Below are 72,089 nucleotides of genomic sequence, written 5' to 3'. Positions count from 1 at the left end.
CCCCCTCTATCGGTACGCAGTACCTTGATTGTCTTGTTGAGTTGATTTTGTACTTCGTTTTGATATTCTTTGAATGCTTCAAAAGTTTCATCCTTATGCCTTAACAAGTAGACATATCCGAAACGACTGAAGTCATCAATGAATGTAACAAAGTATCTTTCACCATTCCTAGTCATGGGCTTAAAGGGACCACACACATCCGAATGTATTAATCCTAATAAGTCTTTAGCCCTTTCATAGGTCCCTTTGAAAGGTGCTTTAGTCATTTTGCCTTGTAAACAAGATTCACATACATCAAACGAGTCCATCTCATTTGATTTTAAAAGTCCATTCTTTTGAAGTGTATGCATTCGGTTCTTGTTTATGTGACCAAGGCGACAATGCCATAAGTAGGAATCACTCAAATCCCTTTTGAGTTTCTTGGTGCTTGTATGGTACATTGAGCTACTAGATGATGTGTCATCATGAACCAATTCATAAATTCCATTTGAAGGCGAAGCCTTGAAATAGAATACATTATCTAAACAAACATGGATATCATCATTAATAAAATTAACATTAAAACCATATTGTTTCAAACGGGAAACAGAAATAATGTTTCGACACAAGTCGGGTGCATACAAAACATCATTCAAAATAAGTTCCATGCTACTTGGAAGTTTTAACACAAAGTCTCCTTGAGCTTTCACTTGCACTTTAGCTCCATTCCCCATGAAGAGACTTGATGTTCCCGTTTGCTTGTTACTTCTTTTGAACCCCTGCAAAGAATTGCAAATGTGAGTTCCACATCCAGTGTCTAATACCCATGTATTAGAAGAAGTAATACTAAGCTCTATATATACCATATATATATTACCTGAGGATTGCCCCGCATCCCTCTTTTCCTTCAACTCCTTAAGGTAGACCGGACAGTTTCATTTCCAATGACCCATCTCACCGCAACCGAAGCACGGGTCTTCCTTGGGGTTTGCTTGTCCGGCAACCTTTTGCTTCTTGTTCTTGTTTTTGGTTGGGGTAACCATCCTCCCCTTTCCCTTGCCTTGATGGGCGGGTCCTTTCCTCTTAGTCGCCTTTGGCTTAGAGGTGTTGTTACCTTTGGACCCACCATCATTGATCATTAGCACGGGTGAAGCCCTCTTACCCATGCTAGTTTCCGCCGTCCTTAACATGCCATGAAGTTCACCAATGGTCTTATCCATCCCATTCATATTGTAATTAATTACAAATTGGTCAAACCTTTTTGACAGGGAGTTTAGGATAAGATCAGTGGCTAGCTCATTAGATATGTTGAGATTAAGACGGTTTGCGCGATCAATAAGGCTTTTCATTTTGAGGACATAAGAGGATACGGATTAGGTGTCATCCATACGACATGCATGTAACGCTCGAACCGTTTCGAAGCGTTCGACACGTGCTTGTTGAAGGAACATCTCCTTCAATTGCGTAATCATGTCATATGCACTATGATGTTCGAAATCCTTTTGGAGTTCGGGTATCATAGTCCCAAGCATTAGGCAAGTGACTTGCACCGAATCGGCGCAATACTTATCCCAATAAGCCATGCCTTCCGTATCATCCTCGTCGGGTTGATCGGGAATGGGGTCTTCCAACACATACGCCTTATCCTCAAGTTTGAGGACAATTCTAAGATTACGGAACCAATCCATAAAGTTCGTATGGTTGAGTTTGTCTTTCTCGAGGAGAGACCTTAATGATAGGTTGTTCAAGTTAATAGGTGCATTTTGTATGTTGTTGTTATTGGCGGCCATCTACAAAATTTTAACAAAGTAGTTTAAGTATCAATTTTAATTTAATAATCAATACCCTTTAAATCCAATTGATATTTATTAAATTTTAGAATCCAACGGTGAACTAAATTTCGGTTAGGTGACCTTTATCCCGTCATTTGGTTTAGCTAGGTAGTCATTATATGACAATTGCAATCCTTTTGCAACTTCTATATTATGGGATCATGCAATCCTTTTGCATGGCATATTTATCCCATCAACGCCTATTTGTTCCTCATGCTTCGGTGACCCTAAATTCATGATTCCCAAATCAAGTCGTCCTACTTGTGTAAACATGTAAAATTAACATACAAGTGGTTAGGTGACCTTTATCCCACAAGCATGCGAATTTTACCTTAACCATATTAGTTAGCTCATAACGGTTAGGTGACCTTTATCCCATTATGAATTCCCTACTATGTTTAAGTGTCCCACAAAAGGATGGCGTTAAACTTGTTTACCTTGTCGATTAAGGGATTTTAAGTTTTCGTTAATTCTAGTTTAAGAAAACATTTATGCCATACACCAACATGCATTTAGTGTATGGTTCATTTGAAATCCATTTTCAAGTCTTGTAATTTGCCAATTACTTGATATAAACCATTTTATATATATGTGATCCTTTTCTTGTTCTTAATGACCATTTATTTAGGTCTTTAGTTGCTTTTAATTTAACCAATTAAATTGTCGTCTTGCATGTTATTAATACGTCTAATTTAACCAATTAAATTGTCGTTTTGCTTGTTGTTATCTTGTGATTAATTGTATCAACCAAACATACAATACAATAAACAACAAACAACCACACATGCAAAACAAGTATGTTCACAATCTAGCCATCTTGGTGGACATTTGTTTAGCCGAAAACAAATGTCACCGGGTAAAGGGGTAATAATACAAAGTAGGAGATTTCAAATCTCCCACTTAACCTTGCATCCATATGCTCCTTGTGTTCTTCAAGTCTTCATCATCTTGTATCTTCATTTTACAAAATATGTATCCTAATACATTTTTATCTAGAAAATGAAAATACAACCTATTCTATTTTACATACCAAATATAAAATAAATTACATAACCAAATGAATTATTACATGCCAAATGAATAAATATTATTACAAACCAATTGAATAAATATTAATCAACCATGCATGCAACCAAACACAAGGTCAAGGCATAGATTGTGAACTTACAACATACAACAAAATTGACCAATTTGCAAGTTCCAAACCCACTTTTGGAACCCTTAAAATTCGGCCAAAATCATGAACCCACCCAAACCCGAATATTTTTACATTCTACTTTCATGCATGTACATAGAATGCAAAGTTGGTGGGTTTTAAAGACCATATATTAGAAGCATATTTCATTGACTTCGGCTCTAGATACCATTGATGGAATTCGATATAACAACATGTTCATAATGTTAACATAGTCACAAAACCAATTTTATGAAATTTAAAGTAAGCGGAAGCATGATGATTAAGAAAACAAGTTTATATCTTAAACCATTTTAAGTGAATTCCATGTATGTATCAAGTCATGAAAATAAGCTTACATATAATTAACAAGGAAGTAAGGTTCAATACCTCCTCAAGCTAGTTGAGGGTTGTTTGATACAAGAAGATGATGAACAAATGTGTTGAAACTCCAAGCTTTTGATGCACCAACACCACCCTTGAGCTTAGTTATGTTTTAAACACTTAATCACCTTTAAACCAAGCTTGTAACCCACTTCCTTTGAACCCAAAATTCTGGACAGCAGCTTGTCAAAAGATGATGGTGAATGGAGTCTCAAAACTATGAAACCTCAAGAGATAATACCCCAAACTTTGCACCAACACCCTAGCTATTGGTTAGGATTTATTTACACTTGAAATTAGCTTGCAAAAATCAAATTATGAAGCCTTCTTTGTACCAAAAAGGCCACGGCAGTAGCAGCTGAATGCAGTATTTTTTCAGTTTTTGCAAGCTTAAACTTTGTAGTTATCACTTGAAAGAATCATTCAAACTTTGGTTAAAGTGTAGCACAAGTTCATAAGGAGTTGTGTAGTATAAAAGTTAACAAAACAAGCATGTGTGGTCTTTCTTGGAGACCCAAAAAACTGCCACACATTATCTTTATTAATAATACTTGTAAGTTTATAAAAATTTATAAACTTGTTATAAACTTATGTATTATTTTGTTACCTATACATTTTATAAAACCTTTTATAAAATATAACACAATATAATCATTTAAACCTATAAACAATTATATATAAATTATCCAAATAATTTATCTCAAGTGATAATATTTTAGAAACCCGATTTTCTAAAATTCAAGTGTCGCGTATTTGTTTAATGAACCAATCGTTAAGATCAAATACGTATAAGGTGTTGGTAAGTTTGTTATTGGGTATGACCCGACTTGGATCATAACATGTTAGCCACATTAATTAAATATGTCTCTCGGGCATACGAAAAACTTACAGCTTGTCCTCAAGCAATATAGTCTTGAAATACTAGAATCACTTCTTTATTCTTCACACTTTGTACATCAGTGATTTCTTTACGGTGGTATAAACAATGGCAGTAACGATGTGGTTTACAGTCTCACATGACTATAAAATTTAGATCCTTTAAGGAAATTGGATCTTTATGAAAACATTTGATCTTTTGAAAATTAAATCTAACTTTTACCCTAGATAAGTTTTCCGGAATAACCCTTCACCGGTGTTTGCAAATTCTTTTTGTGGGTTTGGTGGGTTTCAGATTTGAAAATTTTAGCTCAAAACTTACGGTTTTGTGTCACCCACTTGCTAACCTTGTATTAGGAAAGCAACACGTCCAGTATACTTGCTCCGTATATTACCTTTCGGAAAACTACCGTCCGGTTGTAAAGGAAAGCGTTGAATAAGTAACTGTTAAGGCAATGTCTCCTGACATTCTTTTAATTATGGTCTATAACGTGTCGGACGTAATTACTATCCTTTGTAGGAGCAATAGTAAAGCTCACCCTTATAATTTTTCGGTCTGGCACAAGGTCCTGTCTTTGACCATGCTATGCAACCACCGTTCTTACGGTTGACACCCGAATTGGTTCAAGTGACCTAATGAATTCCAGGTGAATTCCTAGGATTTTACGTTCAAAGGTAATGAACGCATTGAAAATGAGTTTTTAGAAAACAAATCGGTTTGTAATTTTTTTTATCAAAATATTTTCTCGTTCAAGCTCGAGTTTAGATATCATTGAATTCTATGAGTTTGTAATTCTCAATCTTTAAGGTCAATCTCTAGGATTGAGTAATATCAGTCTTAAAAGCTGATTTTTGATCTTTTAGGAGATTATCCTTTCTGGGATCTAATTCATTAGTCTTATCCAGCTAATTTGCACGGCGTGCTCCCCATTTTACAAGACAGATCCTCTCATGGTTAGGATAAGTCTGACCACTTGGCGACCCTGTTTAATGCTGAGGTCCGTGGATTTCCTGCTGATTTTAGTGATGACTTTTCTAGATTTTTCGTCAACCTACAGCTGGTCTGGACGACAACTTCATGACCAAAATCAAGAAGCGCGTTTCTTTTTCGGAAGACTTTACTTCCTTTAAATGATGGAATTGATTCATCATGTAGATCCATCTTTCTTTCAAATATATTACAGTAAATCGGGTAAAACTGTTTAGTTTAGTCCAAAACAAAAGTATCTTCAATTATTTGTTACAGAAATATGTGACATATGTTTAAAATTACTTGGTAAATTTTCCCACACTTGGCTTTTATTTTCTTTTCTTTGCCTTTTTATTTTCCTCTATTCCATTCTTAAATGAATTCTAACATTTTGATTTGTTTCTCAATTTATGTCCTTTCCGAGGTAACAATAATTTCGGTGTTAACACCTAGTTTTATCGTTCATAAATATGTATAAATATGATTTTGAGTTCATTTAATTGAAAATTTTGAAAAATTTTACTAGAATTGGGTAGTCCGTATATAAGACTAGGGCTGTTCTTTATTATCAGAGAGCACTAGATTCTAATACAACTACTGCTTTACTAGTTATTTTTAATGGTAACCAAGTGTATAAAGTAAAAATTTTAAAAAACCGAAAGAATTTAACCCCTTCCCACACTTAAGATCTTGCAATGCCCTCATTTGCAAGAAATCAGTAACAATTTAAATTATTGAGGGTGATTAGCGTAAAAAAATGATTAAATTTTACCAAAGTTTCCAAACATATTGTTGTTTGTGTTGAATGATAAATGGTGCACATCATTTGTTCATTCCGTCTTGTTGTTATTTCACATATATTTTGCATCTTGTCGTCAAAATTAGTTGTTTTTGCTGAACTTAATGCCAGTCTTTGAAAATGCGTTGTTTTACCCTGTTGTGTACATAAGATTAACTGCAAACATATATACATATTTTTGAAGTTTGGTATATTACCCCACATTCAAAAATTATTAAAATCTAATAAAAGTTAGAAAATTATAAAAACTATTACAATATCAACATAAGTGTTAAATGTAGTAAAATTACAAAAATAAATAAAACTAAATAAACTAGGGTTGATACTGATACCAGTATGGGTTCCATGCATAACCGTATGTGTTATAAAATGCTTCAGCTGGGTTATAAGTAGGATACGGTGGTTGGATCTCTATAGACCAGGGAGGAAATACGGGCATTGGAGTAGGAATATAGTTTCTACCTATATGTTGGCAATGAGCTATGATTTGGTTTTGATGAACTTGCCAATCTTCAAATGCTCGATGTCTAGCATTTTCATACTCTTGTGAAGCTATAAACCTTTACATTTCTGTCATTTCATTTCCCCCTCCCACATTACCTGGCTATTGATTTCTCTCAACCTGTGGATGTCTTCCATTATATCTTACTGCGGCGTTATTTCGCCTTTTCAAAACCTTAGCACCATGATATACATTTAAACCAATTGTATCTCGGGGTTCTGGTTCTTCGATTAATAATCCCCCCAACTTATATCCACATCGAGATACTCAGCAATTAATGTAATAAATATACCACCTCCTATTATACTGTGCGGTCTCATCCCCCTAACCATAGCTGATAAATAATAACCCACACAATAAGGTATACTTACATCGATTTGTGGGTCTCGAATACACATGTGGTAAAATAAATCTTGCTCATTTACCTTTTCCTTATTGTTACCTCGTTGTGTAATCGAATTGGCTAAAAACCTATGAATTACTCTTAACTCAGCTCTATCTATATCCAAATAAGAGTAATTTCCCCCTTTAAATCGGTGATGGCTAGTCATTTGACTCCATACACCATGCGTATCAAAATTTTCATCAATCTTCCTACCATTTAATATCAACCCTTGACAATCGGCAGATGCTAGCTCCTCAGGCGTATATATACGTAAGGCCTGAGCCATGTCTAGTAGAGACATGTGGCGCATCGAACCTCCTAACAAAAATCTAATAAAAGTTCGATCGGTTAAACTAGTTACCCGATCATTTATTTCTATACTACACAATAATTCTTCACACCATACTTTATATACAGGTCTACGCATGTTGAATAATCGTACCCAATCGTCAAAAGTAGAATTACCATATCTCTGTGTAAGTAATTCTCTAATTGGCTCGGCCAATTCTAGAGCTTCTAACGGTTCCCATTCTATTACCCTAGGTACTTCAACAGCTTTAGAATGAAGAGTATGCAAGCCCCTTTGGTATTTTGGATAATCTATCCAACGTCTGTCTAATCTCAAGTTCGGGTGCAAATTTTCCACGTGCATATCTGAAAATGTCATAACTGGATGAGGTATATCTTGTTTGTAATAGTTATCAACATCCTGTTATTCCGCATTCTCAGGAGGAGCAATGCGAGCTTGGGATGAAGATTCACCCCTTTCAATCTGCAAAACACATCAAACACAATTTTTGTGCATCCAAATATGCATTAGTGTCAGCAAAATCATCAATCAAAATAATTACAATGACATGTTCAATTTATATCAAACTTATGCTCATTTTCATATTTTTATCAAATCTACACTTTTTCAAATAAGCATATACGAAAATGTTCGCTAAGTTCATAAGCATTCAACTCAAATAACATGTCAAAATAATCATTATTAGTAATTAAACAAGTTTCAAATGGCATTATCTCTCAAAAATCAAGTTCATGAATTTTAGACTTGAAAAAGTCCACTTTAATTCTCAAAAATCATGTTTAGGCTCAAAGTTTGGATCATTTAACTACCTAAACATGTTACACTACTTAATTTAGCAATAATTCATGACAAAAATCGGCCATAACCTGTTTATATCAAAAAGCCCCAAATTGCTCAAGAACACAAACCCTAGATTACTCAAAATTTGAAGTTTAAGTCTTCTAATCATGTTAAATAGCATCAATCTAGGTTATACAAGCATAATACATAAACAATTTAAGCATAATTACACTAAAAAGCATCAAAATCGAATTGGGTATAAATTTGCTCAAGAACACTAAATTTTCGGATTAAAGGGTGTTTTGGTGTAGAAATTTACCGTTTTCCTTGAGTAATTCCGTGATAGCATCCTTCTCAACATGATTTTAGTAAAAAATGTGATGATTTTTGGTGAAAAATTTCGATTTTGGGAGTGTTTTTCAGGTTTTTTCGCAGTTTTTGTGGTGTGTTGTGTGTTGACTGATCTGTTCCAGCGTTTTATTTTTTTCGGTATTTTGCAAACTCCGCGAGTCGCGGCATTTACTCCTTACAAACTCCGCGAGTCGCGGTGCTATTTTTTTTTTAATATAAAAACCTTATACTAATTAAAACATAAAATTAATATTTTAAAAATTTTGTTTCTTTTTAGGATGAGGGCGTTTCGGAACGATGTCCTAGTCCGTCCCTCGACAAAATTTTAAAATTTGTCATTTTTAAACGATGTTTTAAAAGCAAAGATTTTTGAGTTTTTTAATGTTTTTGGCATACTTTAATTCAATAAGATTAAAAATAATGATAACTGTACAAACTAGCGTTTATTATCAATTTAATACTTTATAGCGAACAAATTAGCGTTTATTATCAAAAGGTTAAAAATAAAAATAAAAATAAAAACTGTACAAACTTACCTGTGAAATAGATTTCTTAGTGATATGCTCTAGCCCACTCATAGGATAGTCGGACTAATTGATTTTCCATGGCTACATAGGCGTAACCTCGAGCATTTAATGTTTTTTCTTCTAAACATATGAACGGTCCGTCTCTGCATAAAGTAACAAATTCGGTATTTGAATAGGTTTGATTATTTGAACATTTACCTTCGTGTGACCATTTTCCGCATTTGTGACATTTTTTAAGGTGTCGTGCTATTCTTTTCGCTGCGGATTTCGATTTTCCTTTACCAAATTGTAACTTATTATCTTCGCATCTGGATTCTTTTCTTACTCCGTCCAATTTACCTCTGATTAATGATACTATTTCACTCGGAAGTGTGTCATTATTACGTTTAGTGATCAAAGCATGTAGCATTAGACCATGGTTCAGTTCACAGGAAGTCTTCATTTCGTAAAAACCTAAAAAAATAAAAATTCAGAATAGGGGGAGAAGACTAGTTCTTTAGGGTCTGCTAGGGAAAGACCATTCGGGTTCCATTTTCGAGAACTACATGAAAACAGAAAATCTAACTCTAACAGAAATACATAAACCTCCCTACACTTAGTTGAAATTGTGATTAACATTATTTTCAATTGAATCATCAACAACTTGTATATCTTTGACTTTTACTTCAATCCGTTTGTTGATTTCCTCCGTAACTTTCACAAATTCAACTAACATCGCCTTTTCTTTTGGCGATAAATTGGATACTAATCGGTTACATAACTTAAAGTTTCCCTTAATCTTAGCATCGTGAATCCGTTTATAAAGTTTCTTCGTTGAACTGTTAAAAATGGGTTCATCTAATTTCGTATCATCAACGGCATTCTTTGTAATTGGATCATCATTAAGTGTTTCTTCATCTTCCCCACACTTATGCGTTTTTATTGGTCTAACAGTTTTGGTTTGTGGAGATCTAAACTTTCGGTTCACAAAGGTGATCGATGTATCACCATCCCTAAGTGTCATTCTACCTTCTCTTACATCAATGAATGCCTTGGTGGTTGCTAAAAATGGGCGACCTAGAATTAGAGGAATATCAAGGTTTTCCTCCATATTAATCACTATTAAGTTTGCAACAAAGGTCAAACTTCCCACGTTAACAAGTAAATTATTTGCTATTCCAACCGGGTGTTTAATGGTTTGGTCAAATGATTGAACACCTATTTTGGTTGGTTTTAATTTACCCATGCCTAATCTTTTGTATAAGGAAAGAGGCATAATATTTGCACTTGCTCCTAAATCTGCGAGTTCATTATATACAGCACCATCATTAAGCAAGCAAGAAATGATAAATTCACCCGGGTCTCCTGCTTTAATAAGTCGAGTTGGTTTGTAAACCTTTTTTGGGTGTTCTTTTCTTGGTTCTTTCACTTCTATTTGAACTTCTTGTTCACATTTTTCTTCGTTTCTTGGAATGGGAGGTTTGTATAAGAATTCTTCTTCATCACTCAAATTTGACTCCTCCCTATATTCCAATTTTGATTTTTCATCTGTTGTTGATAACATATTTATGTTTTCATTTTGAAGGTTTTCTTGGGTGGTGAAATTATGATTAACTTCATTGTCAACTTCCATCGGACCATGTATGTAATGTTTAACTCTGTGACCATTAACTTTAAATTCAATCCCATTTGAATTTATTAATTCTACTATTCCGTATGGGAAAACTCTTTTGACTATGAATGGTCCAGACCATCTTGATTTCAATTTTCCAGGAAATAGCTTGAAACGTGAATTGAAAAGAAGAACTCTGTCTCCTTCTTTGAATTTTTTTGAACTTCTGATTCTTTTATCATGCCATTTCTTCGTTCTTTCCTTATAGATTAAGGAATTTTCATATGCTTCATGTCTTAATTCTTCTAATTTGTTTAATTGACTCAACCGTAGACGTCCGGCTTCATGTAAATCAAGATTACATGTCTTCAAAGCCCAAAATACTTTGTGTTCAATTTATACTGGAAGATGACATGCTTTTCCGTAAACGAGTTTAAAAGGTGTGGTTCCAATTGGAGTTTTGTAGGCTGTTCTAAACGCCCAGAGTGCATCCTCCAATTTTATGGACCATTCCTTCGGATTTGATCCTACGGTTTTCTCTAGAATACGTTTTAATGCTCAGTTGGTATTTTCAACTTGTCCACTTATTTGTGGATGATATGCGGTGGAGATTTTATGAGTTACTCCATATCTTTTAAGAACTTTCTCAAGTTGATTATTACAAAAATGAGTTCCCCGATCACTTATTAAAGCTTTCGGTGTTCTAAACCTTGCAAAAAGACGTTTTAAAAAGTTGACTACAACTCGTGCATCATTAGTTGGGAGAGCTTGTGCTTTCACCCATTTAGATACATAATCAATGGCTACGAGAATATAGAGATTATTATGAGATTTTGGAAATGGACCCATAAAGTCAATACCCCAAATGTCAAATACTTCACATACTTGAATGACATTTTGTGGCATTTCATCACGTTGACTTATTTTTTCGGCCCTTTGACAAGCATCACAGGATTTGCAAAGAAGGTGTGCGTCTTTGTAAATTGTAGGCCAATAGAATCCAGCATCATAAACTTTTCTTGCTGTGAGTTGAGGCCCATAATGCCCTCCTGTTGGTCCTGTGTGACAATGGTTTAAGATTTGATTGGCTTCATCTCCGAATACACATCGGCGTATTATTCTATCTGGACAACTTTTAAACAGATGTGGATCTTCCCAGAAATAGTGTTTTATATCACTAAAGAATTTCTTTCGTTTTTGGTACGTCAATCCTTTTTCAAGGAATCCACAAACTAACTAGTTTGCATAGTCTGCAAACCATGGAATTTCATTAAAATCTATCTTCAATAGATATTCATCAGGAAAATTGGCTTGTATGGCCTATTCATTTAGAACTTCTAATTCGGGATTTTCAAGACGAGAAAGATGATCAGCGGCGAGATTTTCTGCTCCTCTTTTATCTCGGATTTCAATATCGAACTCTTGTAAGAGTAAGATCCAACGGATTAATCTTGGTTTAGCATCTTGTTTCGAAAATAGGTATCTAAGAGCAGAATGGTCGGTATAGACCACCGTTTTAGCTAGAACGAGATATGATCGAAATTTGTTAAAAGCAAATACAATAGCAAGGAGTTCTTTTTCAGTAGTTGTGTAATTCGTTTGTGCTCCTTGTAACGTCTTACTAGCATAATATATAGGTTGAAATCGTTTTTCAATCCTTTGTCCTAAAACGGCTCCCATTGCAAAATCACTTGCATCGCACATTAGTTCAAACGGTAGATTCCAATTTAGAGTTATCATGATCGGCGCATTAGTGAGTTTCTCTTTAAGAATATTAAAAGATTTGATGCATTCATCTGAAAAGATGAATGGAGCATCTTTTTCTAGGAGTTTATTCATAGGAGTGGCAATTTTAGAAAAATCTTTTATGAAACGTCGGTAAAAACCGGCATGCCCTAGAAAACTCCTAACTCCTCTAACATTGGTGGGATGTGGAAGTTTAGCAATTACATCTACTTTAGCTCTATCCACTTCAATTCCTTCCTTTGAGATTTTATGACCAAGAACGATGCCTTCTTTAACCATGAAATGGCATTTCTCCTAATTAAGTACTAGATTTGATTGTTCGCATCTAATAAGCATTCGTTCAAGATTAACTAGACATGTTTCAAATGTATCACCGAAGACTGAAAAGTCATCCATGAAAACTTCCATGCATTCTTCTATCATGTCGTGAAAAATCGCCATCATGCACTTTTGAAAGGTTGCAGGGGCGTTACAAAGTCCAAATGGCATGCGTTTGTAAGCAAAAGTACCATAAGGGCACGTGAACGTGGTTTTCTCTTGGTCCTCGGGTGCAATTGGAATTTGAAAATATCCGGAAAAACCATCTAGAAAACAATAGTAACTGTTTCCGGCTAATCTTTCCAACATTTGATCAATAAAAGGTAAGGGAAAGTGATCTTTTCTGGTGGCGTCATTTAATTTTATATAATCCATACATACACGCCATCCTGTTACATTCCTAGTAGGAATAAGCTCATTTTTCTCATTTGTAATGACAGTCATGCCACCCTTCTTAGTCACGCATTGAACTGGGCTTACCCATGGACTATCAGAAATTGGATAAATTAAACCTGCATCATGAAATGTCCCGTTCTTATTGATTAAAAACGTTCCATATTAATTGATTTCGTTGCGAGGTTTTGAACTCTATATGAGACGTTTTTCAAAGACTGCATTTATTTTTAAAACAAACCATAACCTTTATTTCATAAATAAAGGTTTAAAAAGCTTTACGTAGATTATCAAATAATGATAATCTAAAATATCCTGTTTACACACGACCATTACATAATGGTTTACATTACAAATATGTTACATCAAAATCAGTTTCTTGAATGCAGTTTTTACACAATATCATACAAACATGGACTCCAAATCTTGTCATTATTTTAGTATGCAACAGCGGAAGCTCTTAGTATTCACCTGAGAATAAACATGCTTTAAACGTCAACAAAAATGTTGGTGAGTTATAGGTTTAACCTATATATATCAAATCGTAACAATAGACCACAAGATTTCATATTTCAATACACATCCCATACATAGAGATAAAAATCATTCATATGGTGAACACCTGGTAACCAACATTAACAAGATGCATATATAAGAATATCCCCATCATTCCGGGACACCCTTCGGATATGATATAAATTTCGAAGTACTAAAGCATCCGGTACTTTGGATGGGGTTTGTTAGGTCCAATAGATCTATCTTTAGGATTCGCGTCAATTAGGGTGTCTGTTCCCTAATTCTTAGATTACCAGACTTAATAAAAAGGGGCATATTCGATTTCGATAATTCAACCATAGAATGTAGTTTCACGTACTTGTGTCTATTTTGTAAATCATTTATAAAACCTGCATGTATTCTCATCCCAAAAATATTAGATTTTAAAAGTGGGACTATAACTCACTTTCACAGATTTTTACTTCGTCGGGAAGTAATACTTGGCCACTGGTTGATTCACGAACCTATAACAATATATACATATATATCAAAGTATGTTCAAAATATATTTACAACACTTTTAATATATTTTGATGTTTTAAGTTTATTAAGTCAGCTGTCCTCGTTAGTAACCTACAACTAGTTGTCCACAGTTAGATGTACAGAAATAAATCGATAAATATTATATTGAATCAATCCACGACCCAGTGTATACGTATCTCAGTATTGATCACAACTCAAACTATATATATTTTGGAATCAACCTCAACCCTGTATAGCTAACTCCAACATTCACATATAGAGTGTCTATGGTTGTTCCAAAATATATATAGATGTGTCGACATGATAGGTCGAAACATTGTATACGTGTCTATGGTATCTCAAGATTACATAATATACAATACAAGTTGATTAAGTTATTGTTGGAATAGATTTGTTACCAATTTTCACGTAGCTAAAATGAGAAAAATTATCCAATCTTGTTTTACCCATAACTTCTTCATTTTAAATCCGTTTTGAGTGAATCAAATTGCTATGGTTTCATATTGAACTCTATTTTATGAATCTAAACAGAAAAAGTATAGGTTTATAGTTGGAAAAATAAGTTACAAGTCGTTTTTGTAAAGGTAGTTATTTCAGTCGAAAGAACGACGTCTAGATGACCATTTTAGAAAACATACTTCCACTTTGAGTTTAACCATAATTTTTGGATATAGTTTCATGTTCATAATAAAAATCATTTTTCCAGAATAACAACTTTTAAATCAAAGTTTATCATAGTTTTTAATTAACTAACCCAAAACAGCCCGCGGTGTTACTACGACGGCGTAAATCCGGTTTTACGGTGTTTTTAGTGTTTTCAGGTTTTAAATCATTAAGTTAGCATATCATATAGATATAGAACATGTGTTTAGTTGATTTTAAAAGTCAAGTTAGAAGGATTAACTTTTATTTGTGAACAAGTTTAGAATTAACTAAACTATGTTCTAGTGATTACAAGTTTAAACCTTCGAATAAAATAGCTTTATATGTATGAATCGAATGATGTTATGAACATCATTACTACCTCAAGTTCCTCGGATAAACCTACTGGATATGAGAAAAATAGATCTAGCTTCAAAGGATCCTTGGATGGCTTGAAAGTTCTTGAAGCAGAATCATGACACGAAAACAATTTCAAGTAAGATTTCCACTCGAAATAAGATTGTTATAGTTATAGAAATTGAATTAAAGTTTGAATATGATTATTACCTTATATTAGAAAGATAACCTACTATAAGTAACAAAGGTTTCTTAATCTTGGATGATTACTTGGAATGGATTTAGAAAACTTGGAAGTAAACTTGCAATCTTGGAAGTATTCTTGATTTTTTGAAACTAGAACTTTTGGAATTTATGAAGAACACTTAGAACTTGAAGATAGAACTTGAGAGAGATCAATTAGATGAAGAAAATTGAAGAATGAAAGTGTTTGTAGGTGTTTTTGGTCGTTGGTGTATGGATTAGATATAAAGGATATGTAATTTTGTTTTCATGTAAATAAGTCATGAATGATTACTCATATTTTTGTAATTTTATGAGATATTTCATGCTAGTTGCCAAATGATGGTTTCCACATGTGTTAGGTGACTCACATAGGCTGCTAAGAGCTGATCATTGGAGTGTATATACCAATAGTACATACATCCAAAAGCTGTGTATTGTACGAGTACGAATATGGGTGCATACGAGTAGAATTGTTGATGAAACTGAACGAGGATGTAATTGTAAGCATTTTTGTTAATTAGAAGTATTTTGATAAGTGTATTGAAGTCTTTCAAAAGTGTATGAATACATATTAAAACACTACATGTATATACATTTTAACTGAGTCGTTAAGTCATCGTTAGTCGTTACATGTAAATGTTGTTATGAAACCTTTAGGTTAACGATCTTGTTGAATGTTGTTAACCCATTGTTTATTATAACAAATGAGATATTAAATTGTTATATTATCATGATATTATGATATATAATATATCTTAGTATGATATATATACAGTTAAATGTCGTTACAACGATAATCGTTACATATATGTCTCGTTTCGAAATCATTAAGTTAGTAGTCTTATTTTTACATATGTATTTCATTGTTAATACACTTAATAATATATTTACTTATGATTTAACATAATTAACCAAGTGTATCAATATCTTAATATGATTCATATGTACCTAGTAAGACGTTGTTATAACGATAATCGTTATATATATCGTTTTCGAGTTTCTTAAATTAATAGTCTCATTTTTATGTATATAACTCATTGTTAAAATACCTAATGAGATACATACTTATAATAAAATCATGTTAACTATATATATAACCATATATATGTCATCGTATAGTTTTTACAAGTTTTAACGTACGTGAATCACCGGTCAACTTGGGTGGTCAATTGTCTATATGAAACCTATTTCAATTAATCAAGTCTTAACAAGTTTGATTGCTTAACATGTTGGAAACACTTAATCATGTAAATAACAATTTCATTTAATATATATATAAACATGGAAAAGTTCGGGTCACTACACATCAAGCAGTTTAATAATTTCTTTCTTAACTACATCTTGCATATTAGGATTTAGTCTTCGTTGGCGTTGCACATACGTTTTATGACCTTCTTCCATAAGGATTTTATGTGTGCAATACGAAGGACTTATTCCTTTAATATCATGAATCTTCCATGCAATGGCTGGTTTATGAGCTTTCAACACAGAAATGAGTTGTGATTTCTCATTTTCAGTAAGAGAAGACGATATTATTACAGGTAATTCAGATTCACCATGTAAATAAGCGTATTCTAAATGGTTTGGAAGTGGCTTTAACTCTAATGTCGGAGGTTCTTCTATCGATGATTTATATTGATACCTGTCTTCTTCTTTTAGCATTTGAATTTCTTCTGTTGTTGGTTTATATCCATTAGCCATTAGTGTAGCTAACATTTCAGCTTCATTAATTGGTTCAGTTCCTTCTCCTAAAGAACATTCTCCTGTTCCTTGTAATTCTAGAAATTCTTCTAACAATTCTGCATGTGAATCTATAGTTTGAATATAATAACATGTATCATCTGCAGATTGCGGTTGTTGCATTGCTCTATCAACTGAAAAGGTAACACTCTCGTCCTCTATACTTAGGGTCAGTTTCTTACCGAACACGTCTATCATTGCTTTAAACGTGTTTAAGAATGGTCTTCCTAATATGAGAGGAACTTGAGAATCTTCTTCCATGTCCAGAACAACAAAATCTACTGGAAATACTAAAGTACCAACTTTAACTAGCATGTTCTCCATTTTCCCTCTAGGATATTTTATTGATCGATCGGATAGTTGTATGCTTATTCTTCTTGGTTTCAATTCTCCAAGGTCTAGTTTAGCGTATAGTGAATACGGCATTAAATTTATACTAGCACCTAAATCTGTCAATGCTTCTATTGAACTAAGACTACCCAAAAAACATGGAATTGTGAAACTTCCTGGATCAGATAGTTTTTCTGGTATCTTATTCAATAGCACTGCTGAACAATTATCATTCATAGTAACGGTCGAGAGTTCTTCCATTTTCTTTCTATTTGAAATTAGATCTTTCAAAAATTTAGCATATCTAGGCATTCCTAAAATTACATCAATGAAAGGAAGATTTACATTTATCTGTTTAAACATATCCAAGAATTTGGATTGCTCGGCTTCAAGTTTCTCTTTCTTCATTTTACTCGAGTAAGGAAGTGGTGGTTGGTATGGTTTAACATAAGGTTTAGCCTTAACTGTGTTATCTTCATTAACCTTTTCAACTACCGGTTCTTTTTCCTTGTCTTGTTCAGGTTGTGGTTCTTGTGGAGTAGGAATAGCTTCATCAGGAATTACAGGTATTTCAGGTGGTTTAAGTGTAATACCACTTCTTGTGGTAATGGCTTTAGCTGTTTCATTCTGGGGGTTAGCATTTGTATCACTAGGTAGACTTTCCGGTTTTCTTTCACCTATTAACCTTGCTAGGTTACTTACTTCTTGTTCCAAATTTTGAATAGAAGCTTGTTGATTTCTAAATGCTTGAGCATTTTGTTCATTGGTTTGTTTCTGAGATGTGAAAAACTGTGTTTGATATTCAACTAGCTTTGTCATCATATCTTCTAAATTCGGCTTTTTATCATCGGTTTGTGGTTTGTTTTGAAAATTAGGTCTTTGCTGGTTGTAAGTATTATTGGATACTTGTTGATTGCTAGGACCTTGTTGGTTATTGTTTGGAACATTTCGATTATAATTCTGGTTTTGATTGTAAATCGGTCTTGGCGGTTGATAATTATTCTGATAATTATTTCCAGGCCTTTGGTTTAGATATGAAACATTATCTCTTTGTTCCATTATTAGTTTAATACTGAGACAATCTTTTGTCAAATGTGGTCCTCCACACTGCTCACAACTAATTCGTATTGAGTGTATATCCTTAGTCATCTTTTCCATTCGTCTCTCGACAGCATCTATCTTTGCGGAAATGGAATCTAAGTCATGGCTAGAATCGGCTCTAGCTGCTTTAGATGATCTAACGATATCTTTTTCTTGGCGCCACTCATGTGAGTGGGAAGCAATGTTATCAATAATTTTGTAAGCATCAGTTTCGGTTTTCTTCATAATAGAACCACCAGCTGCTATATCTATGTCTTTTCTTGTAGTGATGTCGCATCCTTGGTAGAATATTTGTACTATTTGACAAGTGTCTAAACCATGTTGCGGACATCCTCTTAATAACTTTCCAAATCTTGTCCACGCCTCATATAGAGTTTCATTCGGTTTCTGTGTGAACGTAACAATTTCTCCTTGAAGTCTTACGGCTTTAGATGCCGGAAAGAATTGTTTAAGAAATTTTTCAACTAAAACGTCCCATGTATCAATCGCCCCTTCAGGTAACGATTCCAACCAATCTTTGGCTTCTCCCTTTAAAGTCCAGGGAAATAACATGAGATATATCTGTTCATCCTCAACTTCTCGGATTTTAAATAGTGTGCAGATCCTATTAAAGGTACGAAGATGTTCATTTGGATCTTCTTTCGGCGCACCACTAAATTGGCATTGATTAGTCACCATATGTAGAATTTGTCCTTTGATTTCATAATCTGGCGCATTAATGTCAGGATGAGAAATTGTGTGACCTTGGCCAGTGCGTTTAGCTCGCATTCGGTCTTCCATACTTAAAGGTTCCAGATTCTCCAAAATTGAATTTGTTAAATCTGAATCACTAGAGGATTCTGATTTAATGGTTCGTTCCTCAACAATCTCTGTTTGAATGATTGGTGGTTCCAGAGGAAAAATTAATGGTTCAGGATCTATGAATCGTCCCTGAATATTCTCCGGATTCTCAATTGTGAGGTCGGGTTCAAAAAATGGATTATCGGAAATTTGAATTGGAGTACTTGGTCAACTGGATGACGATTCTAAAGTAAAATCAACGGCGATAATATTAGCTAGATGTCTTGATCTGGTTACAGGTGGTGAACGTACAAAAGGTGGTGAACGTCTTGCTCGGTGCATTCACTGAATATCCTATTAGTTTTTAAAAGGAAAGAAAAATTATATAAGTTATCCAATTAATAGACTTTTCTGATTTTGCCCACGTTTCAAATAGCCAAAAGATGCAGCAGAGGGGCAGGATTCATTTGGTCTCAATATAATTGAGTACTGTTTGGCTCCAATAACCCGGTCCAAGTACAAATCCAACTATTACTACGAACCAGAAAATTTTGATGTCTATCAATTTAACCACTTAAAATAAATTTTCGTAATTTTAAGAAATTTAGAGAAGAAATAGAATAAAAATCTATGTCCTAAAAACTAGAATGGCGAGAAATGAGAAAGAAAAAGAGCGCGTCGAAAAAGGTCGAAAAAGAAAAGGTTGAAAAATAAAAGGCGTCGAAAAATAAGAAAGAAAAAGAGAAATGACTTATAGAACTTTAAAATACTCGACTAACCCAACCTTATTATTATCACTAACTTAAAATTAAAATTGCAAATTGAGATTACTAATTGGAGTGATAATTGATACATAGGTAAAAGGCGTCGAAAAATAAAAATAAGAAAGTAGCGCGTCTAAACTTAAAAAGGAACTAAAAACTAAGAATTAAAAGTTGCGTCTACAAATATTAAAGCTTACAAGAAAAACTATATCTCAAATGGCAATAACTTAAAAAGGTACTAAAACTTAAAAAGGCGTCGCAAAATTCTAGAGCACTTAAATCTTAGTCTAAAGAAAAAGCGCTTAACGGATTTTACGGCAAAGCTTAAAAATCTAGAAGTAAAAATAACTATGGCAAAAACTAAATACGAGAGAAAAATACAATAAATTACGCTAAAACAATTAAAAAGGGACAAAATATAAAAATATACTAAAAGTTGTAAAAATTACAATTTTTATAAAAATATTATTTTTATATTATTTATTTAATAAAACTATTAATTTTGTAAATTAATTAAACTAATTAAACTAATTATATAAATTAAATAAATAACTAAACTAAATAATAAATAATTAAAACCTATTTAGGGTTTTAAATTTAATAATAATAATTATTATACGTAATTAATGCACGATTAGGGCTGCTGACACGCGTGTCAGGGTGGCTCCGCGAGTCGCGGTACCACCTACCAGCAAACCCCGCGAGTCGCGGTGGATGAAAATTCAACTCAGGTGTGGGTTTCGTTCGAAAGGTTTCAGTTTTTATTATATATTTTTTTTATTTTTCTGTTTTTTAATTTAATTAAAATATAAATAAAACTTATATTTTAAAAACTAAAATAAAAATAAAGATACTTATAATTTTATAAATAAAAATCTTAAAACCAGATTTATATATATATATATATTTTTTCGTTTGGTTTTTAATTTTTTTTTGTTTTAAATAAAAACAAAATATTTAAATAAAACTTATATTTTTATAAAATAAAAATAAAGAAACTTTATAAAACTTAAATATTTAACAAACTCTTAAAAATATTTATATTTTTGTTTTTCTTTTTATATTTTCGAATATTTCAAATGTATTTTTACAAAAACGTATTTTTATAAAAGTAAACAAAAAATAAAAATCTTTTTTTTATATATATATAGCGTTGCGCTTCCGGCTTTTAAGCTAGATTGGTCCCCGGCAGCGGCGCCAAAAATACTTGATAGTTAAAGCTAAGGGGTATAAAATACTATTAAATTTTACAAGAAAATACTATTAAATACGATACAATTTTACACAAGATATTTATTTATTTAAAGAATGGATATACTTAAACCTTGCTACAAAACTTATAGGCAGTGTACCTAATCGTACAGTAGTGTAGTTTTTAGTAAGTCCGGTTCGTTCCACAAGGAAAAATCTTTAAACAAAGCTTAACGCTATATTAGTTTAATTTATAAAAATACAAATATATATATATATATAAGTAATAATATTATTATAAAGGGGGTTTTTACCGTTTAATGACCGGTTTGTCGATTTTTAAAACTTTAGTCGCAGTTAAAACCTAATGTAAAATATTAAATAAATAAAAGACTTAATTTAAAGCGTAAAGTAAATAACGATAATGAAATTGCAATAAATAAAAGTGCGATAAAATAAAATTGCGATAATTAAAAAGTACGATAATTAAAAGTGCAATTAAATATAAAATAAAGGAAATTAAATATGAAATAAAAGAATTATGCTTATTTAAACATCCGTAATCATGATGTTTGACGTGTTGATTTTAGTTTATTCCCATGGGTTAATTGTTCTTTGTCCTGGATTATTTAATATGTCCATACGGATTTGTCCATAATAGTCCATCAGTCATAAATATAAAGAGCGAAAGCCTTCGTCAAATTATTCTTATTCCCGAAGTCAAATATTTCAACTAATTGGGGATTCGAATTGTAACAAGGTTTTAATACTTTGTTTAATGAATACACCAGGTTATCGACTGCGTGTAAACCAAGGTTTTACTACTTTGTTAACAATTACACTAATTACCCTTGAATGTAATTCACCTCTGTTTCAACAAGTCTATTAACTATTAATCCAGTTCCGTGTCCGGTAAAATGAATAATTATTGGTATTTATAGATATCCCGCCCACCGTACCCAGTCAAGCGTATGTGGTTATATATAAATACGTCAAATTATAAGTTTGTATATTAAATTAACAAGGTATTGTTTAGTTAATATAAAACCCATTAATAGCCCATAGTCTAATTTCCACAAGTGTCGTTCTTTTATCCAAACCCCAATTATGGTACAAAGCCCAATTACCCAATTTTAATATTTTTAGCCCAACATCATGATTACTTCGGTATTAAATAAGCATAATAATAATTTAGCTACGAGACATTAATGTAAAAAGGTTGAACATAACTTACAATGATTAAAAATAGCGTAGCGTTACACGGACAGAATTTTGACTTACACCCTTACAATATTTGCTAACATACCCTTATTATTAGGATTTAAAATTAAAATTAAAATTAAAATATAAATATTTACGTATACATATATAGAGAGAGATTGATTTTATGGATATTTTTTACGATCAGAATGCGCGAGCTTTTATAGGCAATTTCATAATTGGGGGCTCCGCGAGTCGCGGCACTTCTCTTCTTCAAACTCCGTAACTTGCGGAGTTCGTAACGCAGTAGTTGTATTAGAATCTAGTGCTCTCTGATAATAAAGAACAGCCCTAGTCTTATATATTGACTACCCAATTCAAGTAAAAAATTTCAAAATTTTCAACTAAATGAACTCAAAATCATGTTTATACATATTTATGAACGATAAAACTACGTGTTTACACCGAAATTATTGTTACCTCGGAAAGGACATAAATTGAGAAATAACCCAAAATGTTAGAATTCAATTAAAATGGAATAGAGGAAAATAAAAAGGCAAAGAAAGGAAAATAAAAGCCAAGTGTGGAAAAAATTTACCAAGTTATTTAAAACATATATTACATATTTTTGTACAAATAATTGAAGATACTTTTGTTTTGGACGATATTAATCAGTTTTACCCAGTTTATTGTAATATAAATGAAATGTAATATAAATCAGTTTTACCCAGTTTTCTGAAAACCCATTTTCAATGCGTTCATTACCATTGAACGTAAAATCCTAGGAATTCACCTGGAATTCATTAGGTCACCTGAACCAAATCGGGTGTCAACCGTAAGAACGGTGGTTGCATAGCATGGTCGAAGACAGGACCTTATGCCAGACCTAAAAACTATAGGGTGATCTTTACTATTGCTCCTACAAAGGATAGTAATTGCATCCGACATGATATAGACCATAATCAAAAGCATGTCACGGGACATTGCCTTAACAGTTGCTTGTTCAACACTTTCCTTTACAACCGGACGGTAGTTTACCAAAAGGTAATATACGGAGCAAGTAAACTGGATGTGTTGCTTTTCCAATACAAGGTTAGCAAGTGGGTGACACAAAACCGCAAGTTTTGAGCTAAAATTTTCAAATCTGAAACCCACAAAACCAACAAAAACAATTTCGCAAACACCGGTGAAGGGTTATTCCGGAAAACTTATCTAGGGTAAAAGCTAGATTGAATTTTCAAAAAGATCAAATGTTTTCATAAAGATCCAATTTCCTTAAAGGATCTAAATTTTCATAGTCATGTGGGACTGTAAACCACAACGTTACTATCATTGTTCATACCGCCAAATCGAAATCACTGATGTACAAAGTGTGAAGAATAAAGAAGTGATTCTAGTATTTTTATTTCAAGACTATATTGCTTGAGGACAAGCAACGCTCAAGTGTGGGAATATTTGATAATGCTAAAAACGAACATATATTTCATAGCATTATCCCTCAAGAAAGACAAGCTTTTAGTTGCAATTGTTCTATTTACAAGTGATATTCGTTTAAATAATAAAAGGTGAAGATAAAAGACAGATTCGACGATTTGAAGACGCAAACGACCAAAAAGCTCAAAAGTACAAATTACAATCCAAGAGGTTCAATTTATTGATAAGAAACGTCTAAAAGTTACAAGAGTACGCGCCGCAAAACGCAAAATACAAGATATTAAATTGTACGCAATGACGTTCGAAAATCCAGAACCGGTACCAGAGCCAACTCTCAACGCGCGACGCAACAGACTAAAAATTACAAGTCAACTATGCACATGAATATAATATAATATAATATATAATTAATTCTTAAAATTATATATATATTATATTATATTTTAAAACCTTCGGCAAACAAGAAAACAAAGTAATGTGAGCTGACCCAGGAGGCCATGCGATCACATGGCCAGGAAGCACAAAAACCATGTGATCGCATGGATCACTGTAGCAGCTGAGGTCCTATAAATTTCGTGTGTTTTGGCCGAATTTCATACACCTTTTTCTATCCACTCTCTCTCACGATATATATATATATATATATATATATATATATATATATATATATATATATATATATATATATATTAATTTTAATTTTAATTTAAGATTAATAATAATAAGGTTATGTTAGCGAATGTTGTAAGTGTGTAAGTCGAAATTCTGTCCGTGTAACGCTATGCTATTATTAATCATTGTAAGTTATGTTCAACCTTTTTAAATTAATGTCTCGTAGCTAAGTTATTATTATGCTTATTTAAATTGAAGTAATCGTGATGTTGGGCTATGTAGTGACCCGAACTTTTCCATGTTTATATATATTAATTGAGATTGATATCTATATGATTAAATGTTTCCAACATGTTAAGCAATCAAACTTGTTAAGACTTGATTAATTGAAATATGTTTCATATAGACAATTGACCACCCAAGTTGACCGGTGATTCACGAACGTTAAAACTTGTAAAAACTATATGATGACATATATATGGATATATATATAGTTAACATGATACTATGATAAGTAAACATATCATTAAGTATATTAACAATGAACTACATATGTAAAAATAAGACTACTAACTTAATGATTTCGAAACGAGACATATATGTAACGATTATCGTTGTAACGACATTTAACTGTATATACATCATACTGAGATATATTATATATCATAATATCATGATAATATAACAATTTAACATCTCATTTGTTATAATAAACAATGGGTTAACAACATTCAACAAGATCGTTAACCTAAAGGTTTCAAAACAACATTTACATGTAACGACTAACGATGACTTAACGACTCAGTTAAAATGTATATACATGTAGTGTTTTAATATGTATTCATACACTTTTGAAAGACTTCAAGACACTTATCAAAATACTTCTACTTAACAAAAATGCTTACAATTACATCCTCGTTCAGTTTCATCAACAATTCTACTCGTATGCACCCGTATTCGTACTCGTACAATACACAGCTTTTAGATGTATGTACTATTGGTATATACACTCCAATGATCAGCTCTTAGCAGCCCATGTGAGTCACCTAACACATGTGGGAACCATCATTTGGCAACTAGCATGAAATATCTCATAAAATTACAAAAATATGAGTAATCATTCATGACTTATTTACATGAAAACAAAATTACATATCCTTTATATCTAATCCATACACCAACGACCAAAAACACCTACAAACACTTTCATTCTTCAATTTTCTTCATCTAATTGATCTCTCTCAAGTTCTATCTTCAAGTTCTAAGTGTTCTTCATAAATTCTACAAGTTCTAGTTACATAAAATCAAGAATACTTTCAAGTTTGCTAGCTCACTTCCAATCTTGTAAGGTGATCATCCAACCTCAAGAAATCTTTGTTTCTTACAGTAGGTTATCATTCTAATACAAGGTAATAATCATATTCAAACTTTGATTCAATTTCTATAACTATAACAATCTTATTTCAAGTGATGATCTTACTTGAACTTGTTTTCGTGTCATGATTCTGCTTCAAGAACTTCGAGCCATCCAAGGATCCGTTGAAGCTAGATCCATTTTTCTCTTTTCCAGTAGGTTTATCCAAGGAACTTAAGGTAGTAATGATGTTCATAACATCATTTGATTCATACATATAAAGCTATCTTATTCGAAGGTTTAAACTTGTAATCACTAGAACATAGTTTAGTTAATTCTAAACTTGTTCGCAAACAAAAGTTAATCCTTATAACTTGACTTTTAAAATCAACTAAACACATGTTCTATATCTATATGATATGCTAACTTAATGATTTAAAACCTGGAAACACGAAAAACACCGTAAAACCGGATTTACGCCGTCGTAGTAACACCGCGGGCTGTTTTGGGTTAGTTAATTAAAAACTATGATAAACTTTGATTTAAAAGTTGTAATTCTGAGAAAATGATTTTTATTATGAACATGAAACTATATCCAAAAATTATGGTTAAACTCAAAGTGGAAGTATGTTTTCTAAAATGGTCATCTAGACGTCGTTCTTTCGACTGAAATGACTACCTTTACAAAAACGAATTGTAACTTATTTTTCCGACTATAAACCTATACTTTTCTGTTTAGATTCATAAAATAGAGTTCAATATGAAACCATAGCAATTTGATTCACTCAAAACGGATTTAAAATGAAGAAGTTATGGGTAAAACAAGATTGGATAATTTTTCTCATTTTAGCTACGTGAAAATTGGTAACAAATCTATTCCAACCATAACTTAATCAACTTGTATTGTATATTATGTAATCTTGAGATACCATAGACACGTATACAATGCTTCGACCTATCATGTCGACACATCTATATATATTTCGGAACAACCATAGACACTCTATATGTGAATGTTGGAGTTAGCTATACAGGGTTGAGGTTGATTCCAAAATATATATAGTTTGAGTTGTGATCAATACTGAGATACATATACACTGGGTCGTGGATTGATTCAAGATAATATTTATCGATTTATTTCTGTACATCTAACTGTGGACAACTAGTTGTAGGTTACTAACGAGGACAGCTGACTTAATAAACTTAAAACATCAAAATATATTAAAAGTGTTGTAAATATATTTTGAACATACTTTGATATATATGTATATATTGTTATAGGTTCGTGAATCAACCAGTGGCCAAGTCTTACTTCCCGACGAAGTAAAAATCTGTGAAAGTGAGTTATAGTCCCACTTTTAAAATCTAATATTTTTGGGATGAGAATACATGCAGGTTTTATAAATGATTTACAAAATAGACACAAGTACGTGAAACTACATTCTATGGTTGAATTATCGAAATCGAATATGCCCCTTTTTATTAAGTCTGGTAATCTAAGAATTAGGGAACAGACACTCTAATTGACGCGAATCCTAAAGATAGATCTATTGGGCCTAACAAACCCCATCCAAAGTACCGGATGCTTTAGTACTTCGAAATTTATATCATATCCGAAGGGTGTCCCGGAATGATGGGGATATTCTTATATATGCATCTTGTTAATGTCGGTTACCAGGTATTCACCATATGAATGATTTTTATCTCTATGTATGGGATGTGTATTGAAATATGAAATCTTGTGGTCTATTGTTACGATTTGATACATATAGGTTAAACCTATAACTCACCAACATTTTTGTTGACGTTTAAAGCATGTTTATTCTCAGGTGAATACTAAGAGCTTCTTCTGTTGCATACTAAAATAAGGACAAGATTTGGAGTCCATGTTTGTATGATATTGTGTAAAAACTGCATTCAAGAAACTGATTTCGATGTAACATATTTGTATTGTAAACCATTATGTAATGGTCGTGTGTAAACAGGATATTTTAGATTATCATTATTTGATAATCTACGTAAAGCTTTTAAACCTTTATTTATGAAATAAAGGTTATGGTTTGTTTTAAAAATGAATGCAGTCTTTGAAAACGTCTCATATAGAGGTCAATACCTCGCAACGAAATCAATTAATATGGAACGTTTTTAATCAATAAGAACGGGACATTTCAGATGGTATCAGAGCGTTGGTCTTAGAGAACCAGAATTTTGCATTAGTGTGTCTTATCGAGTTTGTTAGGATGCATTAGTGAGTCTGGACTTCGGCCGTATTTACTTGAAAAATGATTGCTTAACAAATTTTGTTGGAAACTATATATTTTTAACATGTGAATATTATGTGATATATTAATCTCTTAACGCGTTTGATATTATGTGATAGATGTCTACCTCTAGAACAAGTCCCATTGACTCACCTAATAATAATGAAGAGTCAAATGTAAATTGGAATGATTCGTGGACTGATTCACAAGTTCCCGAAGAGGAACCGGAAGAAGAGTCGGAACCGGAAGAAGAATCGGAACCGGAAGAAGAATCGGAACCGGATGAAGAAATAGAACCGGTGGGGGAAATAATAAAACGGTTAAGTAAAAGAAAATCCTCAACCAACCGACCAAAGTTAATTATGGTCAATGGTGTTTCCGCCAAGGAAGCAAAATATTGGGAGGATTACCAATTCTCCGATGAATCGGATTCCGACGAGAATTCCGATGATGTTATAGAAATTACCCCAACTGAATTTAAAAAGGCAAAAGAAAATAATAAGGGAAAGGGCATAAAAATAGAGAAATCTAATTCCAACCCCGATGAACTTTATATGTATCGTCAACCCCCGAAGTCCTTAAGTTGTAACAATGACCCGGGAACCTCTAAACCACCAGGTTTTTCTAAACCAATGTGGATCACGATGGCTCGTATTAGGGAAACATCATATATCCCTAGAAACTTGGCAAAACGAACCAAAACCGAAGAAGAAGTAACAAGCGAGTCGGAATAAGATAGTTGTATTCGTGTGGTGTAATATATGTAATATAGTGTGCTTATGCTTTATGATATATGTAAAAATTGCTTGTATTAATAAGTATTTTTTTTTATGAATCTAACTCTTGTCTATTTTACAGTATAAAAACACAAAATGTATAGACAACCCAATATTTTAAGAGACCTACCCGGAGACATGATTGATGAAATCTTGTCTAGAGTCGGTCAGAATTCTTCGGCACAACTATTTAAGGCGAGATCAGTTTGTAAGACATTCGAAGAACGTTCCAAGAATGCCTTGGTTTATAAAAGGCTTTCGTTCGGAAGATGGGGGATCTCACATTGGGAAATCCATAAGTTACGATGTGTTTACTTTGACACATATATTGCGGGGAACCCAAATGCTATTTTACGCAATGGGTTAAGAAATTATTTTGACTCAATATATCCGAATATTGGACTTCGTGATTTAGAAAAAGCGGCTAACATGCAACATAAAGAAGCATGTTATGCTTACGGATTAGTAATGTTCGCTTCTCACCAAAGTGAGAACAAGAACATCGGGCTACAACTATTAAACAAAACGTTCCCACAAGTGACGGAGTCGGTAATTGGGGTAAGAAATGAGGTTTTTAGATTATTACGGGACTGTTAGACATTACGTAACCCTCGTCCCTTTGACGACGTTACAACACGCTGTCTTATCAACGGCCATAACGGTTATGTTCCACAAGACCAAGGATGGGAAGTAATCCTAGTAAAACCAGAATGCATGACTTGTTTCTGGACGTATGAATTACGTGTCTTTATTGCCTTTGCTGAACGACTTGTGTACTAGCTAGAATTATCTTCACAACCATCTTGTATCAAATTTATTGTGTGTTATATTTCATGCTATATGTAAAATAAGCGGTATTGTAAGTTTGTAAAATATTGTGTAAAAGTTTGAACGCGAAATATTATTATAATCAGTTTTTCATATAGAATTGTAGTAGTTGAATTGTATATTAGCTACTAAGTATGAACTTAACGGGTAGGTACTACCCGAATTTAAACTTATAAAATGCTAATATGAAGAAAAAGCTTTTATAAATGAGTTCATATTATGCTACGAAATACTATTAACTACTCTTAATATTCTGTATGATTAACTTGTTCCATTTGACTATTTTGAAGGAAATGGCACCGACTACTCGACACACCGTGAATATGAATGAAGAGGAATTCCGTACTTTTCTAGCTTCAAACATAGCAGCAGTACAGGCTGCGCTACATACCAACAATAACCTTGGATCTGGCAGTACAGGAAATCGTGTAGGATGCACCTACAAAGAATTCACTGCCTGCAAACCTTTGGAATTTGATGGAACCGAAGGACCGATCGGATTGAAACGGTGGACCGAGAAGGTCGAATCGGTGTTTGCCATAAGTAAGTGTACTGAAGAGGACAAAGTGAAGTACGCTACGCATACCTTCACAGGTTCTGCGTTAACATGGTGGAATACCTATCTAGAGCAAGTGGGACAAGATGATGCGTACGCACTACCGTGGTCAGCATTCAAGCACTTGATGAACGAGAAGTACCGTCCCAGAACCGAGGTCAATAAGCTCAAGACAGAACTTAGAGGGTTACGAACCCAAGGATTTGATATTACCACGTACGAAAGACGATTCACAGAATTGTGCCTATTGTGTCCGGGAGCATTCGAAGATGAGGAAGAGAAGATCGACGCGTTTGTGAAAGGATTACCGGAAAGAATCCAAGAAGATATAAGTTCACACGAGCCCGCCTCCATACAACAGGCATGTAGAATGGCTCACAAACTCGTGAACCTGATTGAAGAAAGAATTAAAGAACAGACTGCTGAAGAGGCCAATGTGAAGCAAGTCAAAAGAAAGTGGGAGGAAAACGGTGATAAGAATCACCAATACAACAACAACAGCAATTACAACAATAATCGCAACAATTATCCCAACAATCGCAACATCAATCGCAACTACAACAAACGGCCCAACAACAACAACAACAACAGCAACTATAACAATCATCCCAACAACAATAATAACCGCAACAACAACAACAATCAGAAGCAGCTATGCCAAAGGTGTGAAAAGAATCACTCGGGGTTCTGCACCAAATTTTGCAACAAGTGTAAAAGAAATGGTCATAGCGCGGCGAAGTGTGAGGTCTACGGACCAGGGGTTAATAGAACGAAAGGAACAAATGGTGTCGGAACGAGTAATGGCGGAGCAAGTAGTGTCGGAGTAAGTTATGCCAATGTAGATTGTTATAAATGTGGAAAACCGGGCCACATTATTAGAAATTGCCCGAACCAGGAGAACACGAATGGACAAGGCCGCGGAAGAGTTTTCAATATTAATGCGGCAGAGGCACAGGAAGACCCGGAGCTTGTTACGGGTACGTTTCTTATTGACAATAAATCTGCTTACGTTTTATTTGATTCGGGTGCAGATAGAAGCTATATGAGTAGAGATTTTTGTGCTAAATTAAGTTGTCCATTGACGCCTTTGGATAGTAAATTTTTACTCGAATTAGCAAATGGTAAATTAATTTCAGCAGATAATATATGTCGGAATCGAGAAATTAAACTGGTTAGCGAAACATTTAAGATTGATTTGATACCAGTAGAGTTAGGGAGTTTTGATGTGATAATCGGTATGGACTGGTTGAAAGAAGTGAAAGCAGAGATCGTTTGTTACAAAAATGCAATTCACATTATACGAGAAAAAGGAAAACCCTTAATGGTGTACGGAGAAAAGGGCAACACGAAGCTACATCTTATTAGTATTTTGAAGGAACAAAAACTAATAAGAAAAGGTTGCTATGCTGTTCTAGCACACGTCGAGAAAGTACAAACTGAAGAAAAGAGCATCAATGATGTTCCCATTGCAAAAGAATTTCCCGATGTATTTCCGAAAGAATTACCAGGGTTACCCCCACATCGATCCGTTGAATTTCAAATAGATCTTGTACCAGGAGCTGCACCAATAGCTCGTGCTCCTTACAGACTCGCACCCAGCGAGATGAAAGAACTGCAAAGCCAATTACAAGAACTTTTAGAGCGTGGTTTCATTTGACCAAGCACATCACCGTGGGGAGCTCCTGTTTTGTTTGTCAAGAAGAAAGATGGTACATTCAGGTTGTTTATCGACTACCGAGAGTTGAACAAACTTACCATCAAGAACCGCTACCCACTACCGAGAATCGACGACTTATTTGATCAACTACAAGGCTCGTCTGTTTATTCAAAGATTGACTTACGTTCTGGGTATCATCAAATGCGGGTGAAAGAAGATGATATTCCAAAGACTGCTTTCAGAACACGTTACGGTCATTACGAGTTTATGGTCATGCCGTTTGGTTTAACTAATGCACCAGCTGTGTTCATGGACCTTATGAACCGAGTGTGTGGACCATACCTTGACAAGTTTGTCATTGTTTTCATTGATGACATACTTATTTACTCAAAGAATGACCAAGAACACGGTGAACATTTGAGAAAGGTGTTAGAAGTATTGAGGAAGGAAAAACTGTACGCTAAGTTTTCAAAGTGTGCATTTTGGTTAGAAGAAGTTCAATTCCTCGGTCACATAGTGAACAAAGAAGGTATTAAGGTGGATCCGGCAAAGATAGAAACTGTTGAAAAGTGGGAAACCCCGAAAACTCCGAAACACATACGCCAGTTTTTAGGACTAGCTGGTTACTACAGAAGGTTCATCCAAGACTTTTCCAGAATAGCAAAACCCTTGAATGCATTAACGCATAAAGGGAAGAAATTTGAATGGAATGATGAACAAGAGAAAGCGTTTCAGTTATTGAAGAAAAAGCTAACTACGGCACCTATATTGTCATTGCCTGAAGGGAATGATGATTTTGTGATTTATTGTGACGCATCAAAGCAAGGTCTCGGTTGTGTATTAATGCAACGAATGAAGGTGATTGCTTATGCGTCTAGACAATTGAAGATTCACGAACAAAATTATTTGACGCATGATTTGGAATTAGGCGCGGTTGTTTTTGCATTAAAGACTTGGAGGCACTACTTATATGGGGTCAAAAGTATTATATATACCGACCACAAAAGTCTTCAACACATATTTAATCAGAAACAACTGAATATGAGGCAGCGTAGGTGGATTGAATTATTGAATGATTACGACTTTGAGATTCGTTACCACCCGGGGAAGGCAAATGTGGTAGCCGATGCCTTGAGCAGGAAGGACAGAGAACCCATTCGAGTAAAATCTATGAATATAATGATTCATAATAACATTACTACTCAAATAAAGGAGGCGCAACAAGGAGTTTTAAAAGAGGGAAATTTAAAGGATGAAATACCCAAAGGATCGGAGAAGCATCTTAATATTCGGGAAGACGGAACCCGGTATAGGGCTGAAAGGATTTGGGTACCAAAATTTGGAGATATAAGAGAAATGGTACTTAGAGAAGCTCATAAAACCAGATACTCAATACATCCTGGAACGGGGAAGATGTACAAGGATCTCAAGAAACATTTTTGGTGGCCGGGTATGAAAGCCGATGTTGCAAAATACATAGGAGAATGTTTGACGTGTTCTAAGGTCAAAGCTGAGCATCAGAAACCATCAGGTCTACTTCAACAACCCGAAATCCCGGAATGGAAATGGGAAAACATTACCATGGATTTCATCACTAAATTGCCAAGGACTGCAAGTGGTTTTGATACTATTTGGGTAATAGTTGATCGTCTCACCAAATCAGCACACTTCCTGCCAATAAGAGAGGATGACAAGATGGAGAAGTTAGCACGACTGTATTTGAAGGAAGTCGTCTCCAGACATGGAATACCAATCTCTATTATCTCTGATAGGGATGGCAGATTTATTTCAAGATTCTGGCAGACATTACAGCAAGCATTAGGAACTCGTCTAGACATGAGTACTGCCTATCATCCACAAACTGATGGGCAGAGCGAAAGGACGATACAAACACTTGAAGACATGCTACGAGCATGTGTTATTGATTTCGAAAATAGTTGGGATCGACATCTACCGTTAACAGAATTTTCCTACAACAACAGCTACCATTCAAGCATTGAGATGGCGCCGTTTGAAGCACTTTATGGTAGAAAGTGCAGGTCTCCGATTTGTTGGAGTGAAGTGGGGGATAGACAGATTACGGGTCCGGAGATTATACAAGAAACTACCGAGAAGATCATCCAAATTCAACAACGGTTGAAAACCGCCCAAAGTCGACAAAAGAGCTACGCTGACATTAAAAGAAAAGATATAGAATTTGAAATTGGAGAGATGGTCATGCTTAAAGTTGCACCTTGGAAAGGCGTTGTTCGATTTGGTAAACGAGGGAAATTAAATCCAAGGTATATTGGACCATTCAAGATTATTGATCGTGTCGGACCAGTAGCTTACCGACTTGAGTTACCTCAACAACTCGCGGCTGTACATAACACTTTCCACGTCTCGAATTTGAAGAAATGTTTTGCTAAAGAAGATCTCACTATTCCATTAGATGAAATCTAAATCAACGAAAAACTTCAATTCATCGAAGAACCCGTCGAAATAATGGATCGTGAGGTTAAAAGACTTAAGCAAAACAAGATACCAATTGTTAAGGTTCGATGGAATGCTCGTAGAGGACCCGAGTTCACCTGGGAGCGTGAAGATCAGATGAAGAAGAAATACCCGCATCTATTTCCAGAAGATTCGTCAACACCTTCAACAGCTTAAAATTTCGGGACGAAATTTATTTAACGGGTAGGTACTGTAGTGACCCGAACTTTTCCATGTTTATATATATTAATTGAGATTGATATCTATATGATTAAATGTTTCCAACATGTTAAGCAATCAAACTTGTTAAGACTTGATTAATTGAAATATGTTTCATATAGACAATTGACCACCCAAGTTGACCGGTGATTCACGAACGTTAAAACTTGTAAAAACTATATGATGACATATATATGGATATATATATATAGTTAACATGATACTATGATAAGTAAACATATCATTAAGTATATTAACAATGAACTACATATGTAAAAATAAGACTACTAACTTAATGATTTCGAAACGAGACATATATGTAACGATTATCGTTGTAACGACATTTAACTGTATATACATCATACTGAGATATATTATATATCATAATATCATGATAATATAACAATTTAACATCTAATTTGTTATAATAAACAATGGGTTAACAACATTCAACAAGATCGTTAACCTAAAGGTTTCAAAACAACATTTACATGTAACGACTAACGATGACTTAACGACTCAGTTAAAATGTATATACATGTAGTGTTTTAATATGTATTCATACACTTTTGAAAGACTTCAAGACACTTATCAAAATACTTCTACTTAACAAAAATGATTACAATTACATCCTCGTTCAGTTTCATCAACAATTCTACTCGTATGCACCCGTATTCATACTCGTACAATACACAGCTTTTAGATGTATGTACTATTGGTATATACACTCCAATGATCAGCTCTTAGCAGCCCATGTGAGTCACCTAACACATGTGGGAACCATCATTTGGCAACTAGCATGAAATATCTCATAAAATTACAAAAATATGAGTAATCATTCATGACTTATTTACATGAAAACAAAATTACATATCCTTTATATCTAATCCATACACCAACGACCAAAAACACCTACAAACACTTTCATTCTTCAATTTTATTCATCTAATTGATCTCTCTTAAGTTCTATCTTCAAGTTCTAAGTGTTCTTCATAAATTCTACAAGTTCTAGTTACATAAAATCAAGAATACTTTCAAGTTTGCTAGCTCACTTCCAATCTTGTAAGGTGATCATCCAACCTCAAGAAATCTTTGTTTCTTACAGTAGGTTATCATTCTAATACAAGGTAATAATCATATTCAAACTTTGATTCAATTTCTATAACTATAACAATCTTATTTCAAGTGATGATCTTACTTGAACTTGTTTTCGTGTCATGATTCTGCTTCAAGAACTTCGAGCCATCCAAGGATCCGTTGAAGCTAGATCCATTTTTCTATTTTCCAGTAGGTTTATCCAAGGAACTTAAGGTAGTAATGATGTTCATAACATCATTTGATTCATACATATAAAGCTATCTTATTCGAAGGTTTAAACTTGTAATCACTAGAACATAGTTTAGTTAATTCTAAACTTGTTCGCAAACAAAAGTTAATCCTTCTAACTTGACTTTTAAAATCAACTAAACACATGTTCTATATCTATATGATATGCTAACTTAATGATTTAAAATCTGGAAACACGAAAAACACCGTAAAACCGGATTTACGCCGTCGTAGTAACACCGCGGGCTGTTTTGGGTTAGTTAATTAAAAACTATGATAAACTTTGATTTAAAAGTTGTAATTCTGAGAAAATGATTTTTATTATGAACATGAAACTATATCCAAAAATTATGGTTAAACTCAAAGTGGAAGTATGTTTTCTAAAATGGTCATCTAGACGTCATTCTTTCGACTGAAATGACTACCTTTACAAAAACGAATTGTAACTTATTTTTCCGACTATAAACCTATACTTTTCTGTTTAGATTCATAAAATAGAGTTCAATATGAAACCATAGCAATTTGATTCACTCAAAACGGATTTAAAATGAAGAAGTTATGGGTAAAACAAGATTGGATAATTTTTCTCATTTTAGCTACGTGAAAATTGGTAACAAAACTATTCCAACCATAACTTAATCAACTTGTATTGTATATTATGTAATCTTGAGATACCATAGACACGTATACAATGTTTCGACCTATCATGTCGACACATCTATATATATTTCGGAACAACCATAGACACTCTATATGTGAATGTTGGAGTTAGATATACAGGGTTGAGGTTGATTCCAAAATATATATAGTTTGAGTTGTGATCAATACTGAGATACGTATACACTGGGTCGTGGATTGATTCAAGATAATATTTATCGATTTATTTCTGTACATCTAACTGTGGACAACTAGTTGTAGGTTACTAACGAGGACAGCTGACTTAATAAACTTAAAACATCAAAATATATTAAAAGTGTTGTAAATATATTTTGAACATACTTTGATATATATGTATATATTGTTATAGGTTCGTGAATCAACCAGTGGCCAAGTCTTACTTCCCGACGAAGTAAAAATCTGTGAAAGTGAGTTATAGTCCCACTTTTAAAATCTAATATTTTTGGGATGAGAATACATGCAGGTTTTATAAATAATTTACAAAATAGACACAAGTACGTGAAACTACATTCTATGGTTGAATTATCGAAATCGAATATGCCCCTTTTTATTAAGTCTGGTAATCTAAGAATTAGGGAACAGACACCCTAATTGACGCGAATCCTAAAGATAGATCTATTGGGCCTAACAAACCCTATCCAAAGTACCGGATGCTTTAGTACTTGGAAATTTATATCATATCCGAAGGGTGTCCCGGAATGATGGGGATATTCTTATATATGCATCTTGTTAATGTCGGTTACCAGGTATTCACCATATGAATGATTTTTATCTCTATGTATGGGATGTGTATTGAAATATGAAATCTTGTGGTCTATTGTTACGATTTGATACATATAGGTTAAACCTATAACTCACCAACATTTTTGTTGACGTTTAAAGCATGTTTATTCTCAGGTGAATACTAAGAGCTTCCGCTGTTGCATACTAAAATAAGGACAAGATTTGGAGTCCATGTTTGTATGATATTGTGTAAAAACTGCATTCAAGAAACTGATTTCGATGTAACATATTTGTATTGTAAACCATTATGTAATGGTCGTGTGTAAACAGGATATTTTAGATTATCATTATTTGATAATCTACGTAAAGCTTTTAAACCTTTATTTATGAAATAAAGGTTATGGTTTGTTTTAAAAATGAATGCAGTCTTTGAAAACGTCTCATATAGAGGTCAATACCTCGCAACGAAATCAATTAATATGGAACGTTTTTAATCAATAAGAACAGGACATTTCAGGCTAAATATTAAAGATGGGGTTATTGGGCTTTGTACCATAATTGGGGTTTGGACAAAAGAACGACACTTGTGGAAATTAGACTATGGACTATTAATGGGCTTTATAATAACTAAACGATACCTCGTTAATTTAATATAAAGATTACAATTTGACATATCTATATATAACCACATATGCTTTATCGGGTACGGTGGGCGGGATATCTATAAATACGAATTATCGTTCATTTAACCAGACACGGGAATGGATTAATAGTTAATGGACTCATTAAAACCGGGGTGGATTACATTCAAGGGTAATTGGTGTAATTGCTAACAAAGTAGTAGAACCTTGGATTACACGCATTCGATAACCTGGTGTATTCATTAAACAAAGTATTAAGACCTTGTTACAGTTCGAATCCCCAATTAGTTGGAATATTTGACTTCGGGTATAAGGATAATTTGACGAAGACTCTCGTACTTTATATTTATGACTGATGGACTATTATGGACATATTGAATAATCCAGGACAAAGGACAATTAACCCATGGTAATAAACTAAAATCAACACGTCGAACATCATGATTACGGAAGTTTAAATAAGCATAATTTCTTTATTTTATATCTCATCGTACTTTTATTTACTGTCATTTTAATTATCGTACTTTTTAATTATCGCAATTTTATTTATTGTCATTTACTTTACCACACTTTAATTTATCGCATTTTAATTATCGTTATTTACTTTACGCTTTAAATTAAGTTATATTTATTTTTAATATTTTACATTAGGTTTTAATTGTGACTTAAGTTTTAAAATCGACAAACCGGTCATTAAACGGTAAAAACCCCTTTTATAATAATAATACTACTTATATATATATATACAAATATAGTTTTAAAAATATAGCGTTAAACTTGGCTAGTTCCCTGTGGACGAACCAGACTTACTAAAAACTACACTACTGTACGATTAGGTACACTGCCTGTAAGTGTTGTAGCAAGGTTTAGGAATATCCACTCTATAAATAAATAAATAACTTGTGTAAAATTGTATCGTATTTAATAGTATTTTGCAATAAAAATATAACTGTTTCGCACCCCTCTGCTTTAACATCAGATATATATTTATTATATCATTTAATTAATACTTATGACTTAATTAACATCTTAATCAAATTTATGATTAATAATACTTTTATTATTAATGAAAAATACTTATGATAAGTATTAAACTTATATTATAAGATTATTATTATAAGACTTATAATAAGGGTTAATTAATTATTTAATTATTATAAGGATTAGTTATTATTATTTAATTATAATTTATTATTAAATACTTATGATTTAATGATTATAATTAGAAACTTATGATATGATTAATAATTCATTATTAATTAGTAATACTTATGATATGATTTAAAATTTATTATTAATTAATAATACTTATATTATGATTAATATTTAATTAATTAATTAAATACTTATACTTATGTTATATTAATTATATCATTTAAACTTATGTTAACTTTAATAATTTAATTTAATTTAACTAAACTTATGTTATGACATAATTATACATATTTAACTTTAATAAACATTATAAATTACATTATTATTATAACTTACACTTTTAAAATAAAGGTTGACTATGTTTGACCAAGGTTGACTTTTGAGTTAACTTTCGGTTGACTTTGACTTTCAGTTGACTTTTGTTGACTTTCTAAATAAGGAAACTTTCCTAACTTAAAACTTTCTAAATTTGGAAACTTTCCAAAAATAGAAACATTCTAAAAATAGAAACTTTCCAAAAATAGAAACTTTCCTAAAATAGAAACTTTCTAAAAATAGAGACTTTCCAAAAATGGAAACCTGCTAAAAATAGAAACTTTCTAAAAATAGAAAGTGTGTGTCCGTACGCTGTTCCGATCAAACCGATGCATGCTGAGTATTGTTCTACGTCTACTTACAACATGTACAATAGCTATCATACTAAGACTTGATCTAAGTTAGTTATTTATATCGACCTGCTTTATTTATAGGTCGGCGTTGTGATCATTCCTGATCACTGTACTCCATTTGATGTTTGCTTATTTGTGTTGGTTACTTCGTTACTATTAAGGTGAGTTATAGTCCCATTTTTACATACTTATCAAAGTATATTTTTAGGATGTGATTACATGCATTTTATTTCACGTTTAGACATAAGTGACAATTAAATCTAAGTTATTCATTGTGAGTTGGACAAAAATATTCCCTAGTCTGGTAACTGTAATCACTGGTTTCTACTGGTGAACGCGAATCCTACGGATAGATCTATCGGGTTTGACAACCCCATTTCGAGCTAGTCGCGCTAGCAATTTATAATCAGAATGTTTAGTACTTCGTATTTTGTTGTAGATACACTGTCCGGTGTATATCATTTATTGTGTTTGGCAAGGGTAAATAAAGGGTTAAGTGGTTACCAGGTGGCTCATTGATAATGGAATAATGTTTAATGTTTTCTAACATTTTTAAATCTTGTGGTCTAAAGTTTATTCAATTATTTAAACCTATAATTTACTCAACCTTCGTGTTTGACAGTTTACTCGCATGTTTTCACAGGTACTTGAGTTTATGTGATACTTCCGCTGTGTTTAGAAGAGTCTGCATGCATTTGGGCAGATTTTATGAAACAATTATGAAACTTAAGCTTGCATTCTGTTTTTGGATAATTTAAATTTGTGGGTTTGTTGCAATGTTTTGTGTCAACTTTGGTTAATTAATATGTTGGGTTATTTTAAACTACATATTTTGGTATGCTTTCCTTTTTGGAAAACTTTTGAAATAAAAGAATGCAATGACGTTTATTAAATTCATTTAAGTTCGATCAAGCTGTGGGACCAAGTGACGGAGCCGTTAAGTGTTTTGATGGGGCCATCACAGATGATCCTAAGACAATACTAGGACATACATTACACTAAGTAAACTCACAAGATAAATGATTTTGATTAGTAAGTTTACAACAACCCAATTCTATATCTATAAGATCATAGAATCTTCTATTGCTTGATCACATTTGAGTAGTAATTAAAGCACTTGTGATCTCTGAAAATAAGCCTTTGAAATATGCAAGAGGGTCAACTTCAAATGCTCTTCAATGCTTTCTTTTTATAGTGTGATTCAAAAACTAGCCGTTGTCACATGGTTCCCAACACGGTTGACTGTGGTTCGACCCCGCATGCTCCAGTCCAAAATATGTATTCGTTGTATAGCCGTTTAACTTGGATTTGAACACCACATTTTGGAACCTTTACTCCATCTAGCACCTGCAAAAGAAACCCAACATCCTATACAAGTGCTATATGCATTAAGTGTGTGGGATTTGGTCTTGTTGAGTGAAAATGATATAACACTCCAAAAGTGGTAAACCCAACATTCTTGGAGAAGTGTATTGATTGATATATTAGGTAATCTCAGTTTGGTCAAGACTTAGTTAGCCACATTAATGCATTTGGTTCAATCCTAAAGACTAGTCAATATGTCATTAACTTCTTAGTTTCAATTAATCACAAGTCATATTCATTTCAAGGTTAAGTAGAGATTAATTGAATGATGTCTTTCTAAAATAATCATTAAGTGTGTAAAGACATAAATGTTAAGTCATACTTTGTAACGACCCGTCAAAATCGCTATTGACGCGGCACGTTAATCATTGATTCCACAGTGAGGTTTTGACCTCTATATGATACGTTTTGATAAAATATTGCATTCATTAAAATAAGTGACTTTCTAAACATAGAAAGTTATAAACATGTGGGCGAGTGCTTAGGTATAAGCAAAACCCCGAAATACATAAGTCTTTAATTTACAGGTTGACATCACAGTCCAATTATTTATTACACAACGCAGTTTTATTTTGAATGCAATAAACTTTGTACAAAGCATGAGAGACTCCATGCAGGCAACAAGCACATCACAGCGGAAGCATTCTAAGGACCTGAGAATAAAACATGCTAAAAAGTCAACACGAATGTTGGTGAGTTATAGGTTTAATTGCTCGAGTCATAAACATATATAAAGATAGACCACAAGATTTCATCAAAAGTTTATCAATAGATTCTACGTAACAGAGCACCCTGGTAACTAAACTTAATGCTATAGTGATAATTACCCCATTCGTTTAAATACACGCAAACCAACGTGTCTTAAACTCAAATAACATACGTCCGTTAAAAGGCTAGTGCTCTAGCTCGGACGGGTATGTCAAGCCCTATGGATCCATATACAATTATTCGCGCCCACCAGTCCATATCCTATGTACTGGCAGCTACTAGTTACCAAAGCTAAGGGATTTTCGGTTTAACTCAGTGTAGAATTTAGTATGTACTTGTATCTTATCGTGTTTAAAATAAATTGCATGTATTCTCAGCCCAAAAATATTTAAAGTATTTAAAAAGGGAGACTATAAACTCACAGTTCAATATTGAGACTCAATATTGTAGGCAATTGCGTAGACGTAATGATGGTAGATGACTGTATGGTTGGTCTTGGATTCAAGAACAATATCCCGAACAATACCCAATATTTCTTTAGTTTAAAACGGTTTGAAACCCGAATTAAAAATACTCGTTCATAACCTCTTTTCAATATATTACCACTTATAAAAATATAACATCAAAATATGTAAAAGTATATATGCATGTGTAGTTTAAAAGCAAGAACGAATTCTCAATTTATAGATGAAAAACTTCGATCCTATCATGCATATTTTATTTAAATAATAATATAATAATTAAAGTCGCCATCACTTTTTATGTCGACAAACTTTTTATGTCGACAAACATTACGCGTTTCGCGTAGATAGGTACGCGGTCCGCGTATGGTGTCTTCATGAAAGTTGTAGATTTTTGAGTTACGGACGTCTGGACACCAGAATCACCCTTTTTCGAGTCAGTATGATTTAATTATGATTTTTCTCGTGAAAGTACGCAGGTTTAGTGATTTCCATCATTTTAACTTGAAATCTTGATATGAAATGTTGTAGTCTTTTGTTGCTCATTAGAAATCTTTATTTTATATTTAACAAAATTTAAATGAGACTAATTATATACACACACATCAGCTTGCATGATCAAATGTCTAGATACATTAAATTTTGTCCTCGTCTAATTTCGAATTTATATAGATATGCATGTTTATCAAAAGTGAAAAATAGAAAGTCCCATATTTTTGTCCAAATACAACCTTGCCATTTTCAATGATATATATATCGAGTTACTTATATAAAATATATAATTACATTATTTATTTAAATCGTTATATATATATATATATATATATATATATATATGTGTGTGTGTGTGTGTGTGTGTGTGTGTATTAATGTGGAATTTTCTGGATCATTACAGTACCTCCCCGTTAAAGAAAATTTCGTCCCGAAATTTTGAGTAGTACCTGTTTTATGAGTGATATCAATGAACAAATGTCGATACTTTTGCTTCATTTGATCTTCACGTTCCCAAGTAAACTCGGGTCCTCGTCTAGCGTTCCAACGAACTCTAACTATCGGTATTTTGCTTTGTTTTAATTGTTTGACCTCACGGTCCATGATTTCAACAGGTTCTTCGATAAAATGGAGTTTATCATTGATTCGTATTTCGTCAAGAGGAATTACGACATCCTCTTCAGCTAAACATTTCTTCAAATTTGACATGTGAAATGTGTCATGAACACTACTAAGTTCTTGCGGTAGCTTTAATCGATAAGCAACTGTTCCAATTCTTTCGGTGATTTCAAAGGGTCCTACGTACCTAGGACTTAGCTTTCCTCGTTTACCGAATCGTACAACGCCTTTACAGGGTGACACTTTCAACATGACTTTGTCGCCCACTTGAAATTCTAGCGGTTTTCTTCTTACATCAGCATAACTCTTTTGGCGACTCATGGCCGTTTTCAATCGCTGTTGTATTTGAATGATATTTTCGGTGGTTTCGTGAATAATTTCTGGTCCAGTAAGTTGTCTTTCTCCTACTTCACTCCAACATATAGGAGATCTGCACTTTCTACCGTAAAGTGCTTCAAATGGCGCTGCGTTGATGCTCGTATGATAGCTGTTATTGTATGAAAATTCTGCCAACGGTAAGTGTCGATCCCAACTGGTTCCAAAGTCAATCACGCATGCCCGTAACATGTCTTCCAATGTTTGTATTGTTCTTTCACTTTGACCATCTGTCTGTGGGTGATAAGCGGTGCTCATATCTAATCGAGTTCCCAATGCTTTTTGTAATGACTGCCAGAAACGTGATGTGAATCGGGTGTCGCGATCAGATACTATAGAGATGGGTACACCATGCTTGGAAACTACTTCCTTCAAATATAGGCGTGCTAATTTCTCCATACTGTCTGTCTCCTTTATTGGTAGAAAGTGAGCTGATTTAGTTAGACGATCAACTATCACCCAAATAGTATCATGACTACTTGCAGTCCTTGGAAATTTCGTAATGAAATCCATAGTTATTCTTTCCCATTTCCACTGCGGAATTTCTGGTTGTTGCAGTAATCCTGACGGCTTTTGGTGCTCAGCTTTGACCTTTGCACACGTCAAACATTTGCTTACATAAGTAGCAATTTCTGTCTTCATATTAGGCCACCAATAAAACTTCTTGAGATCGTGGTACATTTTCCCGTTTCCTGGGTGAATTGAGTACCTCGTTTTGTGTGCTTCATCTAGTATAGATTACCATATTTTGGTACCCATATCCTATCAGCAAAATACAGGGTTCCATCGGCTTTTACCTCAAGCTGTTTTTCTAACCCTCTGCTCATTTCGCCTTTTTCATTTTCTTCTTTTAAAGCTTCTAACTGTGCTGCTTGAATTTGCTTTGTGAGATCGGTACGAATTGTAATATTCAAAGCTCGGACCCTAAGAGGTTTTACTCTTTCTTTTCGACTTAGGGCATCAGCTACAACATTAGCCTTTCCGGGGTTGTAACGGATTTCACAATCGTAATCGTTTAACAACTCTACCCAGCGACGTTGTCTCATATTGAGTTGTTTTTTATCAAAAATATGCTGAAGACTCTTATGGTCAGTGTACACTGTACACTTGGTGCCATATAGATAGTGTCTCCATATTTTGAGTGCAAAAACTACAGCTCCAAGTTCCAAATCGTGTGTTGTATAGTTCTTTTCATGAATTTTTAGTTGTCGTGAGGCATATGCGATAAATTTTGTGCGTTGCATTAATACACATCCTAAACCTTGGCGCGAAGCGTCACAATAGATCACGAAATCATCATTTCCTTCTGGTAATGACAAAATGGGTGCAGACGTTAACTTCTTCTTTAACAACTGGAATGAGGATTCCTGTTCCGTGGACCAATCATACTTCTTTCCCTTTTGAGTCAATGAAGTTAAGGGTTTGGCGATTCTAGAGAAATCTTGAATGAATCTTCGGTAGTAACCAGCAAGACCTAAGAATTGGCGGATTTGTGTTGGAGTCTTCGGTGTTTCCCATTTACTAATGGCTTCGATCTTGGCAGGGTCAACTTTAATTCCATGTTTACTGACAACATGTCCCAAAAATTGTACTTCTTGTAACCAGAAATCACACTTTGAAAATTTTGCGTACAATTCTTCTTTCTTGAGTATCTCTAGTACCAGTCTTAAGTGTTGCTCATGTTCTTCCTTGTTCTTCGAGTAAATCAATATGTCGTCGATAAAAACAATGACAAATTTGTCTAAATACGGTCTACAGATGCGATTCATTAGATCCATGAATACTGCTGGAGCATTAGTCAATCCAAAAGGCATGACTAGAAATTCATAGTGACCGTAACGGGTTCTGAACGCGGTTTTAGGAACATCTTCTTCCTTCACTCTCAGCTGATGATATTCGGGGCGTAGATCAATCTTGGAATAAACACTTGATCCTTGCAATTGATCAAACAAATCATCAATCCTCGGTAATGGGTACCGATTCTTGATCGTTAATTTGTTTAATTCTCGGTAATCTATGCACATTCTCATAGATCCATCCTTCTTCTTGACGAACAGAATAGGAGCACCCCAAGGTGAAAAACTAGGACGAATAAATCCACGGTCCGATAATTCTTGCAACTGGTCTTGTAATTCTTGCATTTCTAAAGGTGCAAGTCTATATGGAGATCGGGCTACAGGTGCAGCTCCTGGTATGAGATCAATCTGGAATTCTACACATCTGTGTGGAGGTAGCCCCGGTAATTCTTCTGGAAATACTCCGGGATATTCTCTTACAACCGGCATGTCATTAATGCTTCTTTCTTCAGTATCGATCTTCTTTACATGTGCCAAAATAGCATAACAACCTTTTCTTATAAGTTTCTGGGCCTTCATACAGCTGATAAAGTTCAGCTTTGAGTTGCTCTTCTCCCCATAAATCATTAATGACGTTTCATCCTTACGAGGGATGCGAATTGCTTTCTCAGCGCAAACAACTTCCGCTCTTGTTTTGGACATCCAGTCCATGCCAACGATTACGTCAAAACTTCCTAATTCTACGGGTATCAAATCGATTTTGAAGGTTTCACCAGTGAGATTCATTTCGCAACCATGGCAAATTTTATCGGCTTTTATCAGTTTACCATTAGCTAATTCAATAGTATATTTATCGTCTAGAGGTAATGATGCACATTTTAGTTTAAAACTAAAGTCTTTACACATATAACTTCTATCAGCACCCGTATCAAACATAATAGAAGCTAGTTGATTATTAACGATAAACGTACCCGTGACAAGATTAGGATCCTCACGTGCTTTACTGGCACTAACATTAAATGCCCTCCCACGTGCGGGTTCTTTGTTCTTCTCCTTATCAGGGCATTGATTTATAAAGTGACCAGACTTCCCGCATCCAAAACATTTCTTGACATCGGTCAGTTTTGTCTTTACTTCAGAAACGGTGGCATAACAATCTTTCGCCACATGTCCTTTCTTGTTGCACTTATCACAGACCACTTGACAATAACCTGCATGATGTGTGTAACATCTTTTGCAGAACGGATGGGGTCCCTTATAGTTTGGACTTGCAGTTGCCCCATCTTGTTTACCTTTAAAAGTTTCTTGTTTCTTCAGGTGAGTACTTTTGCCCTTATAGTCTTCCCATTTCCTCTTTCCTTCAGTTGTCTTGACTTCGGTAATTGGTGCCTTAATCGAACTCTCTGTGATCTGGTCCATGAGTTGGTGTGCCATTGTCATGGCTTCCTGCATCGTATTTGGTTTGGACGATGTAACATTTCCTTTGATATTGATCGATAAACCGTCAATATACATTTCTATCTTTCGTTTATCGTTTGGCACCAATTCGGGACACAGCAAGGCTAGTTCCATGAAAAGCTTTTCATAGTTATTGAGATTCACGCCGATAACCTTCAGATTACGTAACTCAGATTCCATTTTTCTGATCTCGTTTCGAGGACAGTACTCCTCGATTAGCATCTTTTTCAGTTCTTCCCAAGAGATATCATATGCCGTATCTATTCCTTCTGCTTTAGCATAATTGTTCCACCAAGTAAGTGCACCATCTTGCAACGTGCACGAAGCATACTTTGACTTGTCTCCGTTCGCACAATTACTGATTTTGAAAACGGACTCCATCTTTTCAAACCATCGGGTTAGACAGACTGGTCCCTCGGTTCCACTAAACGTCTGTGGTTTGCATCCTTGAAAAGTTTTGTATGAGCATCCGTTTCGTGAGTTTGTGTTTACGGCTGCTGCTTTGGCTGCTGCTTCGGCTGTTGCTTTTGCTGCTTCGGTTGCAGCAATTCTTTCATTCACACGTTTCTCGACTAGTTGCTCAAACTCAGCATCCGACATTTGAGACATGTTTCTTCAATAAACACAACAGATATAATTTAATCATATAGAATATTATAGGTAAAATGAGTTGTCAATAGTTAATCGTAGCATATTAATAATATGAACCAATTATTATAAAAGCCTTTTCTTCTTATTAGCATTTTATAATTATTTCTAGGGTATTACCTACCCGTTAAGTTCATACATAATAGCTAGTACAAGGAATTAACTACTAAAATCCTAATAATATTCCACTATAAAAAATTATAGCGAGTTACTACATTATTATGTAATAATAATAATAATAAGAAGTAGTAATAATACAAATAATCATTCCATGCATTTATTATTAATAAACCAAAATAATACAATACCATACAATACTGATATTTTACATATGCTTATTTTACATAACAAGATAGAGTAGCACACATAAGCAATAAAATAGCGCATGGAAGATTTATGGTTGCGAGGTCGTTCATTCAGAACTATCAGAAACTTCTTCCCATTTGGTTCTCTCTGCCAATTGTTTGTGTGCACATGGTCCGACAGACATTCTGGCAGTGTATTTTATTTTTAGTTGGGGTTTTAAGGTACCCGTTGCCTCAGTGGGTTTAATACAATAAGGGTGGTTACGGATCGAATGGTCCTGTTCTTTTTTAATAATTAAGGACATTTTATTATTGTGGTTGTTTTTATTATCTATAGCAAGTTGGAATTTCTCCTTAGTGATCTCTTTTATTTCATTAGCGAAATCCTCCTCCTTACTAATCTCGTCTGATGACGAACTGTCTGAGTCATGTGTAGGAGAATATGATGACGAACTGCAAGAATATGTACCGGTGGTCATGAACCGAAATCTGCCAGGCGTAATCGGCACAACCCGCCCGTCGGCGGTATATCTGGACCAATGTCCATATTTGTTTAGAAATGGACGATCCTCTTTTACTCCAGGGATCATGGGTCCATGCCAACGATACTGTGGCTCCGGAAAACTAAAGCTGGGTGGAGCTGGAACCTCCTCTGGGTTTACCGGGAGTTGAGATTCCCCGGCTAACACAATTTCTTCTTTAATAGGTATTGGAACGCCCTTTTCAGTTGTGGATAGAATAGATTCAGTGTCCGATTCCGAGTCGTACAAAATGATAGGATTAAAAGAAGTCATCTATCACATAATTGAAACAACAATTACGTTAGCATATAAATATATCACATATAATGTTTTTGACCAAATAATAAGCAAAAATCAGGAAAAACAGATATGGTCATAGTCCAGACTCACTAATGCATCCTAACAATTACCAGTTAAACACAATAATGTAATTTCTGGTTCCCTATGACCTCAAGCTCGGATACCAACTGTAACGACCTGTCAAAATCGCTATTGACGCGGCACGTTAATCATTGATTCCACAGTGAGGTTTTGACCTCTATATGATACGTTTTGATAAAATATTGCATTCATTAAAATAAGTGACTTTCTAAACATAGAAAGTTATAAACATGTGGGCGAGTGCTTAGGTATAAGCAAAACCCCGAAATACATAAGTCTTTAATTTACAGGTTGACATCACAGTCCAATTATTTATTACACAACGCAGTTTTATTTTGAATGCAATAAACTTTGTACAAAGCATGAGAGACTCCATGCAGGCAACAAGCACATCACAGCGGAAGCATTCTAAGGACCTGAGAATAAAACATGCTAAAAAGTCAACATGAATGTTGGTGAGTTATAGGTTTAATTGCTCGAGTCATAAACATATATAAAGATAGATCACAAGATTTCATCAAAAGTTTATCAATAGATTCTACGTAACAGAGCACCCTGGTAACTAAACTTAACGCTATAGTGATAATTACCCCATTCATTTTAATACACGCAAACCAACGTGTCTTAAACTCAAATAACATACGTCCGTTAAAAGGCTAGTGCTCTAGCTCGGACGGGGATGTCAAGCCCTATGGATCCATATACAATTATTCGCGCCTACCAGTCCATATCCTATGTACTGGCAGCTACTAGTTACCAAAGCTAAGGGATTTTCGGTTTAACTCAGTGTAGAATTTAGTATGTACTTGTGTCTTATCGTGTTTAAAATAAATTGCATGTATTCTCAGCCCAAAAATATTTAAAGTATTTAAAAAGGGAGACTATAAACTCACAGTTCAATATTGAGACTCAATATTGTAGACAAATTGCGTAGACGTAATGATGGTAGACGACTGTATGGTTGGTCTTGGATTCAAGAACAATACCCCGAACAATACCCAATATTTCTTTAGTTTAAAACGGTTTGAAACCCGAATTAAAAATACTCGTTCATAACCTCTTTTCAATATATTACCACTTATAAAAATATAACATCAAAATATGTAAAAGTATATATGCATGTGTAGTTTAAAAGCAAGAACGAATTCTCAATTTATAGATGAAAAACTTCGATCCTATCATGCATATTTTATTTAAATAATAATATAATAATTAAAGCCGCCATCACTTTTTATGTCGACAAACTTTTTATGTCGACAAACATTACGCGTTTCGCATAGATAGGTACGCGGTCCGCGTATGGTGTCTTCATGAAAGTTGTAGATTTTTGAGTTACGGACGTCTGGACACCAGAATCACCCTTTTTCAAGTCAGTATGATTTAATTATGATTTTTCTCGTGAAAGTACGCAGGTTTAGTGATTTCCATCATTTTAACTTGAAATCTTGATACGAAATGTTGTAGTCTTTTGTTGCTCATTAGAAATCTTTATTTTATATTTAACAAAATTTAAATGAGACTAATTATATACACACACATCAGCTTGCATGATCAAATTTCTAGCTACATTAAATTTTGTCCTCGTCTAATTTCGAATTTATATAGATATGCATGTTTATCAAAAGTGAAAAATAGAAAGTCCCATATTTTTGTCCAAATACAACCTTGCCATTTTCAATGATATATATATCGAGTTACTTATATAAAATATATAATTACATTATTTATTTAAATCGTTATATATATATATATATATATATATATATATATATATATATATATATATATATGTGTGTGTGTGTGTGTGTGTATTAATGTGGAATTTTCTGGATCATTACATACTTGGATAAGTAATCACAACTTGTTACTTAGACAAGATCACATAGACAATTGACCATTATTCCTTTGTGAACCATTTTACACTTAGTTTATTGGAGCAAACTAGTTGCTTGAATCCTAGTATTCTAACTAGTAGCACATAGCAAGCATGTTAATCAAGTTGGCAAATTAATGAGTATTAAACATATTAGCAAGTAGCAAGTAATACTCACACATAGCAAGAGATAGTTATTCTAAAATCAATCATATAGATATTTGCACAACATTATAGTTTAAGCTTTTAGCAAGCTTACTTGCAATATAACATATTGCATGATTAATGTGTAAGCACACATTAATGCCCAACACATGCATAAGGGAAGGGCAATCTCTAGTTGGAACTTGGTGACCATCCTAAATGTATCTAAGTGTATTTTAGGATTACAAGTCTTTACTCAAAAGTATTGTTCTTCATTTAGCCTTAATTTGTCACTAAGTAATCTTTAATTGTAATGAGTGTTTTAGTGACATTAGCTTCAGTGTGTTGGTACTTGGTGATCATACTGAAGATATATAGATAAGTTTTAAGATCACAAGTTGTTGATTAACACTTATGTGTTAAGCCTAATCATGGTTAATTTGTCACCAAGATGTAATTAAGCGTAATTAACCAAGATTAATGTTTTTATGACCAAGGCTCAATTGAGTATGGAAACGACATCTATTCTACGTTTGTTGAAAAGGGTTTCATGAATTATAGATGTCAGGAACTAGTCAAACTAAATTTGGTCAAAAATGGTGACATAGAAAACTGCGGTCACACTGCGGTTGACCGTGGTGGCGACCGTGCAACTTGTTTTCACAAAACTGCTTTGCAATTTAGTCTGGACTTCTACGGCTGGGTATGTGGTTGACCGTACTCAGACCGTGTACTTTGCTGACCTTTATTTTCATTCTTTAAGTTTTGTTTGACTTGGTCATTTGCAAGATCAAGTATGGATTAGTGACCTTGCGTCTTTTATGTTAAGATGTCGATCATCACTTATGCATATGTATGTGTCATCATCAATACATATTATTTGGTTAAGCATCATATTTAACTCATTCGATTAGTCCATTAACCAAAATTCAACCAACATGGACCATTACAAGTGCTGACATCCTCTAGACCGCTCCTAGTGCAATCTTCGGTGTTCGCCTCCGGGTACTAAATTTTCCGCTCGGAGGTGAGAAGGCCTTGAAAGCTCTAGTGAGAGAAAGTTTATTGTAGTGAGAGAGTGTGAAGAGGTGTGTGAAAAATGGATGACAAGTGCCCTTTAAATAGTGGAAAATTTTGCTGTCATACGGCTGGCAGGCCGTATGCCTTGGCAAACCGTTTGACCTGGGCGTATGCATGGCAGGCCGTATCTGATGTGGCAAGCCGTATGGTAGCCCGGATGGAAAGCTGTATGGCTTGCCTGATTTGCTGTTTTTGCTGGATCGCTTTGCTTGTTCCTTGGATCGTAACTTGATTTTCGGGGTCGTAACTTGTCTTTCACCGTTTTCGCCCTAGAATCATCGTTTTAGCTCCGATTCTCTTGATTCTTTTTGCATCGTCTTCGTAATTACTAAATCCATAAAATCAACCGGTAAACTTATTAGTTTGCCGATAAAACTTGAAACTTTGTTATTTTTGGACCCTAATATCGAGATAAAAATGTGACTTTTTAGCCGATATCAAGAAACAATCAACTATGATCCTTTTGTAGCATGTTGATGGCGAGTCAAGGAACTAATGCCAACGACCCTCTCGAGGGTGACTCGAATGGCAATCACAAGACGAGACATGTTAGCAATAGTCTAAAACCATAAATGACCATTAATGCATGCTAGATACAAACACCTATTCGAGACATAATTAAAATACATATTACTCACGATCTAAGACTTAAAATAACACTCAAGATGAAACATGATAATTTTTTTTTGAACAACTTGAAATTTCACTAAAACTACCCTCTAACAAGGACCTAAAAGAGGAAAAAATCAACAATTACAATGACTTTCCAAATTACTAATTCCAACTAATATTACATTTACCTCTATATTTAATAATGAATACCAATACAAATAATAGTAATTATAATATAATAATGATATTAAAAATTTAATAATAATAATAATAATTAAGTGATAATAATAACAAAAATTAAAAAGTTTTTAATAGTAATTAATTAATTATTTAATAATTATAAATATTTATTTAATAATATAATAACTAATAGATCTTAATAATAATAATAATAATAATTTATAGTATCATATAAATCTCTAAACTGATGATGTCATAAATAAAGATTTTCAAGCTTAAAAAAATTTAAAAATAAAGAAAAAAATTCTAAGCCCCTCATGATGATGTTATTAAAATAATTAATTGTGTTTAATAAAAATATTAACATGTTAATTGTATAATATATGAAGCATTATGTACAACTTTATGATAAAACACCTAATGATTATATGTACAATATTTGAAGCATTATATTTTTTTTTTGAAAAGCAAGGATTATATTGAAAACAAAAGCTACAAGGATTGAGCAAGCAATATTGGCTTGCAATTACCCCGCAAGTGCTTTGCAAAGATAGCAAACCGAACACGAAAACTAAAACATGAAACTAATTACAAGATTACATTATTTTAAGATAGCTACTAGGATCATTGATCCACGTAAGCCAATCTATTTTCTGTTTCCTCGATCTCTTGGAAATCCACTTAAACGCTTTAACTTGAATCTCGTTCAAAGCTACCGACGGATTCCAAGATTTCCCCCGAAAGACCATCTCGTTTCTATTCTTCCAAATTAGATATGTACAAGCCCATTCTACTGCTTGCCATATTTTTTTCCGACCTGTGTAGAGAAACTTGGACCGTTTCCCCTCAATATTTCTGAAATACTAAGGTTGGTCATGTTTCCAAGTCCTCACCACCCGAAGACTCGATCCCACACATCCATTGCGGACTTACAAAATATTAGGGAGTGCTCCACAGTTTCTAAATCATCATCACATAACGAGCATCTTACACTATGCAAATCTATACCCCTATTGTCTAGCTCGATTTTGATGGGCAACCTTTTTTTACAAGCCCGCCATACAAATACTTCTAACTTTTTTGGTACCAAATTATTACGCATAGTTTCATCAATATTTGTATCCGCGATTAGACGTTCGTCAATAGTGAGAGATAAAGATCGAACAGTGTAAATACCATTATGTGATAATGACCAGGAACACGTATCTCTCTCCGTTTCATTGAAACTGTAGCTCGAAATCAGTTGCTGCAACTCTGTCAATTCGCCTTGTGTACGCCCTGTTGGTTGTCTCATCCAATTGAACCTTAAAACATTTCCAGATTCTGATTCTGCAATTCGGTCGCTAATGGTTGTCCCTTTATCAGTTTCCAATCGATATAGTCTTGAAAATTGTGAACTCAGTTTCCCGTTAACTAGCCACTTTGTGTCCCAAAATTTCAGCATCGAACCTTTGTTCACTTTCTTGACGAAGGAGTCTCTGAAATCAACTCCTAACTCTTGAATGCATGTACCTGTTACAAGAATATTTTTCCACACACTTGGTCTCAAAGAGCGAATTGCTTCACCCTCTAAGTCCATGCCACCACAGGAACCGTAAATGCTACGAATGACATTTGCCCATAAAGAATCGGTGTCGGTATTAAACCTCCACCACCATTTTCCCAATAAAGAAAGATTTTTACTTTTTAAAAGCCCGATATTTGACCCCCCATTTTCATATGAAGTTACCACTTTATCCCATTTTACCCAATTAATTTTAGAGTTTACTTCCGACCCGCCCCAAAAGAACACTCTCCTAACACTCTCTAGAATTTTTAACACACAAGCCGGAGCACGAAAGAGCGAAAAATAATACAATGGTAGGCTACTTAGGACCGATTTAATTAGGACTAATCTTTCTCCAAATGACATCGAACGCATTTTCCAACTTGAAAGTCTTGATTTGATTTTATCGATGACCGGGTTCCAACTACTCAACTTATTCATTTTTGCACCAATTGGAAGTCCAAGATACGTAAAGGGGAAAGACCCCACTTGACATTCTAAGCGAGATGCAAATTGTTTTAATTCATCTACACTTGTCCCGATACCATACAAACAACTTTTTTGAAAGTTAACTTTTAAACCCGAAGCCAATTCGAAGCATTTAAGAAGGTTTCGAAGGTATAGTGCATTTTCACAACTCCATTCTCCAAAAAAAAAATAGTATCGTCCGCGTATTGAAGATGAGATATTTGTATTTTGTCGATTCCAATTTCAACACCTTTATAAAGACCCTTCGCGACTGCAGCTTTGGTTAAAATGTTTAATCCCTCCGCGGCTAATATGAAAAGAAAAGGTGATAACGGGTCACCTTGACGAATGCCTCTTCCCAACGAAAACTCTTTTGTTGGTGACCCATTTACTAAGGTTGAAATAGACGCGGATTGTAAACACGCAAAGATCCACCTACCCCATTTAGATCCAAAACCCATGCTTTTCATGACATCCATTAAAAAGTTCCAATTTAGACAATTAAATGCCTTTTCAAAATCAACTTTGAATAAGATGCTTTTTTTCTTGAACTCTTTAAGATACTCAATGCTCTCGTTTACAATCAATGCACCATCTAAGATGAATCTACCTTTAATAAACGCACTTTGCTCCGAACCAACAAGATGTGGGATCACCTTTTTCAAACGATCAGACAGTAGTTTTGCAATAATTTTATAGTAAATACCCATCAAACTAATCGGGCGATAGTCACCAAGTCCAACGGGGTCGGATTTTTTTGGAATTAAAGTGACAAAAGAAGAGTTACATCCACGGGAAAATTCATCTTTATCCCAAAACCATTCAATCGCAAGAGTTAATTCACCCTTTATTTCTTCCCAATATTTTTTTTATAGAAACGCATGTTAAAACCATCGGGTCCGGGAGCATTAGAGCTACCGCATTCAAAAACCGCATCTTTAATTTCTTTTTCACTAAATGGTAGTTCAAGAGCCATGGTATCATCCATGGACAGGCAGGGATAAATAAGGTCCTCCATACTTGGTCTTTCAATCTCCGGATCTTCAAACATTCGTTTAAAATGATTATAGATTTCTTCTTTAATATCACATGGTGAATCAACCCATACCCCCGTTGACATTCAATCCCCTCATGTTGCTCTTATTGTTTTTTCCTCGAATAATGGAATGAAAGTACTTGGAGTTCTCGTCACCTTCTAAAATCCATTTCACACGCGCCTTTTGTTTCAACATGCTTGTTTTCAATTTTTCTTTTTCCATCCACTTCTTTCTTGTTTGTAACCAATTTTCTTTTTCAATGTCATTTAGTTGGTCGTTTTCTGCCCTCAATTCAAGATTAAGTGATAATGTTTTCAAGGCTTCGATCTCACCATCTAAACTATTGAATTTATTCGCACTCCATTCCTTTAACGCTTCTTTGATTTTTTTTAACTTGTTACGAAATAAACAATCTTTCCGGTTGCTATTTCCTATCGGGAGATTCCACGAATTTTTTATAACCTCATCAATCCCTTCTTCATCAAACCAAGCATCAAAAATTTTGAACGGTTTAGGGCCAAAATTCCTTTCTTCATCATTCATCATAATTGGGCAATGATCCGATTTTTTTCTATCTAATGCGACTGCAGTGAGATCCTTCCACATATTGAAGAAGGAGTCGTTGACAAGGAAACGATCAATTTTGCTAAATTTGAGACCATCATCACTAACTCTAGTAAAATTTCTCCCACTTATTGGAATTTCCAACAAACCGTTGTTTGAAATAAAATTATTGAATCTTCTTGCCCTATATTCGATGAATTCACAATTTAATCTATCCGATTGAACCCGAACCTCATTGAAATCCCCACAAATAATCCAACCCACATCACTACCGGTTATTAAATTAGACAAATCTTCCCACAATTTTATCTTACCAGCATCTTCGTGAGGCCCATGAACATTGATGAAGTTAAAGTTGTAACCCGAGTCTATCCACTTACCACGGATACCAATCAAACCATCACTACAAATCGTATCAGAAGCTTCGAAGTAGGTTGAGTCCCAAATTATTAATTGACCCCCTGACATCCCAACACGCTCTTTTTGGATAAAATCACAATTGGATGAGCCCCATAGTGATTGAATCCAATTAAGGTTTGTCAATTTCAAACGAGTTTCTTGTAATGCTAAAAAAGTTGGTTTTTCCTTTATAATTAACTTTTTGACCTAATCAAATTTATTCTCCTTAGACCCGATCCCAAAACCTCTAATATTGAGTGAAACTATCTTAATGAAAAAAGATTTAAAACGAAAAGAGGGATAACATACTTACTGTGAAGGTGTCTTTGCCTTCCATTTTAATCCCAATTTATTGCCATAACTTCTTACTTCTGTCGAGTTAAAGGACTGTGAATTACCAGAAGAAGATGTACTATTCTGAATATTTGAGTTACTGTAATTGGAGCATTCGGGTCTCAGTGGTTGTTCCTGAGTTATACCTTTTCTTGCAGCTATCTTAAGGTTCATCATTCTTGAAGACGTCTTCCATTTTCATATGTGCGCCCAACAACAATCCTTTTTGTTATGATTGCAATTTTGAATTTCTTTAGGGTTGCGTTTTGATTTTTTATTATTATTATTATCCATTGTGTGTTTTCTCAGACCGTCATGTTCAGTAGCTTCATCTTGGTCAGTAGCTTCTACCTCATCTTGGACAGTAGCTTCATAGGCCTCTTTTTTGTTCTCCTCATTAATTGGCATGGTTGGTTGTTTGTCACCAAGGCCCAGTTCAGGATGTTCACATGGGCTTGGTCTATCATCTTGGTCCAATTCTGTTTGATCACTAGTGTGTGAATTATCGATAGGGTCCCGCGTATTTGAATTATCACATGCAGTTGAGTTGACGCAATATGAATTTGAAAAGGCAGTTGAATTATCAATAGGGTCCCTCGTATTTACACTAGTGTGTGAATTATTGGACTTTTCACATTCTCCCAGAACATCATGGCAGACATTATCATTTATTTTTTCTCCAAAAAGTGAATCCAATCCCATGCAGTCTGATCCTTTGTCTTCTACCTGTCGGTCGCCGTTAATTCTACCGGATTTTTCTTTGGACTCGCCGGAGTTTTGGTTTGTCCTTTGAAACTCGCCACTTTTTTTGAACCCTATAAATTCGTTCTCTTCATCTGAATCAATTAAAAAAATCGTCTTCTTCTTCATCTGAGTTATCAAAGGTATCCTCCACAAACTCTTTCTCTAATTTGTCAGAATTTGAAACATCTGACTTATGGTCATCTTCATCATCGTTACATAAAACCATGTGTACGTGATTACTTGGATCTTCTTTGACATATGCTGTGAAAATTTCGGTTCCATTATCTAAAATCACAGATCCTTCGATTGTATTTAAGCCATTAGAATGAATGAGTAAATTTGCCGCTACTAGATTTTGATGTTCCATAGTTATTTCACAATTTACAGTTTCTAGTACATCACCCCATAATCTCCCAATCTTTTTGAAACTTTTAACATTCCAGCATGTGGTTGGCACCCCTGTTACCTCAATCCATGTAAGCCTTCTTGATGAATGGTATGTTTTATTCAAAAAACTTGTGTGGCTGCACCATTTGTGTATAGAATTCTCTTTATTCAATAGTATCCCTTCAGCTTCAACTGATGAATAGAAAACAAAGAGAATATCCAGTCCACCCATATACTTGATGTCACAATTATTCATACCTTCTGCACGACATAATGTCTTCAGTTGATGGATTATTGTCCAGTCTTTTAGGGTTCCTAAGATTGAACGTTTGAACAGGTGCCTGTTGCACATATTGCCTTCTACAAATACCCTTTTTTGATTGACTGGTTCATTTTCTTGTCTTTTTTGATGTATGTTTGTTAACTTCTCCCTTAGATCTTTGCCTTCCAATCTACCCTCTGATGATTTGTTACTTAGTTTTTCTCTTAGATCACCATGGAAAGGGCTCGCAACATCTCTATAGTTCCGGTTGTCTCTAAAAGCATTCTCATGGAAACAATTGTGGTTCTTTGTTTCTTTTGGTTCATGCTTATTGTTCCCATCTCGATTACTATGTTTTCGTTCTTCCGCCTTGATGATAAAACATCTCCATGACTATATGTACAAACTTTAAAACAAGTTGTACATATCTTTTACAAAACACCCATTAATAAATGTACAAACTTTCAAGCATATTTTACAACCTTCATATAATAAGTTTATTTTAATATTTAAAAAAATTCAAGAGACATTTGTTAATACCTAATAATTATTATTAAAAATATATATATATTATTATTTATTATTATAATTATAATTATTATATTATTATTATTATTATTATTATTCAAATATAGGTTATCTTTATGGAGTTAACTACGTTACATATGTATGCAAAATACGTGTCCTCAATAAAAGATTATAATGTAGGCTTTTATGGCAAAGAAAATAGTAATTGTGATGAGAATTGAAAAAAAGTGGTGGGAGAATAAATGTAGTTCATTTATTCTGACCAAGTTAAGTATATCAATATGTTTGTAAAAACAACGACATATTTCTTAGTTGAAATCCGTGGTTCAACGAGTCATTAAACTAAATGACTTTAGCAATTACATTCACTTAATACCTAAAACATATCATTAAACAACAACAACAACAACAACAACAACAACAACAAAACTCAATCTCACTTAAGTAGGGTATGAGAGACGTTGTTCCACGAGTTATCTCATTAATAAAAAACATTAACAACAACAACAACAACAACAATAATAATAATAATAATAATAATATAATAATAATATAATAATAATAATAATAATAATAATAATAATAATAATATAATGATAATATATATATACTAAAAGAGGTCCAAATTTTTGTCGTTTGGACCTCCCCACTCTTATCACGACACCAATTAAAAAAGTTACCAAACTTCCCATCAAATAATGTTAAACATGTCAAATTTCCAGAGGTAAAAACTGTAAAATTATTATTTACTTAAAAAAACTTAAGCAAAATTAACCCAAATTTTTAATGGCCACATATACCCGCTCGCTTCGAGTTAAATTTTTCCAAAATCACCGTTCAACTCGAAATAATTTTACGAATACAACGTAACTTGCTATGCGCGAAACAGTCTGTATTTAAAAAATGATTAATATATCGAGATATTTTTTTTATACACTTACATACATGTATAATAAACAACCCAAACTAACCACATCGTATCGATGGTTATGTTCTTTTTTTTATGCGGTTTTTTCGACGTTAAAACGTGGAGTCCATTATGCACACTAGGTACTAACCACGTGCTTCCATCCATACCCGTAATAACGCGTTTTTAATTCTGTAAATACATAACGCCATGTTAAATATGAATATGCAACTTGAAAAGTCCCGTCGCATCGCGCGGACTAGAATTTTCCTAGTATAATAATAATAATGATATACTAAGAATAATTTAATAATAATAATAATAATAATAATAATAATAATAATAATAATTTTAATTAATAATAATAATAATAATATAATAATATAATATAATAATAATAATAATAATAATAATAATAATTAATAATAATAATAATAATAATAATAATAATAATAATATAATAATAATAATAATAATAATAATAATAATAATAATAATAATAATAATAAAATTAATAAAATAAAGAATTCGCATCTAACTATCTCAGGGGCAATTTCGTGAGGTCATGTTACCACAGCGCAACAGAGACACACGCCATCAGATCAATGAAAATCAACGGTGAGATTAAAAGCTGAGAGCGGCCCTTCAAAATCAAAATTTTCAAAAACAGAACATTCAAACTCATCCCGCTGCTTTTCATTTTCACCAAAAATAAATCAAATTGTTTCAAAAAAGAAATACTCAAACACTCGATCGATCCAAAAGAAGCCCTAAACTTCCAAAATTTCACACTCACAATCACAATCTGTGTGTAATTATGTCTGGTCGACATGAAAAAGGCGTCAATGTCCAGGTTTTATTACGTTGCAGGTACTGCTAGGGTTTGCTATATATACTGTAATCGCAATTTTGAAATACGTTTTGAACTTATCTGTTTTAAATCTGTTTGAATGATAGGCCGTTTAGTAACGATGAATTGAGGAACAATGCACCTCAGGTGGTGACGTGTAATGATTATCAGAGGGAAGTTGCAGTCTCACAAGCAATTGCTGGGAAGCAAATTGATAGGGTTTTTACTTTTGATAAGGTAATTACACATTTTCAGTTATGTGTTCTTTTAGGTTATTACTTATTGTTGCGATTTAATATTACAGTTAAGTTTAATTTCAGTTAATTGCTAGCAATTTTTTGTTAGATAAACTATCGATTGGTAAAATTAGAAGGTATTTGATGCTGTTTGAGTAAGGTTGAAGAAATCGGAACTCGGGGAGTTCTCGGAGAACTCGGGGAGTTCTCGGCAGTTGACTTTCGTTGACTTTTGGGATAATTTTTATTATACCCGAGATTCGACCGATTTTTGACCGAGATTTGACCGATTTTTGTCTGAGAAACTCAATTTATCGGTCGTTGACCGATTAAACAGGTCCTTTACCAATTCCAAAGCGAGAACTCGGCAGCAACTCAAAAACGTGAACTCGGCCGATTTTTCCAATTTTGGCAACCTTGTGTTTGAGATAGGTTTGTGGATGTTTTTTTTATAGTTGTATATCTTTCTCATGTTTACCATAGGGCTTACAGTGAAGTTTAGTTTTTAAGAATGAAATTTGTTATCTACTAGAGACCTACTATTGCATGTATTAAGTGACTCAGTTTTAAGTTTTTCTAGGCATTTATATAACAGTGTTGATGAGACTAGGAATATAATGTGAACTTCTTGCAGGTTTTTGGTCCTACTGCTCAGCAAAAAGATTTATATGAACAAGCTGTTATTCCAATTGTAAGTGAAGTTTTAGAAGGATTCAATTGCACTATATTTGCTTATGGGCAAACTGGCACAGGGAAAACGTATACCATGGAAGGAGAATGTAAGAGGGCCAAGGTATTGTTTTACATCGTATAAGTTTACCGTTCAGGTGTGTAATTAAGTATATATTAGCAGTTTGCTAATGCTGTATTGTTAATGCATTTGCAGAGTGGGCCAAATGGAGAGTTGCCATTGGAAGCAGGTGTAATACCGAGATCTGTAAAACAAATTTTTGATACATTGGAGGGTCAGAACGCGGAGTACAGTGTTAAAGTTACATTTTTAGAGCTGTATAATGAAGAAATTACCGATTTACTTGCACCTGAAGAACTTTCAAAATTTGGTAATGATGATAAACAGAAGAAAATGTTAGCTTTAATGGAAGATGGTAAAGGTGGTGTTCTTGTTAGAGGTCTAGAAGAGGAGATTGTAACGAGTGCTAATGAAATTTTTGCATTACTCGAAAGGGGTTCTGCAAAACGTCGAACTGCAGAGACTTTATTAAATAAACAATCAAGGTTAAGATAAGTTATAAAGATATTCAAATATTTAAATAACTCACTATCATTACTAATATGGCTTATTTATATGTTTTCAGTCGGTCGCATTCTCTTTTTTCGATTACTATACACATTAAAGAGGCAACACCAGAGGGTGAAGACCTTATTAAATGTGGAAAGTTAAATTTGGTTGATTTAGCAGGGTCAGAAAACATTTCTCGCTCAGGTGCACGCGAGGTAATAATTGAAAATTTTTTCATTACTTAATTTTTGAGTTTTTATATTCAAGTTAGTGTGAAGTTCTTTTTTAATCATTTGTTGTTAAGTATGTATGTTTATTGTAATTATCAGGGTCGTGCAAGAGAAGCTGGTGAAATCAACAAAAGTTTACTTACTTTGGGACGAGTAATAAATGCATTAGTGGAGCATGTTGGACACATTCCTTATAGGTTATGAATATTATGCTTAACATTTTGAATCATGCTTTGATTTACTTGCACTCGTCCTTAAGTTTTTTGAACTTTAAGTGACAACATTTTTGGAGTTGTACTTTATGCTTTGTTTGTCATATGGGTCAAATAGTAAATGATATAAATCTGAAATATGCTAATATTAACTTTCAGGGATAGCAAACTGACCCGTTTGCTTCGTGACTCATTGGGTGGAAGGACAAAAACGTGTATTATTGCTACTGTTTCGCCAGCTGTTCATTGTCTTGAAGAGACCTTGAGCACATTAGATTATGCTCACAGGGCAAAGAATATAAAGAACAAGCCAGAGGTATATCCACTGTGTACACATTAGTTGGCTACTCTCATTCTTCACATTATATATGTGGATTGATTATTTCATCTTGCTTAATGTACACGGTTTATGTTTATTTTAAACAATCAAATTATAATTTCATTATACAGTCTTATTGGGCTTGGATCCAGTCAGAATAGAAACTTACAATCATATATGTTAGAATCTTGTCTTGTGTTGCCAACTTATACTGCTGGTTTTCTCTTGTTTGGTGCTTTGTTGATAAATGTAGGTCAATCAGAAGATGATGAAAACAACTCTGATTAAGGATTTGTATGGTGAAATTGAAAGGCTTAAAGCTGGTAAGAAATTGCGTTGTATACATATGCCTTTGAGATCTGCAATGCAAATTGATTTCAAACAGAAAGTGTAATTGTATCGTTTGATGATCATTGTCTCTTCTAGAGGTTTATGCTTCACGTGAGAAAAATGGCGTATATCTACCAAAAGAGCGATATTACCAAGAGGAAATGGAACGAAAGGTACCGAGATCTTTTGTTTTCACGTTATCATTGGGATCTATAAAATATTTTGCTTCATAATACATTGATAATACCATGTAGTGCTATAATTATGTGTTCCAGTTTGTTCCATTTTCGTTTATACAAAAACTCGTGATCAACTTTTTTAGTTCACATGACTGTTCACTCACACCTGTTCGTATGATACATTTATTTTTGTTTAGTTAATGGCGGATCAAATTGAACAAATGGGAATAAAGATGGAGAACCAACAAAAAGTATGATCTCTACCATTGATACTGGTTTAGCAATCTTTATTCGATACTGGTCATAGTGTTTTAGCAATCTTTATTCTTAATGTTCTATATGTGTACTTTCTTTACTTGTTTGTCTCGTTCACAGGTATACGAGGAATTAAAAACTCAATTTGACGCCCGAGTAGAAGAGTGCTCTGATTTAAGCAACAGACTTGACACGACGCAGGTATGTAAAGACTTGTTATCAATGATATATTTTTTTATAGGATTGTCTTCAATGAATGACTATTTCCTTTCTTTCTTAATTATTATATTATTATATAATATAATAAAATTATAGTTATATATTATCTTTTGTAGACGAATCTAAACCAGACCAACAAGGTATTGGCTGATACTGAGGAAACATTAAAAAAATGTCAATATGCTCTCAAGGAGCGAGATTTTGTCATTAATGAACAGAAAAAATCAGGTATAAATATGCGACTTTTATTTATTAATTATTATTTTTGGTGTCAATAGTTTTGGTATCTTCGTGTTTTTAATCGCTGTTTACACAGAAAATGCTTTGGCTCATCAAGCATGTGTTCTCCGGTCTGACTTAGAGAAATCTCTTAAAGACAATGAATCATTGTTTATGAAAATTGGTATGAACTCTTTTGTATATATATATAATATATAATGTAAATACATAAATGCATATAATAGCATATATACATACACGCACAAGCATAAGCTGTATAAAATGTGAACTTTTGTTTAGACATATGACTATTATCTTTTCACTTTCAATCAGCAAGAGAGGATAAACTGAATGCTGGTAATAAGTCAGTTGTAAATAAGTTTGAAGCTGAGCTGGCACAAGATGTTGGCTCTCTGTGTAACATGGTGGCTGCATCTGTATCTCAGCAAAATGAACAACTTCAATGCATTGACAAGTTTTGTGACACTTTCATAAACATTAACAAAAAGGTACTGCTTGATTTGTGGTACTGGATATACAATGCATGTCTACAACATGATAAGTTTCCTAATTGCTCATATGATTATAATACGCACAGGCCATCACTGATCTAAAGAAAAAGATTTCTGCATCGAGAAATTTGTATGTTTCTCACATCGAGGACATGGAAAATGTTGTACGTTTGCACAAATCAAGTGCTAATGGAAGCTTAGAAGATATATCAGTCAAAGCTTCTTCTAATGCTAGTAGTGTAAAAGAAGTAAGTTTAAAGAGCTCTTTTTATCCAAAAATCATGTTTATATATTTATTTGTTATATATTTAATTAGTACTTAATTGTTTAATTGGACTATACTTTTCATATTAGCTATTGGCAGAAGAAGCTGTAAAAGGACAATCTATATTCGAAGAGCTTCAGGGATCTTTATCAGCACAGCAAGGAGAGGTTGTACTTTTTGCTAGAGAGCTTCGACAGGTTTGTTTTGTCTTGTTTACGTTACAGCTTAGTGTCATCTGGAATCTTTATATATGGTGTTTCGGATGTTTATATGGTTTCAGAGATTTAATGCCAGCATTGATCATACGACAAACGTATCCCAGTTCATCAATGGTGTATTTGATAAGCTGAAGGAAGAATCGAAAGAGTTAGGAAGTCATGCTAATGAAGTTGAGATAACACAACGAAAGAATATTGATGAATTTCAGAAGGCGTATGAGGTAGATCCAAGCTAAATAACAATTATGAATGAATATAGTAGCTTACATTTTTATGTTATATTTATATGAATTCTTGCAGGAGCAAACGAAAGCTGATGCGCAAAAACTTATTGCTGATGTCACAAGTTTAGTCTCTAGTCATATGAGCCGACAAAAAGAGATGGTCGATGCCCGCTTAGCTGGCATTCGGGAAACGGCTATTGGAAGTAAGAGAAAGTTGGATGAACATGTATCTTCAATTGATGGACTTACAACAGATGCCAAAAGAAAATGGCAAGAGTTTTCTATACAAGCAGAAAATGATGCAAAAGATAATGTTGCGTTTTCTGCTGCTAAACACTGCCGAGTAGAGTTGTTGCTACAAAAATGGTAAGCGGGTAATTATAATAAAATCTTCTCAAATTTGATGTTTAATAGAAGATGTTTTTTTGTTGATGCTATTTTTATGTAACTTTGACCTACAGTGTTGATACTACTGAAATGACATTAAATCATTCCAAAAAGACACATGAGTCCGTGAATGACATGAGTAAAAAACATGTCTCAGCAATTGAGGAACTTGTCAGGTGAGTTTTAGGCAATCTCTCATCATTTTTAGTGTTGAAGCTACAAAAGATACGAAAGTAACTAAATTTAGTTACGTTTACTTAACGTTCATATAAAAGGTGTAATTAATAATAAAATGTTATTTTTATTTGGTTGCTGCAGAGGTGCTTCTGAGAGCAATGAGCATCTTGCGATGGAAATCGGTTCTGCAAGAAAAACTGCTGAAGAGGATGTTTTAAGAACGAGTGAAGAAATGGTTAAGCACGTGGAGGGTAATTTTTACAGACTTTTATTATTACTTTTTCAGAGAGAAAATAAATTTTCACAGTAATGGCAAAAAAACATGTCACTGATAGTGTTATATGTGTATATTTATCCTAGGTACATCACAAGAAGAGCGTGAGGTTGTTAATGGGGTCTTAGAAACCACGAAAGTTCAAACCACGATACTAAAAAAATTTCAAGAGGATCACTCTGATAAATCAGGTGCAATTGAGCAGACGGCTCGTGATACTTTCCAGCTGAAATATATGGTAATAATATTAAGGATCTATTCTTGAATTTTGATACTCATGCATAATGCATAATGCATAATGCATAATGCATAATGCATAATGATATCTGCGGGTAATGGATTTATTATTTTTATTTTTCCTTTAAGTTTTTTTTTTTATTGTGGCAGGATTATGAAGCATCTGGAAATACACCTGTAAGATGTGACACAGATGTTCCAAGTAAGGTGACTATAGAGTCACTTAGAGCTATGCCAATGGAGACTCTTGTGGAAGAATTCAGGGAAAATCACTCGCGTGAATCATTTAACGTAAAGGAAACAAAGATCTTTCCTTCTTCTCGGTCACCTCTTGCTGAAATCAACTAAACTGCGTTATGATTAATCAATGTGTTTGGCTAGTTGTACTTGTTACTCTGTATATTTTCAAACTGTATGTGATAGGGTGAAAGGTGGATCATGGATGAATGTTACATAATCCCTGCTTGGGATTATATGTTCTTTACGTATTAATGATCAATGTAGCAGAGATGGGTTCATTGGTGTATTTTGGTTGCAATAGATTTTGCTGTTTTGAGTATTATGTAATCCAAGATTATCGTTTAGTTACTGATAGAATTGGAATCATCTATTTTTGAGTGATCTGAAAACCTGTTTCATAATGTTGGAGCTGGTGCCAAGTTTTAGTTCCAATCTAATATGATTATAACCCCTCGAAGGCAAGGTAAGAGGCGTTTGAAAATACCCAACCGCTATAGCTGCATCAAGTTGCATACTTCTTAAACGTTTCACAATATATTAAGTGCAAAATAGACTACTGGTTCCTACAAACTTTATATATATATATATAGAGTATGTTCTAGTATTTTTTATACTAGGGCTGTAAACGAGCCGAGTCGAGCCTTAAATTTAGGAAGCTTGGCTCGGCTCAATTCGAGCCTTAAATTTTCAACTCGAGCTTGGCTCGTGGATCAAGTCAATAGCTCAAGCTCGCTCGTTAAAAAGCTCATTAATTTATTAAAAATAAAAACATTAATGTACTTTTAATCTAATTTAGCTACGCTTGTTGAGAAAAACTAAAGATAAATGCATCAATGCTAATCATAAGTCCCGTAAGTGCAATTACAAGTAAAATTTAATCATGTGTCTCTTATCCATTTTATAAGGGATCTCCTCAATTGCAATAGTTTTTCTGAGCGATGTGGGAACAGGAGAATTTGTATGTAAAATGATATTGTCTCCTTTTGAGTGTTAAGTTAGAGTTGGAGTTGTACATTTGAATTAGAAAATAGTAGACATCCAATTTAGTGTAACCATAAACCATATACAGTAACTTTAAAGGTACCGTTTTTGTGTTAAAATAAAAAATAAATTATACAAAATTCTAGATCCAGACTGTTAAGATACATATATCAATGGTAAGTCGAGCGGTGATGTCGGGAATGAAAACTAACATGATTGTCAAACAGGAAAAAGGTATATAGAGAATATATATTTGGTAGAGACATTAGTGAATGGAAGTTAAATACTTGGTATGTAAAATCTTTCATATTGGAGTAATATATCTAGAGTTAAGTTTAAATTTACCTCACAATAATAATAATAAACATATATATATATATATATATATATATATATATATATATATATATATATATATATATATATATATATATATATATATATATATATACACACACACACACACGTTTGTATACTCCCTATGTAATAATATGCATAAAAGCTCGTTTAAGTTCGCGAGCCTGTTCGAGCTCGACTTCTGAAGCTCGAGCTCGAGCTCGAGCTCGAGCTCGTTTAATAAACGATTCTTAACCTAAGCTCGAGCTCGGGCTTGAGCTCGTTTAGGCTCGGCTCGATTCTAGTTTTTAACGAGCCGAGCTCGAGTAGCTCACGAGTAGCTTGGCTAATTTACACCCTTACTAATGAGCCAACCCTTCAACTGACAATCTGACATCATATATGTTAGAGAATCACGTGCCAGTCACATGAAGTGTAGTACACTCATAACAGTTTGGGCTGGCTAAACATACATGAAATGGCTCCAGTGTGGTATTTGCTGTGTTTTTTTCATTGTTTTTTTACCAGCTAATCCTGCCCAGCCCAGCCCAGCCCAGCCCAGCCCAGCCCAATAACAAGTTACTATATAATAATTATCGATCGATGCCCTACTAGTGACTGGTAGGCGGTAGCTACTAAAACTCCGCCGCTAATTCTTTGGCCTGTATCGTTTGGAACTACGAAGAATTGGTGGGTATAAAATAAGAAGAGGTACGTTTACTATGTAATTTTGTCAATATGTTTATCATTTATTTAATTTTAAATGTAGTGTGAAGGCCGTTATGTTACTACAGTAGTTAATTACCTAATTAATTTAATTATTATTATTATATTATTATTATTAATTATTAATTATTAATATTTTTAGGGTTAGGGTTATAAAGTATCTGTGCTATCAGAGTTTTGTTGTTTGTGACTATGAAGAATTCGAGTTTACCGGCGACTAACAAGGAGGCTATGGTGATGAATTACCTTCCTGATGATGTTTTGCGTAAAAATATCTTCATTAGGTTACCTGCAAAACAAGTAGCTCAAATGAGATCCCTTTCTAAAACCTGGAATTGTGCTTTATCTGGCTCTTCTTTTATTAAATCTCATCTTCATCATTCAATCCACAACAACAAATACAAATTCGACCACAATCAGAAAGATATTATCGCCTTCTACTTTGCATTCCGTGATAACAGTATTTCTACATATTTCACACTAAGCGCCTCTCCAATAAGGAGCCCTGCAATTATATAAAACTCCCACCATCTGGATGCAATTATGTTATTGGTTCTGTCAATGGCTTAATATCTTTTTCGAATCATGATGATGTTGTTCACCTGTGGAACCCTTCTCTCTCAGCCGCCTTAATACCTCTCTCTGATGGTAATAACATTCCTAGTGTTCGTAAAAGTCGCTCGCATCGTTCTGATTTCAGATTCGGGTACGATCCCAAAACTGACGATTACAAGGTTGTCAATGTTAGATGCTATTATAAGACGACACCGCAACAAATGATTGATGAATGGCTTCCTGTAAAAGTATATAGTGTTAGAAAGGGTTGTTGGGAATCAGTAACTGGAAAGTTTCTATCTCACATTACTAGTTTCAATGGAAGAAATGTTCTCGGAGATGGGTATGATGGCCGTGTCCATTGGCTTTGCGATGTAAATGATCCCAACAACAAGAATATCAAACAAACAATAGTCGCATTTGACTTGAGTCTTGAAACATTCACTGAGATTTCACTTCCACCAGAATTTGTCAAGTCTAATAATCGTCAGCGGACTAATGTTTTGGGGGTTTTGTTTCAAAAGCTTTGTGTGATTTCATGTGTTGATGGTGGTCAGGGCCGGTCCTATGAATTTTAGTGCCCTGAGCGAAAAGATTGAAATGTGCTCTCTAAATTTTAAACGATAAATTTTAAATTCTAAAGTTAAAATAAATCACTTAAAATAAAAAAATTTGTATGTTTTGAAGAAATATGAAATAAATAAACCTTATATATACAAGATTTTTAATTATACTTGAATATAACATAAATTAATTGTTGAGTTATATTTACAATATATGAATTCAATATAATTTTTTTAATATTAAAGTTAAAATATATTATGTATTACTCTGTAAAATAGTTACTAGAATTTAAGATAAAGAATTTAAATCAAAATTAAGTATAATATTTAATCAAAATAATAGTTTAATAATAATAATAATATATGTATTCTATACCCCATATTTATATATGTATAAATAATATTAATATATATGGAGTAATATATACTACGTAATATATATTAATATCACAAAATAACATATTACAATTTTTAATAATAATAACAATTTGAAATAATCTTTGAAATATATGTGGGCCCCATAATATAAGTTGTCATCTCATAATCTCAAAACTTCAACTATGTACTCAATGGACGGAGTATTATTTTTTTATATTAAAGATTATATATATACGGAGTATTATATTTTCAAGACAAGAAAACAAATAGCTAGTGGGACCCCATGAATTGTGTACCATCCCTTATTCCCTTTTTACATTTATCATCTTCTTTCCCTGACCTTGCATTATCCATTAAAACCCAGATTCATAATTGTAATTTCTCATTCAAAAAATCAAAAAAACTGATCTTGATGCCCCTGAAAATCATGGGCCCTGAGCGGTGGAACACCTTGCACCCCCTTAGGGCCGCCCCTGATGGTGGTGATTATGAGGTGTGGGTAATGGAAGAGTATGGGGTGGCTACTTCATGGGTAATGAAACATGTAATTTCATGCTTGACTTATCTTTATATCGATATAATTGGATTCTCATTACGTGGCGACCTCATATTTAGATCTTGTGATGAACATTGTCTTGGTTTGTACAATCCAAACGCTAAAAAACTTAAGATCCTCAGTCCACATATGATTGATAAAAGAATAGGTTATAGCGCTTTTGTTGACTACGTTGACAGTCTCGTTTGGCCGGTAACACCACCTGCTGATGGTAAGTTTGTGATCAGCAAGCAGTTTGAAAGGTTGAAGATTGAAAATGAGTAATAGTTGGAAGGTAAATTATCAGTTTCAAAGGAAGTTTAATCTTAATCTTTATTTTTATGCTATGTTTTGTACTTAATTTCTACTTGGTTCAAACAGGAATTCATGGTTGATTTTCTGGTTTGATTATCTTCTGTTCTAATTATATATGTATGTTGTAATGAACTACTTAGTTGAAAAACAGTAATAGTTAGGAAGATGAATTATCAGTAGTATCAGAGGAAGTTAAATCTTTATCTTTATTTTTATGATATGTTATGTACTTTCTACTTTGTTCAAACCGGAATTCATTCATCGTTAATTGATTTTCTGGTTTGATTATCTTTTGTTCAATGATATATGTATGTTTGTTGATGTTGATATTCTGGTTTAAATGATTGTTACTATATATAATGAACTACTAAGTTGATAGTGATGCCCATAGTTACTCGTACGTGTGAAATATGTACTGTTGTTGGTGCCATTATTTGACTTGTATTCCAACCTTTTTATGGAGTTGTGATTCACTTTGTAAGGTATGAGTTTTAAGATTCATTTTGGGTTTATTCTGACACCTTCTCTTTTAAGGTAACCAAATATATATAACACTGAACATAATATGTATATATGACATTATGGCAAATATGCTATTTTTGATTTTCAGTTGTTGCAGTCAGACAAGCAAGTGAATATGACGTGTACCAAATAGGCGGTCCTGTTCATATACACTTGAAGACACTAATGAAGTCACTGATATGCAAAACTTGTGCTTAGAACTCTGTAGATAAAATTATCAGCAATCAAATGAATTGACATTACCCAAGTTATCTATTAGTTCAAGAGTTTGTTTTTTTAATAAATTTTTGTTGAGTTTATTTGGTCAGCTCCATGAAGTGCCCAATCCAAACACGCCAGTGTATATTAGAATAGATAGAAATTTGTAAACTTAAGTTGCATAGCATATGCAGGGCAGCAGGGAGTCATTAACATATGTATTGGTGTGTATATTGAGCTACGTGGTGATTAAAACCGGTGCAGCTGAGTCATTAAGATATGTAGGTAAAACACTGGGCAAACACAGCCCGAGTCTAATA

General features: G+C 33.6%; 1 protein-coding gene and 1 pseudogene across 1 annotated transcript; both read left to right on the top strand.

Moving 5' to 3' along the window:
- The first annotated feature begins 60,654 nt into the window (after positions 1-60,654).
- On the top strand, positions 60,655-66,768 carry LOC139852120 (kinesin-like protein KIN-5C). Its single transcript, XM_071841343.1, has 22 exons — positions 60,655-60,707; positions 60,795-60,924; positions 61,558-61,716; positions 61,810-62,159; positions 62,240-62,378; positions 62,493-62,590; positions 62,765-62,921; positions 63,178-63,247; positions 63,351-63,427; positions 63,631-63,684; positions 63,809-63,889; positions 64,024-64,135; positions 64,224-64,310; positions 64,460-64,635; positions 64,725-64,886; positions 64,993-65,100; positions 65,184-65,342; positions 65,422-65,711; positions 65,807-65,908; positions 66,051-66,160; positions 66,270-66,421; positions 66,571-66,768. The coding sequence occupies exons 1-22, from the start codon at positions 60,655-60,657 to the stop codon at positions 66,766-66,768; spliced, it is 3,024 nt and encodes a 1,007-aa protein (XP_071697444.1).
- A 2,081-nt stretch (positions 66,769-68,849) lies between these two features.
- On the top strand, positions 68,850-69,836 carry LOC139854015 (F-box/kelch-repeat protein At3g06240-like; annotated as a pseudogene).
- The last annotated feature ends 2,253 nt before the right edge of the window (positions 69,837-72,089 follow it).

Source organism: Rutidosis leptorrhynchoides, chromosome 6 (genome assembly GCF_046630445.1).
Source record: "Rutidosis leptorrhynchoides isolate AG116_Rl617_1_P2 chromosome 6, CSIRO_AGI_Rlap_v1, whole genome shotgun sequence".
Classification (NCBI taxonomy): domain Eukaryota; kingdom Viridiplantae; phylum Streptophyta; class Magnoliopsida; order Asterales; family Asteraceae; genus Rutidosis; species Rutidosis leptorrhynchoides.
The sequence above is the reverse complement of the archived record's forward strand: the minus strand, read 5'-3'. Positions and strand labels throughout refer to the sequence as shown.

Bases quoted from the DNA above. Each gene is read 5' to 3' on its own strand.
- LOC139852120 (XM_071841343.1), top strand. From the start codon at position 60,655: ATGTCTGGTCGACATGAAAAAGGCGTCAATGTCCAGGTTTTATTACGT. The intron at 63,248-63,350 runs GTAAGAAATTGC...TGTCTCTTCTAG, and splicing joins AATTGAAAGGCTTAAAGCTG to AGGTTTATGCTTCACGTGAG. The intron at 65,343-65,421 runs GTAGATCCAAGC...GAATTCTTGCAG, and splicing joins AATTTCAGAAGGCGTATGAG to GAGCAAACGAAAGCTGATGC.